General features: G+C 46.4%; 1 protein-coding gene across 1 annotated transcript in view; it reads right to left on the reverse strand.

Annotated features, from left to right (window-relative positions):
• Window positions 1-70,131: 70,131 nt before the first annotated feature.
• The window catches only part of LOC125515933 (tyrosine-sulfated glycopeptide receptor 1-like), a 3,318-nt gene continuing 1,360 nt past the window's right edge, over window positions 70,132-72,089 (reverse strand). Inside the window, exon 1 of the mRNA XM_048681416.1 lies at window positions 70,132-72,089. This exon is cut by the window's right edge and continues 1,360 nt beyond it. Coding sequence (XP_048537373.1) covers window positions 71,320-72,089 — 770 coding nt within the window. The 3' untranslated portion in view covers window positions 70,132-71,319.

The following is a 72,089-nucleotide window of genomic DNA, read 5'->3' on the forward strand; positions in this document are numbered from 1 at the left end:
GTTCTTGTAATAGGAATCACGACTTGCATGTCGATGAGTATGACAACCGGCAGGAGCCATAGGAGTTGTCTTAATTTATTTATGACCTGTGTGTCAACATAAATGTCATGTAATTACTTTACTTTATCGCTAACCGTTAGCCATAGTAGTAGAAGTAATAGTTGGCGAGACAACTTCATGAAGACACGATGATGGAGATCATGATGATGGAGGTCATGGTGTCATGCCGGTGACAATGATGATCATGGCGCCCCGAAGATGGAGATCAAAAGGAGCAAAATGATATTGGCCATATCATGTCACTATTTGATTGCATGTGATGTTTATCATGTTTTACATCTTATTTTCTTAGAACGACGGTAGCATAAATAAGATGATCCCTCGCAATAATTTCAAGAAAGTGTTCCCCCTAACTGTGCACCGTTGGTAAGGTCTGTTGTTCCGAAGCACCAGGTGATGATCGGGTGTGATAGGTTCTAACATTCGCATACAACGGGTGTAAGCCAGATTTACACATGCAATACACTTAGGTTGACTTGACGAGCCTAGCATGTATAGACATGGCCTCGGAACACGGAAGACCGAAAGGTCGAACATGAGTCGTATAGAAGATACGATCAACATGAAGATGTTCACTGATGATGACTAGTCCGTCTCACGTGATGATCGGACACGGCCTAATTCACTCGGATCATGTATCACTTAGATGACTAGAGGAATGTCTATCTAAGTGGGAGTTCACTAAATAATTTGATTAGATGAACTTAATTATCATGAACATAGTCAAAAGGTCTTTGCAAATTATGTCGTAGCTCACGCTTTGGTTCTACTGTTTTAGATATGTTCCTAGAGAATATTTAGTTGAGAGTTGACAGTAGCAATTATGCGGACTGGGTCCGTAAACTGAGGATTGTCCTCATTGATGCACAGAAGGATTATGTCCTTAATGCACCGCTCAGTGTGCTGAACCTCGAGCGTCGTCTGTAGATGTTGGGAAACATCTGACATACACGTTTTGATGACTACGTGATAGTTCAGTGCGTAATGCTAACGGTTTAGAATTGTGGCACCAAAGACGTTTTTGAAACGTCGCAGAACATATGAGATGTTCCAAGGACTGAAATTGGGATTTCAGACTAGTGCCCATGTCAAGAGGTATGAGACCTCTGACAAGTTTCTTAAGCCCGCAAACTAAGGGAGAAAAGCTCAATCGTTGAGCATGTGCTCAGATTGTCTGAGTACTACAATCGCTTGAATCGAGTGGGAGTTGATCTTTCAGATGAGATAGTGATGGTTCTCCATAGTCACTGCCACCAAGCTATTGGAGCTTCGTGATGAACTATAACATATCAGGGATAGACATGATGATCCTTGAGCAACTCGCGATGTTTGACACCGCGAAAGTAGAAATCAAGTAGGAGCATCAATTGTTGATGGTTAAACCACTAGTTTCAATAAGGGCAAGGGAAAGAAGGGATACTTCATGAAACGGCAAATCAGTTGTTGCTCTAGTGAAGAAACCCAAGGTTGAACCCAAACCCGAGACTAAGTGCTTCTGTAATGAGGGGAACGGTCACTGAAGCAGAACTACCCTAGATACTTAGTAGATGAGAAGGCTGGCAAGGTCAACAGAAGTGTTTTGAATATACGTTATATTATTGTGTACTTTACTAGTACTCCTAGTAGCACCAGGGTAATAAATACCGGTTTGGTTGCTAAGTGTTAGTAACTCGAAATAAAAGGCTGCGGAGACTAGCTAAAGGTGAGATGACGATATGTGTTGGAAGTGTTTCCAAGGTTGATGTGATCAAACATCGCACGCTCCCTCTACCATCGGGATTGGTGTTAAACTGAAATAATTGTTATTTGGTGTTTGCATTGAGCATAGACATTATTGGATTATGTTTATATCCATACGGTTATTCATTTAAGGAGAATAACGGTTACTCTGTTTATTTGAATAATACCTTCAATGGTCTTGCACCTAAAATGAATGGTTTATTGAATCTCGATCGTAGTGATACACATGTTCATGCCAAAAGATATAAGATAGTAATGATAGTACCACATACTTGTGGCACTGCCATTTGAGTCATGTTGGTATAAAACGCATTAAGAAGCTCCATGTTGATGGATCTTTGGACTCACTCGTTTTGAAAAGATTGAGACATGCGAACCATGTCTATTGGTAGATATGCATGAAGAAACTCCATACAGATGGATCGTTTGGACTCACTTGATTTTGAATCACTTGAGACATGCAAATCATACCACATGGGCAAGATGACTGAAAGACCTCGTTTTCAGTAAGATGGAACAAGAAAGCAACTTGTTGGAAGTAATACATTTTGATGTGTGCAGTCCAATGAGTGCTGAGGCACGCAGTGGATATCGTTATGTTCTTACTTCACAGATGATTTGAGTAGATGTTGAGTATATTTACTTGATGAAACACAAGTCTAAATTATTGAAAGGTTTAAGTAATTTCAGAGTGAAGATCGTCGTGACAAGAGGATAAAATGTCTATGATATGATCATAGAGATGAATATTTGAGTTACGAGTTTGGCACGCAATTAAGACATTGTGGAAATTGTTTCACAACTAATACCGCCTGGAACACCATAGTGTGATGGTGTGTCCGAACATCATAACTGCACCCTATTGGATATGGTGCATACCATGATGTCTCTTATTGAATTGCCACTATCGTTTATGGGTTAGGCATTAGAGACAACCGCATTCACTTTAAATAGGGCACCACGCAATTACGTTGAGACGACACCGTATGAACTATGGTTTAGAGAAACCTAAGCTGTCGTTTCTTAAAAGTTTGGGGCTGCGACGCTTATGTGAAAAAGTTTCAGGCTGATAAGCTCGAACCCAAAGCGGATAAATGCATCTTCATAGAATACCCAAAACAGTTGGCTATACCTCCTATTTCAGATCCGGAAGCAAAAGTGATTGTTTCTAGAAACGGGTCCTTTCTCGAGGAAAAGTTTCTCTCGAAAGAATTGAGTGGGAGGATGATGGAGACTTGATAAGGTTATTGAACCGTCACTTCAACTAGTTTGTAGCTGGGCACAGGAAGTTGTTCCTGTGGCACCTACACCAATTGAAGTGGAAGCTTATGATAGTGATCATGAACTTCGGATCAAGTCACTACCAAACCTCATAGGTCGACAAGGATGCGTACTACTTCAGAGAGGTATGTAATCCTGTCTTGGAAGTCATGTTTCTAGACAACAACGAACCTACGAGCTATGGAGAAGCGATGGTGGGCCCGGATCCCGACGAATGGCTCGAGGCCATAAAATCCGAGAGAGGATCCATGTACAAAACAAAGTATAGACTTTGAAAGAACTACTTGATGGTCATAAGGTTGTTGGGTGCAGATGGATTTTAAAAGGAAGACGGACAATGATGGTAAGTGTCACCATTAAGAAAGCTCGACTTGTCGTTAAGATGTTTCCCGACAAATTCAAGGAGTTGACTACGATGAGAATTTCTCACTCGTAGCGATGCTAAGAGTCTGTTGGAATTATGTTAGCGGTTACTGCATTATTTATGAAATCTTGCAGATAGGATGTCAAAACATTGTTTCCTCGACGATTTTCTTGAGGAAAGGTTGTATGTGATACAACCAGAAGGTTTTGTCAATCCTGAAAGATGCTGACAAGTATGCAAAGCTCTAGCAATCCTTCTAAGGACTAGAGTAAGCATCTCGGAGTTGGAATGTCTGCTTTGATGAGATGATCAAAGACTTTGGGTTTATACAAAGTTTATGAGAAACTTGTATTTCCAAAGAAGTGAGTGGGATCACTATAGAATTTTTGATTAGTATATGTTGTTAACATATTGTTGATCAGAAATGATGTGGAATTTCTGGAAAGCATATAGGGTTATTTGAAAAGTGTTTTTCAATGGAAAACCTGGATTAAGCTACTTGAACATTGAGCATCAATATCTATAAGGATAGATCAAAAACGCTTAATAGTACTTTCAAATGAATACATACCGTGACAAGATTTTGAAGGAGTTCAAAATAGATCAGCAAAGAAGGAGTTCTTGGCTGTGTTACAAGGTGTGAGCATTGAGTAAGACTCAAGACCTGACCACGGCAGAAGAGAGAGAAAGGACGAAGGTCGTCCCCTATGCTTTAGATGTAGGTTCTAAAGTATGCTATGCTTTGTACCGCACCTGAAGTGTGCCTTGCCATGAGTCAGTCAAGGGTACAGGAGTGACCCAGGCATGGATCACATGACAGCGGTCGAACTTATCCTTAGTAACTAGTGGACTAAGGAATTTTCTCGATTATGGAGGTGGTAAAATAGTTCGTCGTAAAGGGTTATGTCGATGCAAACTTCGACACTAATCCGGATGACTCTGAGTAGTAAACCGGATTCGTATAGTAGAGCAATTATTTGGAATAGCTCAAAGTAGCGTGTGGTAGCTGCATCTACAAGATGACATAGATATTTGTAAAGCACACATGGATCTGAAAGGTTCAGACCCATTGACTAATAAACCTCTCTCACAAGCAAGATATGAACAAACCCCATGGGTGTTGGATTCATTACAATCACATAGTGATGTGAACTAGTTTACTGACTCTAGTGCAAGTGGGAGACTGTTGGAAATATGCCCTAGAGGCAATAATAAAATGGTTATTACTGTATTTCCTTGTTCATGATAATTGTCTATTGTTCATGCTATAATTGTATTAACTGGAAACCGTAATACATGTGTGAATACATAGACCATAACATGTCCCTACTAAGCCTCTAGTTGGCTAGCTCATTGATCAATAGATGGTCATGATTTCCTGACCATGGACATTGGATGTCATTGATAACAGGATCACATCATTAGGAGAATGATGTGATGGACAAGACCCCATCCTAAGCGTAGCAAAAGATCGTGTAGTTCGTTTGCTAAAGCTTTTCTAATGTCAAGTATCTTTTCCTTAGACCATGAGAATGTGCAACTCTCGGATACTGTAGGAATACTTTGGGTGTGCCAAACGTCACAACATAACTGGGTGGCTATAAAGGTGCACTACGGATATCTCCGAAAGTGTTTGTCGGGTTGGCACGAATCGAGACTGGGATTTGTCACTCCGTATGACGGAGAGGTATCTCTGGGCCCACTCGGTAAGACATCATCGTAATGAGCTCAATGTGACTAAGGGTTGGTCACGGGATGATGTGTTACGGAACGAGTAAAGTAACTTGCCGGTAACGAGATTGAACAAGGTATTGGGATACTGACGATCGAATCTCGGGCAAGTAACATACCGATTGAGAAAGGGAATTGTATACGGGGTTGATTAAATCCTCGACATCGTGGTTCATCCGATGAGATTATCGTGGAGCATGTGGGAGCCAACATGGGTATCCAGATCCCGCTATTGGTTATTGACTGGAGAGTTGTCTCGGTCATGTTTACGTGTCTCCCGAACCCATAGGGTCTACACACTTAAGGTTCGGTGACGCTGGAGTTGTAGAGATATTAGTATGCGGTTAACCGAAAGTTGTTCGGAGTCCCGGATGTGATCCTGGACGTTATGAGGAGTTCCGGAATGGTCCGGAGGTAAAGATTTATATATAGGAAGTCCAGTTTCGGCCACCGGGAGAGTTTCGGGGGTCGCCGGTATTGTACCGGGACCACCGGAAGGGTCCCGGGGGTCCACCTATCCCGGAGGGCCCCATGGGCTGAAGTGGCATGGGAACCAGCCCCTGGTGGGCTGGTGCGCCCCACCCAAGGTCCCAAGGCGCCTAGGGTTGGAAACCCTAGGGGGCGTTGCCCCCCGAGGGGGCATGCGCCCCCCTGGTTGGAAACCCTAAGGGGGTCGTTGCCCCCGAGGGCCGCCCCCCCCCTCTAGATGGGATCTCCAAGGGGGCATGCGCCTCCCCCCTAGCCCCTATATATAGTGGAGGGGAGGGAGGGCAGCCGCACCCTAAGCCCTGGCGCCTCCCTCTCCCTCCCGTGACACCTCTTCCTCCTCGAGTAGCGCTTGGCGAAGCCCTGCTGGAATCCCGCTGCTTCCACCACCACGTCGTCGTGCTGCTGGATCTCCATCAACTTCTCCTTCCCCTTGCTGGATCAAGAAGGAGGAGACGTCTCCTCTCCGTACATGTGTTGAACGCGGAGGTGTCGTCCGTTCGGCGCTAGGATCATTGGTGATTTGGATCACAACAAGTACGACTCCATCAACCCCGTTCTCTTGAACGCTTCTGCTCGCGATCTACAAGGGTATGTTGATGCACTCCTCTCTCTCTCGTTGCTAGATGACTCCATAGATTGATCTTGGTGATGCGTAGAAAATTTTAAATTTCTGCTACGATCCCCTACAGTATGACCACAGAAGGTTTTATTCATGTAAACAGAATAACAATTATTCTTTGACTTAAATGAATAACCGTATTGCAATAAACATGATCCAATAATATTATGCTCAACGCAAACACCAAATAACATTTATTTTAGGTTCAACACTAATCCTCAACTAGTCTTTGTTTATTTTGCAACTCCCGTTTTGAGTTACTACTCTTAGTAACTGAACCAGTATCAAATACCGAGGGGGTTTGCTATAAACACTAGTGAAGTACACATCAATAACATGTATATCAAATATACGTTTGTTCACTTTGCCATCCTTCTTATCGGCCAAGTATCTAGGGCAGTTCCCACTTCTAGTGACCATTTCCTTTGCAGTAGAAGCACTCTGTTTCAGGCTTGGGTCTAGCTTTGGGCTTCTTCACGGGAGTGGCAACTTGCTTGCCATTATTCTTGAAGTTCCCTTTCTTTCCCTTGCCCTTTTACTTGAAACTAGTGGTCTTGTCAACCATCAACACTTGATGCTTTCCTTGATTTCTACCTTTGCCGATTTCAGCATCGCGAAGAGCTCAGGGAATCGTTTTCTTCATCCCTTGCATATTATAGTTCATCACGGAGTTCTAGTAACTTGGTGATAGTGACTAGAGAACCTTTGTCAATTAATATCTTATCTGGAAGATTAACTCCCACTTGATTCAAGCAATTGTAGTACCCAGACAATCTAAGCATATGCTCACAGGTTGAGCTATTCTCCTCCTTCTTGTAGGCAAAGTACTTGTCAGAGGTCTCATACCTCTAGACTCGGGCATGAGTCTAAAATACAAATTTCAGCTCTTGGAACATCTTATATGCTCCGTGGTGTTCAAAAAATTTTTGAAGTCCCGGTTCTAAGCCGTAAAGCATGGTGCACTAAACTATCAAATAGTCCTCATATCGAGCTTTGTCAAGCGTTCATAACGTGTGCATATGATCATGAAATAGGTCTGTCACCTAGCGGTGCATCAAGGACATAATTCTTCTGTGCAGTAATGAGGATAACCCTCAGATCACGGAGATAGTCCGCATCATTGCTACTAACATCTTTCAACTTAGTTTTCTCTAGGAACATATCAAAAATAAACGGGGAGCTACATCGCAAGCTATTGATCTACAACATAGATATGCAAATACTATCAGGACTAAGTTCATGATAAATTAAAGTTCAATTAATCATATTACTTAATAACTCCCACTTAGATAGACATCCCTCTAATCATCTAAGTGATCACGTGATCCATATCAACTAAACCATGTCCGATCATCACGTGAGATGGAATAGTTTTCAATGGTGAACATCACTATGTTCATCATATCTACTATATGATTCACGCTCGACCTTTAGGTCTTAGTGTTCCGAGGCCATATCTGCATATGCTAGGCTTGTCAAGTTTAACCAGAGTATTCTGCATGTGCAAAACTGGCTTGCACCCGTTGTATGTGAACGTAGAGCTTATCACACCCGATCATCACGTGGTGTCTCGGCATGACGAACTGTAGTAGCGGTGCATACTCAGGGAGAACACTTATACCATGAAATTTAGTGAGCGATCATCTTATAATGCTACCACCGAACTAAGAAAAATAAGATGCATAAAGGATAAACATCACATGCAATCAAAATATGTGACATGATATCACTACTAGGGAAAACCTTATATATACACAGAATCTTAGCAGCAGCGCGGCACAAAAAGAGGCACTACAGCTAATTAGCAGTAGCGAGGTTAAGAAAAGCACACTACTGATGTAAATTTAGCAGTAGCGCGTGATGTCTAAACCGCGCTGCTACAAAAATCCACCGACAGTACCCAACAACCTAAGTTTACCAACAGCGCGGTGTCACGATGCGCGCTACTGCTAATGCAATAGTAGTAGTGCGCTTTTTGTCACGTCGCTGCTGCTAATTTTGAAATTGTCCACATGGTTGGCCCATTTAGTAGTAGCGCTTGTGACGAAAGGGTGCTGCTGCTACGCTCTTAGCAGTAGCGCATTTTTCCTCCTGCGCTACTGCTAAGACGCAGCACCCCACCACCTTTTCCCACCCCCTCCCCCATCTCCTCTCCTCCCTTTCCCCTACCTCCCACATGCATCCTCCCTCTCTCACTCTTCTTATTCCTCAATACTTCTCCCCCCATTACTCTCCCTCTTCTACCTACCTTTCTCTCTCTTCATTACTCCTAGCTAACACCACCTCCATTAATGCATCTCCTTTCTCTTTTTCCTTCCCCTCCACTAGTTGAAGTTGTCTCCTCCCAAATTAGCTAGCTAGGTAGATGTAGCATTTAGTCAAGTGACCAATATTTGCCCCCTAACTAGATCTAGCTTTGTCAAGAAGAGCTTTGTGCACTTTTGATCTCCCTACATCATCATCTTCACCGTGTGCTCGATCTCGAGAAAGAGGTGATTAAAATTTCATGCTTTTGCAAAATGGAAATATGTGTATGTGTGTGTGATATGATAATTGGGAAATATGATAGAAATTGTGTGTGTGGCATGTCTTGACGCCAAATTGTGCTTTTGAGTTGCCTATGTTTTGCCGAAATGTCGATTTATTTCCGTTTCGGCGAATTCCGGGCAAACTCTAGATCTATATATGTCCTATTTTTAGGAAAGGTCATGCCGAATTTCTGTATGACTTTGATGCATGCACGCATTTTTATAATCAATTTGTTCATTATTACCATGCAGACGTTCATGATGGTCAGTGGAACAATGGTGGACAGGTATATAACAGGGGTTTGGTCTTCTAAGGTCAACGTCGCCAAACTCTTCAAGTCTTGGTCATGTCCCCGATGGCTTCTTGCCATCTTGCTAGTCCTTCTCAATTTCTTCTGCCAGATCCTCTCTGTTGACAAAAAGTTTCTCGTGACGTCCTTTAATATTTCTGGAGTGGCATTCCAAACTTCTGGGTTTCAACATCCTTCACATGAACCATGGTCATACTGTCCTTCAGTTCCTGACAAATCTCCGGTATCTCGAGGTTGTAGCTCCTCCAGCTTGGCTACTTTCGCGTCTAAGTTCTTCACGAAATGCTCCTTGTCAAAATACGGCTTCTTGTAGCTCCATCTTAACTTCTTGATGTACTACTCCAGATCCTGGTGATACACCGGCTAAGGTTAAACTTCATCTTACTAATAGGTGCTCCATCAGCCTTCTTCCATCCAATCCATTCTGAAGAAATGCATCCTTAACTCAGCACGGTGACAATAGCATTAGCGGGGATGACATCACGGATAACCGTGTTTCTGCCCTTGTCATTGCTATGAGCTATCTTCCATAATTGATATCCCCTGCCTTAGGGTTTTCTTTGATTCTCATGCTCCTTGTTTCAGTCTTTCTCCGATACACCTTGATCTCGGGTATTGACAACTTCCATAGTCTGTCAAGTTCCATAAGGGTAGCCTTCCTAGGTCATACAAATCTGGGGATTCTTCAGAGCCTTCAAATTCTCCTAGTCTTTTCCAGAGTCTTCAACAGCTGTAGTTTCCATTATCATAATGTATGGTAAAATCCTCTTCATTCCGAATGGTCTTACTTGTCTGATATCCTGTACTTCTTGGAGTGGTCTCATCAGTGGAATCCTCGAGTGGTCAAAAGGGGAAAGGGGTATGGTCCTCACTAAAAGAATTTTTGAATAAGCTCAGAAGAGAAGAGAGGTAAAAGATCTTTTTGAAAGGGAAAGTTGTAGAGAAAAATCTTTGCTATGGGCTTGCCAGTTTCTAAGGTCACGTCCTACAGTCAACATGGGCTCTGATACCATCTTGTAGCGACCCGACCCGAATGGATCAAGTCTCTGTGCTTCAGGTGTCATCCCTGGATCAGTAATGCTGACACCACACAGTACATCGAAGGATTTATAGCAGAGTGGCAATCACACACTTATTACATCGTTGTCTCAAAGAGAACTTATTACAATAAATATGGCTTAAGGCCATCTAGTGTCAATAACAGCGGAAGACTCGGAAGATAAATGGGTCCATAAACTCCAACGGCAAAGTTGAGTGTAGAAATCGTAACCCTAACGTATCACTTACTCGTCGTAAGATAATCCTGCAACATGAGACGTTGCAGCCACAGAGGGTCAGTACATTGAATGTACTGGCAAATTCACACCATGGAGAATGATGAACAATGGCTATCACTACATGCATATTTGGCTGGTGGAAAAGCTCTATGGTTATAAGGTTTTTGCGTAAAGCCAATTTTTCCCTACTGCAAAGGAATAAATTTATTTAACTATCATGGTGGTTGTTGAACATTGAGAATGGTTGACAGCATCCTCAATCCCAATTAAGTAACATCATTAAACCCAACAATATTCATTTAAAGTAACGTGATGAGATCAACAGGATAATCCAAGAACTAGATACTCAAGATGTCCATAACCGGGGACACGGCTAATCATGATTAGTTGTATACACTCTGCAGAGGTTTGCGCACTTTTCCCCACAAGACTCGATCGCCTCCGTTTGGTTTCTCGCACTACAGGGTGTTTGAGAAGACGGATGACCGAGACACAGTCTTTCAGAAGCGCTAGCACCTTACATGTGGGTAGACCGGTACACCTACTTTCCCCTACATCTGCTAGTCTACCCGTAAGAGTTCGCACAACTTAGTCAACTATGCCAGAGCCCATAATGGCTTGTGGCTGCACACGGAAGTTTCTAGCATGAAAGATCTTATGATCCCTTTGAGCCTGGGTGGCGGTCCGAAGAAATACAGGCAAGTCCTGATAGACATCAGGTGCCTCAATCCACCCAGATGTGTGTTTAAGTTGCCACCTTAAATAAACCATTAAAATTAACAATCTCACATCTGTCATGGATATCACTCACCCAATCCACGTCTACTAGCATAGCATGGCATAATAAGCAAACGTAGAAGTAACTCCCAAAGGTTTCATAATAATACAGGTAATAGGTACTACCTCATCTACTTCCCATCCCACAATTTAATTAGATCCTAATCATGCAATGTGAGAGGATTGATCTAATGCAATAAAACTGGGTTGCAGAAAAGGTATGATCAAAGTGTGAACTTGCCTGCAATGTTGATGAAGATGATTCGCACTCAAAACTCTTGATAGCTCTACTCGTCACACTCCGGTCAATCTATCGTAAGCAAGCAATAGTAACCACACATAAGCAATCACTCAAAAGATCAGAAAGATCGAAGAAGACGATTCAAAAAACATCAAAACCAAGCAAATAGCTCTTGCAACATAAAACAATTTCTAACAGTACCAAAATTATATGAATTTGGCCTTATTAGAATGTTTAGGTCAAGAGCTTCGATTTGCAAAAAGAATCAACTCAAACGGAGTTACGGATAAAAAGATATGATCAAAAGAAGTTTGAATTCAAATCTGATCTAATTCAAATTTTAAAACTTTTTCAAAAACATGTTTAAGTTGTTTTAGGATAGAGGAGATCATAACGAAGAACGTGGGCGTTGGTTTCATCTAATTTCGACTAACGAGCAAAAAGTTTATAGTCATTTGAAGTACAGGGACTATTCTGTAAAGAAAATATTTACGGATGGGTCCCTAGACTGAAATTAAAAGAAAATGAAAAACCTATCTAATGAACGTTCGCTACAGAGGCATATGCGAAGAAAACCGTTCACTACAGGGGCCCAACTAGTGAACGTTCGCAAAATAACTAAATATATAAAACCGTTCTAAAAGGAAAACCGATCTATAAATAAAAACCCGAAGAAAAACCGGGGTAGGTTAACTTGGTTTATACCGGTTCGAGGAAAAAGTCCGGCGGCGGCGGCGGTTAACTCCGGTGGGCGGTGCGGCGAGACGGCGGCTCCGGCGCGGCAGGAGGCGACGGGGATGCGGCGCGGGACCGCAGCGGCAGCGCGGCAGCAAGGCGAGCAGGCGGGGCTCGGCGTGGTGGCGGTGGTGCAGCGCGGGGCGAGGCAGCGACGGTAGCAGCAGCTAGCGCTGGGCGGCGGCAGCGGCGCAGATGCGGCGGCGCGGCGAGAGGAGAGAGAGGGAAACGGGGCCGGGGCGGCGCCCTTTATAGGAGGGGAGGGGAGGGGAGGAGGACTTGGAGAAGGGGGCGATGACGCCTTGGAGAAGGGGCAAGGGGAGGCCGGGGCGACACGGCGTCCATGGCGGCGGCGGCGCTCCCGTGCTGGCTCGGGAGACCGAGCGGAGGTCGGGGATGGGGCGAGAGGGCTGGGCCGCGGCCTGCTGGGCCGGCTGGCCTGGCGCGGAGAGAGAGAGCAGTGCTGGGCTTCGGCCTGGCACTGTTCGAAGAGTTTTTTTTAACAGAGAGAAAAGAAAGAAAAAGAAAAATAAAGCAAAATATTATATAGGCATATAATATACCAAAATTTGCAGAAAAAGATTTTCTACAACATGGACATTTTTATTATGCCAAATAAAATTCCTCAAAAAATCAGATAAATCAAAGAGTGCTACTGGTCTATTAAAATTCAACAAAAAACATTTTAAAAATACCAAAATGATTTCAAATAAATTTTTCTCCAATTTTCTGTTGTAGGGAATCATGTTACCCTAATTTCCATATATTTTATTTTTGGAGAAAAATAATTTGAATAAAACTCAAATAAATCCAAATTGAAAATTAATTCCAAAAGGACTTGAAATTGATCCTTTAAAACTCCCAACTCATATTTCATAATTTGAAGAAGTCATTTTATCTTCTCTCGTGAAAATCATTGAGTTGCATAAAGTTTCTAGTGGAAAATATTTCCCAATGGAATTCAATATTTTTCAAACACCCCTTTCATTTTAAATGGAAGAAGTCATGTCATCTTCTCTCTAGGGTTTTTGTTTGAAAGAATTTGAATTCATGGAGATCAGAAAAGCAAATATGAAAGTTTGGGAAAGTCCTTTTATTCCCTCTCATTTAACTTTCAAAAGTTTCGAATTCACTCACTTTCAGACAATCAATCAAACAATCAATCAAATCTATCTATTTATTATAACATTCCAAAATTTAGAATTTTGGGATGTGTTACAAACCTACCACCCTTAAATGAATCTCGTCCTCGAGATTTGGAGAGGCTAGCAAGAAAAGGTTAGGGTTTGGGGGTCTCCTAAAAATCCATCGATCATCAAAGGGGTCTGGGGTGCTACCACCCTTAGAAACATGGTTACGGTCCCATCAATACTCATATACTCCATCCTTATTCTTGACAGTGTCGGTCTTCTCAGATCCTCGAGAAAATTTCTCCTCTAAGCTCTTCCGGTAACGGCATAGCCTTTTTCCTCAATTCTTTTGTCCTTTCCTCTTGGTAAGGTTATTCCGCGACTGGGTCTTCATAGCTGACGGGTCTGGCGCCATTACTAAACAACTATCGATATCTCATGGTGGTCAACCATTTATGGTTTCTCCTGCAGGAAATGGGTCTGGGTGATCCTCACCGTATAACCTACGGTTGACAAAGCTGCCTTGTACAAGGGAAAAATACCTATACCATTCTAAGGCTTAAACAAGGTTTTGATCGTCGTCTCTCCACTATAGGTAAGTCACTCAGATTTACCATCCCATATAGCAAGGCGAATAATAAGAGTAAGTCGGTATGGTGATCAATCCATCCCGCACCCAAATCATTACCTTGTATACAGTTTAGCGAATCTCGCATTCTAACACTCGGTCATCCTCACAAGCATTGCAGAATTTCTCTTGTCGACGAACCAAGTTCGGATATATCCATAGATTCCGCAAGCCAAACAAACATCTATCGTTCCTTCACAACTCTCAGGTTTTGCGTTACTCCTATAAGATCGTCTATCGATAAGGGCATATCCTCTTCCAGGGTTTTTCCTTCAGCAAGAGTGTGTTTGCTTCTTGGCAGGTCCTGGGGCCTGTGGGTTATGGCCCATCTCATCACTTGCAAACCTTTAACTCTTCATCGGGGCAGCGGATCTCTAATCCAACATCCAACTTCCAGCTTTCCTAGTATACTTAAATCCATCTAATTGTACTGTCTTCCTTCCTTCTATTGGCTCCAAACTAGGACATGTTTACTCAGACTCATCATGGAGTCTCCATTGATCCATATTTCCAACATCATACCTCCTTTATATCCAATAGTAATTCATCCCTTCATCCTCGTGGGATATCCTTCATACCGAGATAAAAACTTATACTTATGAAGTCCATATTCCACTTCGTGGAACATCATTATCCTTTCCACGGTCAAGCGTCCTTACAGGGGAATATTGGCCATCTCTGCATGGCACTTCTTCAACTGGGAAACGTGAAACACATCCTGAACTCCTGACAGTACATCGGGTAATTCCAACTTGTAGGCCACTTCTCTCATATGCTCCAAAACTCGGTATGGTCCTACAAATCTCGGGGCCAACTGTCCCTTAACTCTAAATTGTTTAACTCCTTGCAGAGGGAACACATGAAGACATTCTCTGTCTCCAATTTCATAGACTACCTCCTTGAGTTTTTGAGTCTGCATAACTCTTCTTCCTGGACTGAGCTACCTTCAGTCTATCTCGAATCAACTTAACATTCTCTTCCAACTCCTTGATCACATTTGATCCAAACAACTGACGGTCTCCAACTTCATCCAACATACTCTTGGGGTATCACACATATCGAGACAAAACTCGTATTCATTTTGTCCGAAATCCATTACAGGGTACTACCACCCTTAAAATGCACAAATCTTCCATAGACCATATTTCTCATATCCTCAGAATGGCCAAAATTCTTCTTCATAGAGTAACAACTCATAAAATCCATATCAGTACCAACGATGCTACTTTATTCATTCTCAAATGTTTACAATCTCTCGCTTCTCCATTACAGGTCTCAACTCAACACCTCAATATAAAAGAAAAATGTTCTCACTTCTACTACTCCATTTCTTTTGTTGCAAACTCAACTATCTAGCACAAGTTTCCTTCTCCTTGGGGCATTCTATGGCAAAGTGCCCTGCTCCATTACAACTAAAACATATTACCTCCGACAAGTCTCGAGGTTTCCTTGTGATTATATAGCCTACTTGGGTCCTTGGCTTCCTTTTTGGGCAATTGCTGAGGTAGTGCCCTGACTCCTTGCACTTATAACAGGTGACATGACTCAGATCCTTCCTGGAATCCAATCTACTTCTCTTTCTGGACTTTTCCATTCCAATCAGGGCTTCTATTTCCTGTGGGTCATACTTTACTTCCTCTGTCGGGAATTCTACTAAATCTCCATTCATGCAATTCTGGCAGATGTGACCTTCTTCTCCACATGAATAGCATGACTTGGTGTAGGGTTTAATTGGTTCTTCTTTGGGCGTGTCCTCCATCACAGCTTCTTCTAAAATTTCCATGAGGGCTCCTTTCATTACTTCTTCGTTCTGCTAGATGGTTCGTTGTACCATAGGGTAAATGTGACACTGTGCAGGGTAGTGGGTAGTCCCTTCACACAAGAAACAAGTGATCTGCCTAGTTGGGCATTCTTCAGCTGGGTGACTTCCTTCGCAATTACGGCATTCATCCTTGTGTTCTTTATGGTTGTGTCCTATTTCTCCACAAAGCTTGCATGCATAAGTTTTCTTCATATCCTTTCCATAAGACTTCAACTTCTGGGACACAAACCGAGACTTTGGCAAAGTCAACTTAAATTCTTTCCAAGTGGTTACTCCTTGCCATCCATTCATGGTTTGGTACATCCTCCACCAAGTAGCAGCACCTCTTTCAAAGCACAGAAGAGCATGCTGGGTCATATCCTTTCCGACTATAGGGTTGTTCTCCATATGATCCTCCATGTTCTGAATCCATCGGTCTGTCTCCAATTGACTCATTGGTCCCGAAAATACAAGCTCATCTCCATTCATCCTCTATTGGGTCCAAGGGTTTTGGGGTGAGATAAGAGGGATGGAGAGGGATACACACAATACAAACAAAAGTTTTGAAAAGACAGATTTTTGTTGTGGCTGTCGAAAAACATCAAACAAATGACAGCTCACAAACGTCGCATCTAACGTAGGTATATAACAGGGGTTTGGTCTTCTAAGGTCAACGTCGCCAAACTCTTCAAGTCTTGGTCATGTCCCCGATGGCTTCCTGCCATCTTGCTAGTCCTTCTCAATTTCTTCTGCCAGATCCTCTCTGTTGACAAAAAGTTTCTCGTGACGTCCTTTAATATTTCTGGAGTGGCATTCCAAACTTCTGGGTTTCAACATCCTTCACATGAACCATGGTCATACTGTCCTTCAGTTCCTGACAAATCTCCGGTATCTCGAGGTTGTAGCTCCTCCAGCTTGGCTACTTTCGCGTCTAAGTTCTTCACGAAATGCTCCTTGTCAAAATACGGCTTCTTGTAGCTCCATCTTAACTTCTTGATGTACTACTCCAGATCCTGGTGATACACCGGCTAAGGTTAAACTTCATCTTACTAATAGGTGCTCCATCAGCCTTCTTCCATCCAATCCATTCTGAAGAAATGCATCCTTAACTCAGCACGGTGACAATAGCATTAGTGGGGATGACATCACGGATAACCGTGTTTCTGCCCTTGTCATTGCTATGAGCTATCTTCCATAATTGATATCCCCTGCCTTAGGGTTTTCTTTGACAAAACTTTGAGTTCTCATGCTCCTTGTTTCAGTCTTTCTCCGATACACCTTGATCTCGGGTATTGACAACTTCCATAGTCTGCCAAGTTCCATAAGGGTAGCATTCCTAGGTCATAGAAATCTGGGGATTCTTCAGAGCCTTCAAATTCTCCTAGTCTTCAGAGTCTTCAATAGCTGTAGTTTCCATTATCATAATGTATGGTAAAATCCTCTTCATTCCGAATGGTCTTACTGGTCTGATATCCTGTACTTCTTGGAGTGGTCTCATCAGTCGAATCCTCGAGTGGTCAAAAGGGGAAAGGGGTATGGTCTCACTAAAAAAAGAATTTTTGAATAAGCTCAGAAGAGAAGAGAGGTAAAAGATCTTTTTGAAAGGGAAAGTTGTAGAGAAAAATCTTTGCTATGGGCTTGCCAGTTTCTAGGGTCACGTCCTACAGTCAACATGTGCTCTGATACCATTCTCTGTGGCGACCCGACCCGAATGGATCAAGCGCTCTGTGCTCAGGTGTCATCCCTGGATCAGTAATGCTGACACCACACAGTACATCGAAGGATTTATAGCAGAGTGGCAATCACACACTTATTACATCGTTGTCTCAAAGAGAACTTATTACAATAAATATGGCTTAAGGCCATCTAGTGTCGATAACAGCGGAAGACTCGGAAGATAAATGGGTCCATAAACTCCAACGGCAAAGTTGAGTGTAGAAATCGTAACCCTAACGTATCACTTACTCGTCGTAAGATAATCCTGCAACATGAGACATTGCAGCCACAGAGGGTCAGTACATTGAATGTACTGGCAAATTCACACCATGGAGAATGATGAACAATGGCTATCACTACATGCATATTTGGCTGGTGGAAAAGCTCTATGGTTATAAGGTTTTTGCGTAAAGCCAATTTTTCCCTACTACAAAGGAATAAATTTATTTAACTATCATGGTGGTTGTTGAACATTGAGAATGGTTGACAGCATCCTCAATCCCAATTAAGTAACATCATTAAACCCAACAATATTCATTTAAAGTAACGTGATGAGATCAACAGGATAATTCAAGAACTAGATACTCAAGATGTCCATAACCGGGGACACGGCTAATCATGATTAGTTTGTACACTCTGCAGAGGTTTGCGCACTTTTCCCCACAAGACTCGATCGCCTCCGTTTGGTTTCTCGCACTACAGGGTGTTTGAGAAGACGGATGACCGAGACACAGTCTTTCAGAAGCGCTAGCACCTTACATGTGGGTAGACCGGTACACCTACTTTCCCCTACATCTGCTAGTCTACCCGTAAGAGTTCGCACAACTTAGTCAACTATGCCAGAGCCCATAATGGCTTGTGGCTGCACACGGAAGTTTCTAGCATGAAAGATCTTATGATCCCTTTGAGCCTGGGTGGCGGTCCAAAATAAAATAGGCAAGTCCTGATAGACATCAGGTGCCTCAATCCACCCAGATGTGTGTTTAAGTAGCCACCTTAGATAAACCATTAAATTATCAATCTCACATCTGTCATGGATATCACTCACCCAATCCACGTCTACTAGCATAGCATGGCATAAATAGCAAGCGTAGAAGTAACTCCCAAAGGTTTCATAATAATACAGGTAATAGGTACTACCTCATCTACTTCCCATCCCACAATTTAATTAGATCCTAATCATGCAATGTGAGAGGATTGATCTAATGCAATAAAACTGGGTTGCAGAAAAGGTATGATCAAAGTGTGAACTTGCCTGCAATGTTGATGAAGATGATTCGCACTCAAAAATCTTGATAGCTCTACTCGTCACACTCCGGTCAATCTATCGTAAGCAAGCAATAGTAACCACACATAAGCAATCACTCAAAAGATCAGAAAGATCGAAGAAGACGATTCCAAAACCTTCAAAACCAAGCAAATAGCTCTTGCAACGTAAAACAATTTCTAATAGTACCAAAATTATGTGAATTTGGCCTTATTAGAATGTTTAGGTCAAGAGCTTCGATTTGCAAAAAGAATCAACTCAAACGGAGTTACGGATAAAAAGATATGATCAAAAGAAGTTTGAATTCAAATCTGATCTAATTCAAATTTTAAACTTTTCAAAAACATGTTTGAGTTGGATTAAAGGATAGAGGGGATCATAGTGAAGACGTGGGCGTTGGTTTCATCTAATTCCGACTAACGAGCAAAAAGTTATAGTCATTTGAAGTACAGGGACTATTCTGTAAAGAAAGTATTTACGAATGGGTCCCTGGACTGAAACTAAAAGAAAAAGAAAAACCTATCTAATGAACGTTTGCTATAGAGGCATATGCGAAGAAAACCGTTCACTACAGGGGCCTAACTAGTGAACGCTCGCAAAATAACTAAATATATAAAACCGTTCTAAAAGGAAAACCGATCTATATATAAAAACCCAAAGAAAAACCGGGGTAGGTTAACTCGGTTTATACCGGTTCGAGGAAAAAGTCCGGCGGCGGCGGCGGTTAACTCTGGTGGGCGGCGCGGCGAGACGGCGGCTCCGGCGCGGCAGCAGGCGACGGCGGATGCGGCGCGGGACCGCAGCGGCAGCGCGGCAGCAAGGCGAGCAGGCGGGGCGCGGCGTGGTGGCGGTGGTGCAGCGCGGGGCGAGGCAGCGACGGCAGCAGCAGCTAGCGCTGGGCGGCGGCAGCGGCGCAGATGCGGCGGCGCGGCGAGAGGAGAGAGAGGGAAACGGGGCCGGGGCGGCGCCCTTTATAGGAGGGGAGGGGAGGGGAGGAGGACTTGGAGAAGGGGGCGATGACGCCTTGGAGAAGGGGCAAGGGGAGGCCGGGGCGACACGGCGTCCATGGCGGCGGCGGCGCTCCCGTGCTGGCTCGGGAGACCGAGCGGAGGTCGGGGATGGGGCGAGAGGGCTGGGCCGCGGCCTGCTGGGCCGGCTGGCCTGGCGCGGAGAGAGAGAGCAGTGCTGGGCTTCGGCCTGGCACTGTTCGAAGAGTTTTTTTTCAAACGTTTTCGTTCCAAAAGAATAAAAGCAAAAACTAAAAATATTATATAGGCATATAATATATCAAAATTTTCAGAAAAAGATTTCCTATACGCTGAACATTTTTATAACTTCAAATAAAATCCACACAAATTCAGATAAATCAAAGAGTGCTACTGGTCTATTAAAATCCAACTAAAATCATTTTAAAATACCAAAATGATTTCAAATAAATTTTTCTCCAATTTTCTAATGTAGGGAATCATGTTACCCTAATTTCCATATATTTTATTTTTGGAGAAAAATAATTTGAATAAAACTCAAATAAATCCAAATTGAAAATTAATTCCAAAAGGACTTGAAATTGATCCTTTGAAACTCCCAACTCATATTTCATAATTTGAAGAAGTCATTTTATCTTCTCTCGTGAAAATCATTGAGTTGCATAAAGTTTCTGAAGTGGAAAATATTTCCCAATGGAATTCAAATATTTTTCAAACACCCCTTTCATTTTAAATGGAAGAAGTCATGTCATCTTCTCTCTAGGGTTTTGCATTTGAAAAGAATTTGAATTCACGAAGATCAGAAAACAAATATGAAAGTTTGGGAAAGTCCTTTTATTCCCTCTCATTTAACTTTCAAAAGTTTCGAATTCACTCACTTTCAGACAATCAATCAAACAATCAGTCAAATCTATCTATTTATTATAACATTCCAAAATTTAGAATTTTGGGATGTTACAATGAAAAAGGCGTTGGAGCCGCTGTTGAAGGTATGGAAGACGAGGTCTGTGTTCCGAGACTTGGAGTACTGGGACAAACTCGATACACCTCATTGCCTTAATCAAATGCACATATGTAAGAATGTCCTTGAGAGCTTGCTTGCGACACTGATGAACATGTCGGATAAGACCAAGGATGGGCCGGAGGCAAGAAAAGACTTGCAAGATTTGAATATCGGGGAAGATCTGCACATGCCGCCCCGTAAACAGTCAGACAAGACAGAGACGGAGATAGAGGTGCGGGAGAAGAAGGGCAAGAAAATAAAGAAAGAGGATTATTGCCCCCCTTCTTGCTTCACCTTAAGTCAGGCTGAGATCGATCAATTCTTTAAGTGCCTTACCAGAGTCAAAGTTAGTTCCGGTTACTGTGGCAAGATAAGCAGATATCTAGACACGGACAAGAAAAGGTTCAACGGGATGAAGTCCCATGACTGTCATGTGAGGATGACGCAGATACTACCTGTTACCCTTAGAGGGATAATGGACAAGCACATCCGTGACACGCTTATTGGTCTCTGCAACTTTTTCGACATCATCTCTCGAAAGTCGATCAGTCTGAAGCAACTCCGAAGGCTATAGGAAGAGATCGTTGTGATACTGAATGAGCTTGAGATGTACTTCCCGCCCGCGTTCTTTGACGTGATGGTGCATCTGTGTGTCCATATTGTGGACGACATAATAGACTTGGGGCCGTCATTTTTGCACAACATGATGCCGTTTGAGAGGATGAATGGGATCATCAAAGGATTCGTTCATAACATGTCCTGTCCGGATGAAAGCATCATCGAGGGCTATCTGACGCAAGAGTGCATCTCTTTCTGCGAGAATTTTCTATATGGCGCAGACTAGCCGCCTGGTGTTAGTGTTGGTTTGCCCATTAACAAGCATGATGGGAGGCTCGAAGGAGAAGGTCACTCCAACGGTCGCAGGGAACTGCACGTGGCATACTCAGATCGATGCAGTGACTTTGACAGAGCAAACTTGGTAGTGCTACAACACCTAGAAGAGGTAGATCCTTTCGTGGAACTACACAAAGAAATTATCGCAAAGAAGTATCGTGACCGGGGGTATGCAGGACGGACGCCGAAGTTACTAGAGAGCACAACTCCACTTTCCTGCATTGGTTCAAATAGCATATTATTGCTAATCCCCTGGAGGAGGGCTCTAAGGAAGGATTGCTCATATACGCCTTAGCACATGGCCCCTCGCCCAATCTCCTAACCAATCAGGCATATGATATCAATGGATACATGCTCTACACGGAGGCCAAACATATGGACAGTGATGATCAGAACTCAGGGGTGACGATGGAATGCATGACCGGCAGTGACAACGGCGCAACTGAAAGATTTTACGGAAGGGTCGAGGAGATCTGGGAGCTTGACTACTCTGGACTGCACAACACGATGATGTTCCATGTCAGATGGGCTAAGAATGTCGAAAGAGAAAACCGGAATTTCACTACCATGACTATACCAGACGCCAAGAGCGCTACCATGAATGCTATCACAAAAAATGAGCCATGGGTACACGCTAAGCACGTGACATAATGCTTCTTCATAACCGACCCGCGCAATCCCAGCCGTGTTGTCGTGAGGAGAGGCAAAAGGAACATCATTGGAATGGATGGAGTTGCCAACGAGGAAGACTACGATCAGTACGGCAACCCAATGAGGGAAGATGATGATGATGATGATGAAGTATACGTCAAAAGAAGAATCAATACTACATTACCTAAGAAAAATCGTACTCCATGGAAAAGGCAAAGTCACAGTGAGGGGCTCAATTATTCTTCAACGAACAAGACGGGAAAGAAGCTAACTCAAAAATGAAAACGTCAACGCTGAGAATAAAGGAAAGAAGGGAAATAATAAATATATGTTCCTATTTTGTATACATATTTAATCGTCAAATGATGCAATATATATCGCCTTCAATTCCCTTCGTTAACTGCTCTCAAAAAAAGTGAGAGAAATTGGGCCTTCTGACCAAGATGCAGACGAGATGGATTATGAGGGTGAACAAGAGTACCTCGACTATTTGACTGCTAAGAAAATGCAAAGTCAAGGTTTGCTACAGGCAGACAATGCAGCTGAGGACGCGAAAAAAAATAGCCGAGGAGAAAAATGAGTTGCTACAGCAGGCAGTCAATGTAGCTGTAACTGCCTGCGGAAATGATTTCGCTACTAACTTGGTTCCAGCTATCATCAACTGGATGAAGGAAAATCCAGACAATATGGTACATGATTTCCCGTTGCCCAGTTTCATCGGGAGCAACTCCGTGAACAACAACGCCACCGCACCATCACTTGCTCACGCAACCGAGCCTCCTCTCGTAGTCGCTCCCTCTCATAGCAGCCTGTCCTTAGTCTCTAGCGCGTTAGGTGGGCCTTCGTCTTTGGCTGAGCTCGATGCCCTCACGGTAATTACATGTCGCACCAACATATATATATATATAATATTCCATTTTCGTTGCATTTCATATGTTTTACGCCACAGACATGTGTTTGCAGGCTGAAGAAACCCCGTGCACCATACTCTACTTGATCAAAGGCCAGAAGGTGGACGTGGGAAAGGGGATGATAATGAACCCCTTGCAACCCACGTTCCACAACCACCCGATCCCCGCTGGGCACTTCAGAGTTAACTTGTCCAGTGTGAAATCAGGGCATGAGCATTTGCCTCCTCCAGTACAGCATGTTGGACAGGACGACGAGACCCCGCCACAGATTGGAAGCTGCAAGGGTTGGGTGCTGCTATGGCCGAAGAATCTTATTCGTTTGGAGCCGGCCAAGAGCACACCAATAACCACACATCAACAACCATGTGCGGAGACCACCACCCCGCCTACGCAATTACCAGCTCCTGTAGTGCTGGGTGAGAGCGGCGGACGACATGATGAAGGGGGTGCAATAGTACTGGCTGATGTAATCGGTCCTGTAGAACATAGAATGGATGATGAGACGGAGGTCGACCCAATGGGTTTCCTCAATACAAACGCGTATGACTGTGACATAGATATGATGAGTCAACCATATGACGAATCGGGCTATCAGCATGCTAATGAGGATATGGATGATCTGCCCGGGTAGGAAGGTCGTAGCAGGGATTGCAAAAAGTCTCTCTTCATGAAATCCTCACAGGACACGCCTGAAGATGCTGCCTCAACATAGGCTCAACTAGCCGAGGGTCGTACAGTGCTTAGCCTGGGAACACTGGGGCAGGGGTTAAGGAAGGGTCTGGAAGGTGTGCCCAAGAAAAAGGAGAGGAAGAGATCGGGGAAGATAGCTGCCTCCAAACAAGCCAGAGCACATATCAGCTAGATGATGGATTCTGAAGAGCGTGTACCCGTGAAAGGTACGGCCATGTTCCATCTCACAGGCGAGCCGATGCTACCGTCCAAACCGCTGCAGGCACTATCAGGGGATCTCAGGAGACTGCACGACCATGTGTTGTCGACTGAGAAAAGCCTACTAGCCTCAAAGGATCCAGGATATCTGACATACGCAGCTTGTGTGTCTGAGGGGAAGTGCTACGTCAACACACAGCCTGCAGACGTGTTCTTCCTGCGGTTTGACCATATCTTAGAGATGTTTCTGACAAGGTGGATCGATTTTACAATCGTCCTCCTTTTTGTGCTACATATGAGCTCGGTCATGAAGAGAGAAGAAGTCTCGCAAATTGGTATGGTGGATTCGTACTACATGCACGAGTCTTTCTTGAGTCCCGGCGACTTTGAGCTTGATACTTCTAGGGACTACCTCCAAAACTTCATGGTACAGAATAAGGACCAGGAAATTGTCCTCCTGCCTTATCATCCAAAGTAAGTCAGTTCCGGACAACCCTTTCGTACATTTCAATCATTCCTTCTCGCTCATACGGAGAATAATTTGAGGTGTCTTTTCCCCGCAGCAACGGGCATGCCATCCTTATCATTCTTTACCCGCGAGTCTCCCCACGCCGTGTTTTTGACCCCTCCAGAGACTACGAGAAGAAGGACTACACCCACATAATGAATATTCAAGATGATGCTCTCCAAGGCTTCAGCATTAGAGGTGGCCACATGCAGATCAGGAAACAAAGGAACAAGAAGATGGGTTTCACGCATAAAACTAACTTCTACTGCATCCATGTCCCAAAACCAAGCAAGAAGGATGGATTCTACATCCTCCATCTCATGATTGAGTTCAGCACGGATCACCAAAAGCTTCGCATGACAAGCAGAAATGATGATCATATCCACAAGTGGCTAGAATCTCATGGAGAAGCGGATTATAAACTTAGAGATGACTTCTTTCGCATACAAAGGGACATTGCGACGATCATCATGAATGAAGTCGTCGATGAGAAGGGGATGTTCCACCACGGCCCTATATCGTGAGCTGACGTCCGAACTCGCATAGGCGTGCAACGTCAAGACCTCACGCCGTTCAAGAAGCTAGGGTCCATCCTTGATGATATGGAAGGATGGAACTTCTAGTGATTTACGATGCTGATGATGATGATATGTGTCGGTTGAACTTGTATACTTTCTGTAGCAATGAAACTTTGTGATATCCATGGTCCCTGCCGAACTTGCGTAACGCTACTTTGTTTGTTCGGGTACGATGACCTGCGTACCTCTAGTTAATTAGTTTGCATACTGTATGTTGCATCTAGTTGCTAATTAACCCTTTCTTTTTCGTGTTGCTCTAATATATTTTGTTGCATATGATTGTACATCCTCTTGATGAAGATGCATCTCTAACAGGTACCTAGTTTCTTGATGGCGAGATGGCGGTGCTATGTCGTGTACAAAGGGAAGGTTCCGGGGTGTACAATGAGTGGCCTGAGTGTCAGGCGCAAGTGAATGGGGTCTCGGGCGCCAGCCATAAAGGCTTCAAAAGCAGACAAGAAGGAGAAGCTAGTTACTTGAGGTTCATGCTAGCGCGAGAGAGGACTCGTAACCGCCGCCTCATGTACTGCATAGTTCCGCTCTCACTCATAGTGATAGCTCTTCTCGCGTATACCATTGTTTAGATGGATGACGTTGTAGTTGCAAGTATTCGAGACTTGCATGTATCGCTATTTTTGAGATGATGACGAGATACCACTTTGTGTTGGATGATGATTATGATGAGACTATTTGTATGTATATGTTATGATTACATTTGTGGTCTCGCAGCCATTTGTGTGTGTATCATGATGACATTTGTATCTGCTAAAGATTCTTGTATAAAGCCTATTCAAATACAAAACAAATATGCAGAAAAAACAAAAACTACTAAAATTAGCAGTAGTGAGTGGAGAAAAGTTAGCAGCAGCGCCACAGTAGCAGTAGCGCGTCCAGGCAAAGCGCACTAGAGCTATTAGCAGTAGCGAGCTTCCACGAAGCGCGCTGCTACTACACTTGTATAGCAGTAGTGCGGGTGTGCACGCGCTACTGCTACGGGTTAGCTGTAGTGCCTTATTAGTAGCGTCGGTCCCCGCGCTACTGATATACCTAGAACCCGCGCTGCTGCTAGCCTTTTCCCTAGTAGTGTATGGCCATGATCATCTTGCACTTTTGATCTCCATCTCCAAAGTACCGTCATGATCTCTATCGTCACCGGCATGACACCATGATCTCCATCATCTTGATCTCTATCAACGTGTCATCATATTCGTCTCGCCAACTATTGCTCTTGCAACTATTGCTATCATATAGCGATAAAGTAAAGTAATTATTTGGCGCTTGCATCTTATGCAATAAAGAGACAACCATAAGGCTTCTGCCAGTTGCCGATAACTTCAACAAAAACATGATCATCTCATACAACAACTTATATCTCATCACATCTTAACCATATCACATCACAACATGCCCTACAAAAACAAGTTACATGTCCTCTACTTTGTTGTTGCAAGTTTTACGTGGCTGCTACGGGCTGGGCAAGAACCGTTCTTACCTACGCATCAAAAACCACAACGCAGTATAGTGATTGCTTTTTGATCTTCAGAAAGAACCATGTTCATTGAATCCGATTCAACTAAAGTTGGAGAAACAAACACCCACGAGCCACCTGTGTGCGAAGCACGTCGGTAGAACCAATCTCGCGTAAGCGTATGCGTAATGTCGGTCTGAGCCGCTTCATCCAACAATACTGCTGAATCAAGAATCAACTAGTGACTATAAGCAATATGTATATATCCACGCCCACAACTCCTTTGTGTTCTACTCATGCATATAACATCTACGCATAGACCTGGCTCGGATGCCACTGTTGGGTAACGCAGTAATTTCAAAAATTTCCTACACACACGCAAGATCATGGTGATGCATAGCAACTAGAGGGAGAGTGTTGTCTACGTACCCTCGTAGACCGTAAGCGGAAGCGTTATGAAAACGTGGTTGATGTAGTCGTATGTCTTCACGATCGACCGATCCTAGTACCGAAAGTAAGGCACCTCCGTGATCTGCACACGTTCGGCTCGGTGACGTCCCACGAACTCTCAGCCAGCTGAGTGTCGAGGGAGAGTTTCATCAGCACGACGGCGTGATGACGGTGATGATGATGCTACCGTCGCAGGGCTTCGCCTAAGCACTATGATGATATGGCCGAGCTGGATTATGGTGGAGGGGGGCACCACACACGGCTAAGAGATCAATGATCAACTTGTGTGTCTATGGGGTGTCCCCTGGCCACATATATAAAGGATGGAGTGAGGAGGAGGCCGACCCTCATAGGGCGCGCCCAAAGTGTGGAGTCCTACTAGGACTCCCTAGTCCTAGTAGGATTCCATCTCCCACATGGAATAGGAAAAAGGGAAGGGAGAAGGAGAAGGAAGGAAGGGGGCATCCCCTTTCCCTAGTACAATTCGGACCAGTCAATGGGGAAGGGGCACGGCGACTCTTGAGGCCTTTCTCTCCTTTCCCGTATGGCCCATTAAGGCCTAGTACGAATTCCCGTAACTCTTCGGTACTCCGAAAAATACCCGAATCACTCAGAACCTTTCCGATGTCCGAATATAGACTTCCAATATATCAATCTTTATGTCTCGACCATTTCGAAACTCCTCGTCATGTCACCGATCTCATCTGGGACTTCGAACAAACTTCAGCCATCAAATCACATAACTCATAATACAAATTGTCATAGAACGTTAAGCGTGCGGACCCTATGGGTTCAAGAACTATGTAGACATGACCAAGACTCATCTCTGGTCAATAACCAATAGCCGAACCTGGATGCTCATATTGGTTCCTACATATTCTACAAAGATCTTTATCGGTCAAACCGCATAACAACATACGTTGTTTCCTTTGTCATCGGTATGTTACTTGCCCGAGATTCGATCGTCAGTATCTCAATACGTAGTTTAATCTCGTTACCGGCAAGTCTCTTTACTCATTCTATAATGCATCATCCCGCAACTAACTTATTAGTCACATTGCTTGCAAGGCTTATAGTGATGTGCATTACCGAGAGGGCCCAGAGATACCTCTCCGATAGATAGAGTGACAAATCCTAATCTCGATCTATGCCAACTAAACAAACACCATTGGAGACACCTGTAGAGCATCTTTATAATCACCCAGTTACGTTGTGACGTTTGATAGCACACAAGGTGTTCCTCCGGTATTTGGGAGTTGCATAATCTCATAGTCAGAGGAACATGTATAAGTCATGAAGAAAGCAGTAGCAATAAAACTGAACGATCATTATGCTAAGCTAACGGATGGGTCTTGTCCATCACATCATTCTCTAATGATGTGATCCCGTTCATCAAATGACAACACATGTCCATGGCTAGGAAACTTAACCATCTTTGATTAACGAGCTAGTCAAGTAGAGGCATACTAGGGACACTCTATTTGTCTATGTATTCACACATGTACTAAGTTTCCAGTTAATACAATTCTAGCATGAATAATAAACATTTATCATGATATAAGGAAATATAAATAACAACTTTATTATTGCCTCTAGGGCATATTTCCTTCAAAAATCAGTTCCAGTGATGCCTACACTCTCCCCTCTCATTGCTATGCATCTCCTAGTTAGATCTTGCGTGATCATAGGAATGTTTTTGAATTACTACGTTCCCCAACAGTTCAGACCAGTCAGGGAACTGATACAGGCTCGTGTTGGATGGCAAAACATGTCCAGACCACGCAGTCCAAACTTTTGCGGGCGGTTTGAGGGTCTTATCACATGTGTTATAATACTAGAGATAATTTTGTGATTGTTGTCATTCAATTTGTGTCAACGCCAATATCTAGTGTGTTAGAATTTATTAAATAACAATTGTGTTGCATCATATGGAATCTCATTACATTACACAACTGCATTGCATATGAAATCACATTACACTAGAAGGGTTGGGCGTGCATTGTTGCGCCATTGGTGTTGTTGGGTTTCTTAAATAATTACTCACTCTATTTCAGAATATAATTTTTTGAAAGTCAAACCTTTTAAGTTTCATCATATTTGTAGAGAAATATATCAAAATTAATAATATCAAATCGGTATGATGAGGTTCATCATGAGATGACTTCCATACTTTTTTGTTTAGTATTATGGACGTTGATATTTTTTGCTCTGAACTTGGTTCAAGTTAAAGAAATTTGACTTTCCAAAAAACTAATACCCCTTATATTTTGGAACTGATGAAATATTTCGTTTGGCGGGTGGGAAAATGATGGAGTGTTTTTATTTTTATTTATGATGCAGTGATTTGCTAGGACTTTGGGGTGTGGTTCTGTGTCATCTGCTAACCAACGTATATTTATGTGGAGAAATTTCTCCGTCGGTGACTGCATGTACTATATTGGTGCTATAGTGTCACATGGTGACGCTTCTTTTGTCTACGTGGTGGAAGGGTGCACAGGATTGATACGTTTTTATAGGTCGGTTCTGCTCATTGATTTGAAAAATCGTTGGCCCGGTCAAAATCATAAACCAACTCCAAAATTAAATACCTTAATTAAATGAAGAGCTCCAAAATGGGAACATACTAAACCAAAAGAATTGAATGAAGGCCCTTGAGAAAATGTTGACCTGGTTAAAATCGTGTTGACCCAATTCTAAATTGAAGATTTCAATTAAAAATTATGAAGCATATTGTATAGTATAAAGGAATTTAATAAGATAGCTTTGAGAAATTGTTGACCCGGTCACCCAATTCTAAATTAAAAATTAGGAAGCATAGTGTATAGTACAAAGGAATTGAATAAGATGGGTTTGAGAAATTGTTGACCTGATCATCCAATTTTAAATTGAAGATTTCAATTAAAAGTTAGGAAGCATTGTGTATAGTACAAAGGAATTGAATAAGATAGCTTTAATAAATTGTTGACCCGGTCAAAATCAGGTGAACCAATCTCAATTGGAGACCTCAATTGAATGTGAGATCTTTAAAACTAGGGAGCTTGGTGTTAAAGAGAATTACATAATTGCATTGCATATGAAATCACATTATATTATGTAAAGACATTGCCTTTGAAATCTCATTACATTACATAATTTTGAATTTCTGATCCCCTCCACCCAGCTATCCAGCTCTAAGGCCCTTCCTACTAGAAAAAACCCTATATGCAAATCATGAGTTGAATATGATGATGAGTTGTTATATCATTTTGATGATGATGATGATGATGAGTTGCTATATCACTATGATGATGAGTTGTTATATCATTATGATGATGATGAGTTCTTATATCATTGCTAGTGTATAAAAATATATATAATTGTCGTATAAGTACATCATTAGTATGCAGAAAAGAAACACACAGATATAATATTGGTGCGGGGTTCAACCCAATGTTGTTGTTAACGTAAGTAGTAGTAGTAGTAGCACAGGGCCAGACCCACGCTACTGCTAACCAGTTAGTGTAGCGAGCTAGCAATAGCGTGGGACCCCATGCTACTATGAAGCCTTTACCTCGTGCCACTACTAGGCTTATCCCTAGCAGTGCAATGCTCCACCTTATACCGGTGCTAAGGCTGTCATGTAGGCAAAAAAAATCTAATGTGGCAAAGTTGAAATGTGAGATGAGTTTGGTGACCTGGAAGAAACAATGCCAAGCACGTGAACTTAGATAAACCACTTAAATGAAGGAAGCTCACCAATACATGCAAGAGTTTTATTGCTAAATCATTAAATGAAGGAGCTTAACAACAACAAGTTAAGCCCCTATGCATTGAAGGGTAGTTGCTAAACTTTTTTATGTGCTTGGCACATCTTAGAGCATCACTACAGGAATCAGGTACTTTGCCGTCTGCCACGGCTGACGGCAAAGGCATGCCTGGTGGACGGCAAAGGCCTTTACCGTCAGCCAGCATACGGCAATAGGTCCGGCTGAATAAGCTACGACAAAGGCCTCTTTGCCGTCTGCTGGCAGACGGCAAAGATGGAAAGGCCTTTGCCATCCGCTGGCAGACGGTAAAGAGCCTGGACGGCACACGTGGCAGCTTAGGTCCGTTAAGGGGTTAACGCTTGCATCTTTGCCGTCTGCCAGCAGACGGCAAAGTGCCCATGTAGGCCAGACCAGGTAGCTGCCGTGTGGGATGCTATGTCGTCTGCTGGCAGACGACAAAGATGCAAAGGTCTTTGCCATCAGCCAGCAGACGGCAAAGCTGCCAAATAGGCCAGCCCAGTGCACCCCAGGTTGCACAGGTAGCTGCCATGTGGCAACTTTGTCGTCTGCCAGCAGACGTCAAAGTGGCTGTATAGCCCCTGTTTTTTCTTAAATTCATTCAATTTGACAGAATTTCACAGATATATATATACACACATTTCAAAATAATTTCAACAAGCATACCAACAATAAGTTTCCAACAACATATCCAACATACAAGTTTCCAACAACATATCCAACATACAATGGTTTCCAACAAGAAGTTTCCAACAACATATCCATACATACATACATATCCAAAACAAGTTTCCAACAAGTTTCCATAAACAAAAAAGAAGCACAAGGAGAAATGTAGCATCCGGGTAATTAAGCTATAGTAATCCCACGCTAACGGTGCCACATCACCCCGGTTACTGTTGATAATATCACGTTGGATCAAAACCGTTTCAAAATTCAAATTCAAATTAATGTCAACAATAAAAGTTTTTCAAAATTTAAAACAAAAATGTTCGGGAGGTGCCATATTTCGCATAAGTAAATATGGTGTAATAAACACATTTTTATAAAATGCCTAGATAATTTAAAATGATTTTAAATAGAAAAGAAAGAAATTACAAAATAGAAACAAACAAACAAACAAACAAAATAAAAAGAAACCCCCCACTGGGCCTCGACCCAGCTGGCCATTGGGCCACCCACCTGGCCGGCCCACCCCCGCTCACTTAACCCCCCACGCCCCTAGCCCCCAAGCACCACTTCCACCCTCCCCCCCCACTCACCCCCCCACTCTTCCCTCCCCCGATCCAGATCGGATCGGGGCACGCATGCATCGGCCTCGCGACTGGACGCCGTCGCCGCCACCGGAGCTCCTCGTCGGACGGCCTCACCGGAGCGCTCCCTCGCTGGTCTGCCTCTTCTACGTCGGCACCGTCATCCCCGTCCCCCACCACGAGCACTGCTGCCACGATCCCTACGCCCACAGTGAGCCCCGCGAGCCTCCCCTGCCGTTCCCTCGCGCGCGCTCCCGCACCTCGCTCTGCTACTACTGACCGTGTTGTGTGCGCACGCGCATGAGGCCGCCCTGCCTCCGTCGCCATTCCCCATTGCGCCCTCTCTTGCACGCCCCTGCGCGCGACCGTGTCCACGCCCCGCGCGCGCACCACTGCTGCTTGTCGCCGCACTCCGCCTCGCAGCTCCCCGTGTGCCCGCGCGCCCCGCCGCGGCGTCGTTACCCCCTGCTCCGCCCTGCGCTGTCGTGCCCCCGCCCGTAGCTTGCCGCTCACCCCTCCCCTTGCGCGCCTCACGCCCGCATCGCCATCGCCGCAGCCATCGCTCGCCCTGCGCGCGGGGTCCTGCCTCGCCTCCTGTGGGTTGCTTCTGCTTCTGCCGCGCCCCGCCTCCGCTTCTCACCGCGTTGGCCGCGCCGCCACTTGGATTCGCCGCCGCCGCAGCCTAGCACCGCCGTCCCCGAGCACCAGGGCCGCCACTACCGGAGCCACGCCCTACTTCCCTGGCGAGCTGGCCGCCGGCGCCCAGCGCCCGTCCCTCCCGTGTCGACCTGGGCGGGTGCCCAGCGCCCGATTCAGGCGCCCGTTACCCCGCACCCGCGCGCCCGCTCCAGTGGCCTCTATGCCACTGGGTGAGGGGGCCCACCCGTAGAACGGATTTTTTTAATAATTTTAAAAAATGAAAATAAAAATAAATATTAATTAATTAACTTAATTAATTTTGATAAATTAAACTAATCAATTAACTACACAAATTAAACTGTTAGTTAATTAGCTAATTAAATAGTCAATGACAATGGGGCCCACCCCTAATTAATCCTGATTAGGTTAATTAATGTGTCACTGACAGGTGGGACCCACACATCAGATTGACCAGTCAACCTTTGTTGACTGCTGACATCATGATGACGTCAGCAAACACTATTCTGAATAATGTTGAATTTAAATAAATTAAATAAGTCCTAAAAATGATTTAAATCTTTTAAAATTAATATAAAATAAACCGTAGCTCGGATGGAGAAACTTTGTACTTGAAAGTTGCCTAGAATGACGAGACGAATCCGGATACGCAGCCCGTTCGTCCGCCACGCATCCCTAGCATGGCGAACACGCAACTTTCCCCCTTCGATTCATCTGTCCGGAAACGCAAAACACCGGGGATATTTTCCCGGATGTTTCCCCCCTTCACCGGTATCACCTCATACCGTGTTAGGGCACACCTAGCACCGCTACTTGACATGTCATGCATCGTTATGCATCTGTTTGCATTGTATTCATTGTTTCCTCCCCCTCTTCTCTCCGGTAGATTACGAGACTGACGCCGCTGCTGGTGCCCTGTCCGACTACGTTGTTGACGACCCCTAACGCGGTATTAGAGCAACCAGGCAAGCCCCCCCCCCTTGATCACTAGATATCGCCTAATCTCTCTCTACTGCTTGCATTAGAGTAGTGTAGCATGTTGCAGCTTTCCGTTAATCCTATTCTGATGCATAGCCTGTCATTGTTGCTACAACTGTTGATACCTTACCTGCAATCCTAAATGCTTAGTATAGGATGCTAGATTATCATCCGTGGCCCTACATTCTTGTCAGTCTGCCATGCTATACTATCGGGCCGTGATCACGTCGGGTGTTGATCACGGGTATATACTATACATACATACTACACATGTTGTGACTAAAGTCGGGTCGGCTCGTTGAGTACCCTCAAGTGATTCCGATGTTGGGGGCTGAAGGGGCAGGTGGTTCCACCCAGGTAGTGGTGGGCCTGGGTTCCCGACAGCCCCCGACTATTACGTTGCGGCGAAGCGACAAGGCAGGCGGAGACCACCTAGGTGAGAGGTGGGCCTGGCCCTGGTCGGCGTTCGTGGTTACTTCAAATTAACACGCTTAACGAGATATGGGTATTTGATCTGAGTCTGGCTACTGGCCTATACGCACTAACCAACTACGCGGGAACAGTTATGTGCACTCGACGTCGTGGTATCAGAAGAAGCCTTCGTGACGTCAGCGACTGAGCGGCACGCGCCGGGTTGGACCGCGTAACGCAACTTCCTTTGTAATGGAGGTTGCTAAATCTGCTCTCCGGCCGCCCACGCAACGTGCAGGTGTGCAATGGGCGATGGGCCCAAACCCCTGCGTGCATAGGATTTAGACCGGCGTGCTGACCTCTCTGTTGTGCCTAGGTAGGGCTGCGACGTGTTGATCTTCCGAGGCCGGGCATGACCCAGACAAGTGTGTCCGAACAAAGGGGATCGAGCGTGTTGGGAAATGTGGTGCACCCCTGCAGGGAAGTTAATCTATTCGAATAGCCGTGATCTTCGGTAATAGGACGACTTGGAGTTGTACCTTGACCTTATGACAACTAGAACCGAATACTTAATAAAACACATCCTTCCAAGTGCCAGATACAACCGGTGGTCGCTCTCTCACAGGGCGACGAGGGGAGGATCACCGGGTAGGATTATGCTATGCGATGATACTTGGTGAACTTACCATCTACTCTCTTCTTCTGCTGCAAGATGGAGGTTACCAGAAGCGTAGTCTTCGACGGGACTAGCTATCCCCCTCTTATTCCGGCATTCTGCAGTTCAGTCCACATATGATACCCCTTTTCCATTTGATACCAATGCATACATATGTAGTGTAGCTCCTTGCTTGTGAGTACTTTGGATGAGTACTCATGGTTGCTTTGCTCCCCCTTTTCCCCCCTCCTATACCCGATTGCTGCGACCAGACGTTGGAGACCAGGAGCCAGACGCCATTGTCGACGATGACTCCTACTACACTGGAGGTGCCTACTACTACGTGCAGGGCGCTGACGACAACCAGGAGTAGTTTAGGAGGATCCCAGGCAGGAGGCATGCGCCTCTTTCGATATGTATCCCTGTTTGTGCTAGCCTTCTTAAGGCATACTTGTTTAACTTATGTCTGTACTCAGATATTGTTGCTTCCACTGACTCGTCTATGATCGAGCTCTTGTATTCGAGCCCTCGAGGCCCCTGGCTTGTAATATGATGCATGTATGACTTATTTTATTTGTAGAGTTGTGTTGTGATATCTTCCCGTGAGTCTCTGATCTTGATCATACACGTTTGCGTGTATGATTAGTGTACGATTGAATCGGGGGCGTGACAAGTTGGTATCAGAGCCGACTGCCTATAGGAATCCCCCTTCCACACTCCTTGGCCGAAGTCGAGTCTAGACATTACAAAACTTTTTACTATAATGGTTGTGTGTTTTACGGGTCCCACGTCGCCATTTGGGTGATATTAGGATCTTTTACTCCTCGGCCCTTACTCTGGGACTCTGAACTCTCTTCTACTCGGGTTAAACGATTTTACTAACTCTAACATTAGGATCCCGTGACCACGTTCACCCCAAAGTTGGATAAGCCCTAATTATTCTTTAGAATAGTATATTGAACATTATCCACAATGTCATTTGACTCCTTTGAAACATCTTTGTTTTCAGATGGAACCCACGAGACAGGTCATGCGCCACACGACGGCCATTGGTGCCTCAGGATCACCTGCTGTGTTGGTTGAGATGATGACCTATCTGGGTTATCGCTGGCACCCTGAGTACACTGTCTATGAGGAGTACCATGACTTCAACCAGGAGCAGTACCATGCCATCGTCCACCTCTACTCTTGGGAGTATGACTCCACTACCGTGCTGCACACTGCTCATGGTGTTGGAGTGACTATCGATATGGCGGTCCACGATGCTGCTTATGCTGCTCTGACACATCTTCGTGGAGAGTATCGGGAGTTGGACACCTCCCCTTTCAGGCACATTGCTATCGCATCCGATGTTGGTGCGGAAGGATACTACACTGCTGCCTACTCCACTGTCACCCGAGAGCCCTTCTACCATCAGAACCTGGTTCTGCATGCTGATGGGCTGGATAGAGCTAACCGATCTCTTCGCCACGAGTTATACACCACCCGTCAGCACCTGTACCGAGCTCTGACGTTGTTGCACCCCTCTGTCCGATCTGGTAACCTGTCGTGTTCTATGATCTACCCTGCCAGGACCGTGATGCCCCAGGGCGTCGGCTGGCCAGATGTGGGAGGCTACTCTCCCGCACTTGGTCCTCTTCTGCCACCTGCGCGTCGGGTTCCGCACCAGAGTATCCGCGGACCCCAGGCTACTCACGTGGAGGACTTCCTGTCGCGTCACTACCAGTTGTCAGGGTACACCTACCTCCACAGTTCCTCCTGAGACTGATGTAGGCTTGCTTGTTAGTGTTAGTTGCATTCACCGCGAGCCTGCGTGCCGCCTATGATGTTCTTAGTCTGTGTACTGAACTCTGTGTACCAAACTCTATGCATGATCCCTTTTGTAAGATATGACAACTACTATGTAGTATCTATCTGTTCCTTTCATTATGCATGTTTCATCATGAATGATTCTTTCCTTGCAAATTTCTCAATGCTGAACTATCCCTATTGTGTATTAGCAGGATGGTTAGACCAGGTGGTCGTGGTGGCCATGCCCCACCACCGCCTGAGTACATGGCTGGTATGATCCAACAGTTCAAGCTGAACCGCCAATTCATGGAAAATATGATGGCTCAGTTTCCTCGTCCCAATACGAACCAGCAGCCAGCCCAAGTGACTCTGCAGGATTTGCGCCTTAACCCAACTGTGTACCGCAGCTCAACTAAGCCTCTGGATGTTGATGACTGGCTCCGTGACATCACCTATGAGATGGAGTCTGCTGATGTAGCCCCTGCTAGCTATGTCACCTTTGCTTCCTTCTTCCTGAAAGGACGCGTTGTGCAATGGTGGGACAGCCACCGATGTACTCTGCCGGTTGGAACAATCATCACCTGGCCAGACTTCCAAGCAGCTTTCCGTGCCCGCTTCATTCCTCGGGGAGTCATGGACAGGAAGAAGCGCGAGTTCCTCAACCTCACTCAGGGCAACAAAACTGTGGGAGCTTATCAGTGGGAGTTTCTGGACTTGTCCCGCTATGCTGAAGAAGACATTACAACTGATGCACGCAGACAGGAGAAGTTCCGTGATGGCCTTCAAGCTGACATCAAGCTCGCACTTCTAGTGCATGACTTTTCTGATTTTGCCACCTTGGTGAACAATGCCATCAATGTCAAAACTGGTCTGCAGGAACACCAGAGCTCTCAGAGGCGCAATCGTGACACGGGCTCATCTTCGGGCCCGTCCTTGCAGAAGGATAGGATATGGATTCCCAACAGCATGTACCAGCCAACTGCACCTGCTCCAAGGCAGCCCTATGCTGCACCATGTCTGCCTCCCCCACCAACTAGGCAGCGAGACTTCCGGCTCCACCACCCCGAGCTCCTGTTCCCACTCCCAATAATGGTCTGTGCTACAAGTGTGGCCAACCAGGTCACCTCGCTAGGAACTGCCTTCAGAACCAGAATCAACTAGCCCTTCCTGCAACTGGCCGTGGAAGCAACCAGCCTCGCAACAACAATGCCAGGTCTTATGGTCGTGTTCATGCCAACCACGTTGATCTTAATGAAGCTCAAGACCAGCCTGCTACCGTGATGGGTACACTCCTCGTAAATTCAGTACCAGCATCTGTTTTATTTGATACAGGTGCATCGCATTCATTCATGTCCGAAGATTTTGCATGCTTGCACGACATTAAATGTGAGGACATGAACACTTCACTTTAGTACAAACTCCCGCGGGCCAATGTCGAACCTCCATGATTTGCAACGACGTCCCCGTTGAAATCGAAGGACTGGAATTCCTTGTCTCTCCCATCATACTGAAGTCCTGTAGCATTGATCTCATTCTAGGAATGGATTGGTTGAAAGCGCATACTGCTTCTATAGTTTGTGCCACTAAGACCGTCCATCTGCTACACCCTTCTGATGAAATAATTACCTACCAAGCTCATCTAGTTCAGAACGTCGAGGCACGGCTTTATGCCTTGAATGCATTGAACGTTGCACCACTCGAGGGCATTGAAAACATTCGCATCGTTCGTGAATTCCAAGACATCTTTCTGGAAGAACTTCCAGGGATTCCCCCTGCTAGAGCTGTCGAATTCATCATCGACTTGAAACCAGGCACCACCCCTATAGCCAAATGACCCTACAAGATGTCGCCGCATGAACTCATTGAGCTTAAGGAGGAAATCGACAAATATCTTAGCAAAGGTTTCATTCGCCCTAGTTTCTCTCCTTGGGGAGCACCTTCTGAGGGAGTCCTGGATTAGGGGGTGTTCGGATAGCCGAACTATACCTTCAGCCGAACTCCTGGACTATGAAGATACAAGATTGAAGACTCCATCCCATGTCCGGAAGGGACTTTCCTTGGCGTGGAAGGCAAGCTTGGCGATACGGATGTTCAGATCTCCTACCATTGTAACCGACTCTATGTAACCCTAACCCTATACGGTGTCTATATAAACCAGAGGGTTTTAGTCCGTAGGACAACATACACATCAACAATCATACCATAGGCTAGCTTCTAGGGTTTAGCCTCTCTGATCTCGTGGTAGATCAACTCTTGTAATACCCATACCATCAATATTAATCAAGCAGGATGTAGGGTTTTACCTCCATCGAGAGGGCCCGAACCTGGGTAAAACTTCGTGTCCCCTGCCTCCTATTACCATCCGGCCTAGACGCACAGTTCGGGACCCCCTACCCAAGATCCGCCGGTTTTGACACCGACATTGGTGCTTTCATTGAGAGTTCCTTTGTGTTGTCGCCATCAGGAAGGATGCCTCGCCCCGTCTTTAAAGACGGCACCGTTGCTAAAGGAGCTTTGGCTGTCGGCCAAACCCTTCGGCTAGGTGGTTTTCTTATGACCACCTGTTCGACTTCTACGCCGACGATGACCTCTCGAGCCATCGAAAACAATCTTCATGTCAACTCGGAACTTGCCGAGCAGTTAGATCCAATAGAGCTTTCCTCTATAAACGAGCTCTTGGATCGCTTCGCCGCCCTGGGAGTCGCTACGGATTACGGCCAGATTGGGCCTAAAACCGATCTGAGAGAGATTAACTCTCCCCAAGCCACCCACCACGTTGCCGTGGTAGAGGGACAGTGCGGCGACCCTTCATCTATCCTAAGGAATTGCTACGTCCGGATTCCCGATCCCTCCAAGCCGGATGTCCACAGAGGGGAGGATATCACTCAAGACCTGAACCTAGAATCAGGCGACGGACTGGATTCATTAGACGACATCCAAGAATCCAAATTTTTGAGTTCGGAAATTCCTCGGCCTCTGAGCCTCAGAAGGGGCAAGGCTTCGGATTCAATTCCACCCACCCACCCAAACATTAGCGATCTATCCCAAATCAGGCAAGAGCCCAAAGAAACAGTACATCATTACTGGGCCAGATTCCTCCTGGTTATGCACAGGATAAAGGGCTGCCGCGAGGAAGACGCAATTCTATCCTTCTGCAATAATTGCACGGACAAGGGAATACTCAACGCCATAAGTCGCCGTGATATTACACGCTTCGTTGACTTAGCGTCCATAGTACAAAAGTACTGTGCGATGGAAAGTGCCCGGAAAACCGAAACAAAATTTTGGGACAGTCCGGCCCTTAATGCAAGCCCAGTCCGAAATAAACGGGTGCATCATCGCCAGACACCCGGGTCAAACACCAAAAGGCAAAAACCCTCTACAGGGCATGGAACCGTACTGGAAGGATGGCTTAACGGACCCTATAAAATTCATAGTACAGAGGACGCCACACCAACTCACAGCCTTAGAGCATGTTGGATACTCCGGCAGGTGGCTAAAATTGGCGAAAACCTCCTAATCCCGGAAGCCACAAAAAGCCACCCCAGAGACACCAATACGGTATTAACAGTCTTCGAGACCTTCGCATCAAATAACATGCGAAAAAGGACACTCCGCAGCCTTGCCGAAGTCTACCAAGTAGCAACAATAAACCCATGGAGTGACACGACCATTACCTTCAACGCCAGTGATGAACCTAAATTCCGAACAGCCCGAGCACCAGCCGCATTGGTCCTCAGTCCAATAGTGGACGGCTTTCGTCTCACCAAGGTACTCATGGACGGCGGCAGCAGATTGAACCTCATTTATGAGGAAACCCTCCAAAAAATGGATATAGACTGGAACCGCATCACGCGAAGCAGCACGACCTTTAGAGGAATAATCCCCAGTCGGGAAGCGCATTGTACAGGAAAAATCACACTAGATGTGGTGTTCGGCACGCCGGACAATTACATGTCCGAAGAAGTCATGTTCCACGTGGCCCCGTTCAGCAGTGGTTATCATGCTTTGCTAGGGTGGGAAGCATTCACAATCTTCCAAGCAATACCCCATTACGGGTACATGAAGCTCAAGATGCCCGGGCCTAACGGGATCATCACTCTCGCTAGTGATCCGGATATAGCACTCTGCGCCGAAAACAAGACAGCCGCACTGGCCCTCGAGGCACTATCCGAAGCCCTAGAGGCCGAGGAACTGACTGCGCTGCGCTCTACCGTGAATAGGGACGACGTGGTACTCGACAAAAGATCCAAATCCACCTCCTTTAAACCAGCGGACGAAATAGTCAAATTCCAAGTCCATCCAACGGACCCCAATAAAACAGCTTCCATCGGGGCACAGTTAAACCCTGATGTCAACACCGCATTGCGAGAGTTCCTACGAGAGAACTGGGACATTTTCGCCTGGCACCCTTCAGACATGCCAGGAATCCCACGCAGGCTGGCGGAGCACAGCTTAAATATCCAAACAGGATTCAAATCTGTCAAACAGGCTCTCCGGCGTTTTTCCGAACCTAAGAGACAGGCTATGGGAGAGGAGCTAGCAAAGCTATTAGAGGCCGGATTCATCAGAGATATAAAACATCCAGACTGGCTAGCAAACCTGGTGATGGTACCGAAGAAGGACAAATCCTGGCGCCTGTGTGTTGATTTTAAAGACCTTAACAAGGCTTGCCCAAAGGATCCCTTCCCCCTCCCCCGCATCGATCAAATTATCGATGCAACTGCAGGACACGATTCGTTGTGTTTCCTCGACGCATATTCTGGCTACCATCAAATCAAGATGGCAGAACCAGACCAAGATGCAACGGCATTTATCACACCATACGGGCCATTCTGCTTCAACACGATGCCCTTCGGGCTCAAAAATGCCGGCGCAACATATCAGCGCATGATTCAGACATGTTTGGCAAGCCAGATCGGTAAAACAGTGGAGGCATACGTAGATTATGTGGTCGTCAAAACAAGACATGTTGAATCTCTAGTAGACGACTTGAGGCTCACATTTGATAATCTCCGAACATACGACATCAAGCTCAATCCGGAAAAATGCGTTTTCGGCGTTCCAGCCGGAAAGCTCTTGGGCTTCATTGTATCCAGCAGAGGAATTGAAGCAAATCCAGCCAAGATCCGAGCTCTGTCGCAACTAGATATCCCAAAGGACCTCAAACAAATACAAAAGTTAACCGGATGCGTGGCGGCTCTAAGCCGCTTTATCTCCCGCTTGGGAGAAAAGGCCCTCCCCCTTTACCGTCTCCTTCGGTGCACCGAACACTTCAAATGGACGGACGCAGCCACGGCCGGACTCGACGAAATAAAAGCCATACTGGCAACAAACCCAGTCTTGGCCGCGCCAAACACCGGTGAACCAATGATATTGTACATCGCAGCAACACATCAGGTTGTAAGCGCAGTGCTCGTCGTCGAACGAGAAGCGGAGGGACACAAATTCCCCCTTCAAAGGCCGGTCTATTACGTGTCCACTGTCCTCACTCCCTGCAAATCACGGTACCCGCATTATCAAAAGATTGCGTATGCGGTACTCATGGCATCCCGGAAGCTACGACACTACTTTCAAGAGTGTTCAATAACAGTAGCCTCGGAAGTACCACTTAACGACATTATAAACAACCGAGACGCAATGGGCCAGATTGCGAAATGGGCCATCGAGCTCCTCCCGTTCGACATAACTTATAAGCCACGACGATCCATCAAGTCACAAGTTTTGGCCGACTTCATCGTAGAATGGACGGAGGCCGAACTCCCTAAAGAGTACGGCACATATTCAAATTGGATCATGCATTTCGACGGCTCCAAAATGTTGGCTGGACTGGGGGCTGGCATCGTTTTGACGTCCCCCATAGGAGACACAGTTCAATACGTACTACAGATTCTGTACACAGACTCCAATAATGCAGCCGAATATGAGGCCCTTCTACATGGTCTCCGGATGGCAGTATCCATGGGCATCCAACGCCTAGAGGTGCGCGGGGACTCGAACCTCGCAATCTCCCAAATAAATGGAGAATTCGATGCCAAGGATCCGAAAATGGCAGCTTACCAAAACGCTGCCCTAAAAATGTCAGCTCGGTTCGAGGGACTTGAATTTCACCATATAGCCCGGGAAAATAATCAGGCGGCAGACGTCCTGGCACGCATCGGCGCAAAACACGATGTAGTCCCCCCCAACATCTTCTTGGAAAGGCTTTTCAAGCCAACCGTGGCATGGGAAGGGGAGCCAAACAATAACAGCCCGGACCCAACCGCACTGCTCGACACCGAACATTCTCACACAGTCGGAGGCTCTGCCATTGAAATAAAACCCTCAGCCCACGTAATAATGGCCGTCATCGCCCCGTGGACAGAACCATTCCTTGCCTACCTTACTAGGCAGGAACTCCCCGAGGACCAAAATGAGGCACACTGCATAGTGCGGTGATCCAAAGCCTACAAAGTCCATGAAGGAGAGCTTTACAAGAAAAGCACTACCGGAGTCCTTCAAAGGTGCATCTCCGAAGAGGAAGGGCAGAACCTCCTGGCTGAAATTCATGCCGGACTCGATGGTCATCACGCTGCAGCTCTGTCCCTAGTAAGCAAGGCCTTCCGTACAGGCTTTTATTGGCCGACGGCCCGGGCAGACGCCCAGGACTTAGTCCAAAAATGCACCGGTTGCCAGCTCTTTGCAAACCAAAGCCATATGCCACCTACTGCCCTCCAAACCATCCCCATCACTTGGCCTTTCGCGGTCTGGGGGCTTGACATGGTTGGACCCCTTAAAGGCGGAACCCACAAACACAAATACTTACTGGTCATGGTGGATAAGTTCACCAAATGGATAGAAGCCAAGCCTGTTAAGACGGCTGAATCCGGACCTGTGATAGACTTTATATCCGGGGTTGTACACTGTTATGGCGTCCCCCACAGCATCATCACTGATAACGGCACGAACTTCACGGCCGACGAGGTAAAACTATGGTGCAAAAACATGGGCATCAAGCTCGATTATGCTTCCGTCTATCACCCACAAACTAACAGCCAGGTCGAACGTGTAAATGGTCTTATCATGAGTGGCATTAAACCCAGATTAGTGCGGTCCCTCATGGAATCCAACACGCACTGGGTAGAGGAGCTCGACTCCGTACTCTGGGGGCTGCGGACCACGCCGAACCGCACCACCGGATACACACCATTTTTTATGGTGTACGGCGCAGAGGCGGTTTTGCCTAGCGACATAATTCATGACTCACCTCGGGTGCACATGTACGAAGAAAGAGAAGCCGAGCTCGATCGGCAGGACAGTTTGGACGCATTGGAGGAAGAGCGTGACGTGGCAAAAGCCCGTTCCGCATTCTATCAACAGCAGGCTCGACGATACCAAAGCAGAGAAGTACGGGCCAAAAATTACAACATTGGCGAATTAGTTCTACGCCTGCCGGACAAGAAAAGGACAAACTCAAGCCCAAGTGGGAAGGTCCCTTCATAATTGACCAAGTTCTGACTGGTGGAGCATACCGCCTGCGAAATGCATCGGATAACCGACTCGAGCCGAACCCATGGAACGCAGCCCGTCTCTAAAGATTTTATGCCTAGCGCCGGACTCAGTGTTCGTCTCCTTCCTCTGTCCATTTTTCATATACTTTCTGTCTTACATTCCTCTTCTTCTCTCTCAATCTCTTATAGCCTTTAAAAGCTCATAAAGTGATACGCTATCCGCGCTCATCAGACCTGGGGGCTTCTTTAAACAAAAGCTTATTTATACGGGCTTCATGCCACACACATGTGTCACACTTTTGCATGTACCTTTTATTCACCATTATATGCATCGATATGACTTAAGTTTTGGCCAAGCTGGGTTGCCTGGCTCCTGTGCTTACCCCTACGTTCCTGATTGTTCGGCTAGGTGGTAAAGGGAGCACCTCTGCGATTGTTACTGCTGGGTCAGCCGGACGTGTACCTCAGACTAGGTGAAGCCAAAAGCTAGCATTCTTAAGGGAATATTCGGTCGGTGAACTAAAGATGATCTTTTTTATTTTATCTATATGCCCCCAGATGTTTTTCCCGCGTTTCTTTTCGCAGCATGGACATGCACTTTAGGGCATGCCTCCCAGGGAAAGGAACCCCTAACGGAACTATTCTCCCTGGAAGATGTTTCTTACAAACCATGTAATATAACATAACTAGTCGGGCACTTGTCTGTTAACGCCATAATGACCCCTACGCCTGGTCTCCACGCATTCCCCGGTTCCTATATAACCGCATGGGAATTCGGACACACTCTGGACCGTCATGCCCCGAGGTTGAAGCGAAAAGGTCGGCCATGACAAATGATCTACAATCCGGCTAGAAGGCATTATAAATGTCAATTCGATTACATAGTCATTTTGACTGACTGTACTCCTCTTCAATACCATCTAACAGGCTGTCCAATTTATAGTCCTACTGTGAATACTTTGCGGCCAACTCTACTTGGCCGTATACTAAGCTCACAGGGATCTCCTTCCCATCGGGCCCTACAGGTCCAACCTCGGCCATATGGTTGGGGTCGGCCTGTGAATACCGCGTCTTCACCATGGCCCAGGCCTCCCTAGCGCCTTGACGGCAGGCTGATATCTTCCACAACTGGAAGCGCTGCCGTGCTCCTCTCAGCTTCTCCGCAAGCTCTCCCAGACCTTCAGGCGTGGAGACGGATGGCCACAGGACCTGGGCGACACCTCGCATCACCTGCCGAACTCGATCGAGCAATTGCAAGATCTCGGGAAGAAGGTCACCCGTAGAACTGGGCATCTCTTCTGCAGGATGACCTGTTAACATACCTACGGAGATCGCTCTGTTAATCAACAGCACCGCCGAACTTTCTTTTAAAAAGGTTCATTCAAGCACTTACTAAATATGCCGCGCCAAAGCCGCTGATTCTCCTTCACGGAGTATGACAGCTGGACACGAACATCTTTTAGCTCGACGCCCAGCCGGGTGTTGGCATCTTGGAGAACGTTCTTCTCCCCCATCACCTTTAACAGCACCCTCTCACCAGCCTTTAGTTGGCGTTCGAGGTGTTGCCTTTCCGGATTCAATCCGGCGCCATCTGCAATTTTATTTGTCAGATTAGCACACAAACCGTGCTTCGCCACATACTTATCTTTCGAAATATATATTACCGGAGGGGGTCTCCTTAGGCTCCCCTGCCGCGGCTAGTGCGGCCTCCAGTTGGGCTTTGCACTCTTCCAGCTCCTGGGACAGTAGGGAATTCTTTTCTGTAAGTACCTACATTTCAAATGATCCTTAAACCAGTTATTCTAACTGTTTTCAGTCTCGGGGGCTACTGCTACATATATACCAAAGTTTTCTTACCCGTATGTCTTTTACATATTCCTCCGTGGCTCTGGCTAGACCATTTTGAGCGGCACGGAGGTACGCATCTCCCGAATTGAAGGCATCTAACGCCCCTTGGGAGAAACAAGCGTCGCGAAGAATTGTCCGGCGGCGCCTGTGGTTCATGGCACTCTCCACCTCAGAGTTGGTGGCAGATAACCCGTCCGCTTCCTCCGTCGAAGGAGCGTCTGGCACGCGCCTTGCGTTCGCCTCTACCTCCGGACCAGGCTTTGGAGCCTGGCTGGTGGAGGCACAATTGATAGCATCTCCGGATATAGTCTGGCGAGGTCTCTTTGTCCTAAAGAAAGCAAGTGTCAGATGTGCCTCGAAGGTATAACACCTAGGATGGGGAGGCGCACCATACCTTTGCACTGATGCCTCAGTCCGGACCGCACTTCTTTTCTGCCCACGGGGCCCTGCGGCCCCTCATTGGCTTGTCACCGCAGGTTCGGCCTCCTGCCTCAAGAACCTCCCCTGCAAAGTTCGGTTGTAATCAGGAAACTGAAAACACGAGAGGACGGACACCTATTTGGGGTACTGGGACTTTGATCTCAGTTACCTGGGAGGCCGGAATTAGCCCTGGGTAATCAGCCGTAATGGCCACCAAGGCGTTGTCCATACTCAATTGATGGAACACTCCGTCTAGAAGGCATTATAAATGTCAATTCGATTACATAGTCATTTTGACTGACTGTACTCCTCTTCAATACCATCTAACAGGCTGTCCAATTTATAGTCCTGCTGTGAATACTTTGCGGCCAACTCTACTTGGTCGTATACTAAGCTCACAGGGATCTCCTTCCCATCGGGCCCTACAGGTCCAACCTCGGCCATATTGTTGGGGTCGGCCTGTGAATACCGCGTCTTCACCATGGCCCAGGCCTCCCTAGCGCCTTGACGGCAGGCTGATATCTTCCACAACTGGAAGCGCTGCCGTGCTCCTCTCAGCTTCTCCGCAAGCTCTCCCAGACCTTTAGGCGTGGAGACGGATGGCCATAGGACCTGGGCGACACCTCGCATCGCCTGCCGAACTCGATCGAGCAATTGCAAGATCTCGGGAAGAAGGTCACCCGTAGAACTGGGCATCTCTTCTGCAGGACGACCTGTTAACATACCTACGGATATCGCTCTGTTAATCAACGGCACCGCCGAACTTTCTTTTAAAAAGGTTCATTCAAGCACTTACTAAATATGCCGCGCCAAAGCCGTTGATTCTCCTTCATGGAGTATGACAGCTGGACATGAACATCTTTTAGCTCGATGCCCAGCCGGGTGTTGGCATCTTGGAGAACGTTCTTCTCCCCCATCACCTTTAACAGCACCCTCTCACCAGCCTTTAGTTGGCGTTCGAGGTGTTGCCTTTCCGGATTCAATCCGGCGCCATCTGCAATTTTATTTGTCAGATTAGCACACAAACCGTGCTTCGCCACATACTTATCTTTCGAAATATATATTACCGGAGGGGGTCTCCTTAGGCTCCCCTGCCGCGGCTAGTGCAGCCTCCAGTTGGGCTTTGCACTCTTCCAGCTCCTGGGACAGTAGGGAATTCTTTTCTGTAAGTACCTGCATTTCAAATGATCCTTAAACCAGTTATTCTAACTGTTTTCAGTCTCGGGGGCTACCGCTACATATATACCAAAGTTTTCTTACCCATATGTCTTTTACATATTCCTCCATGGCTCTGGCTAGACCATTTTGAGCGGCACGGAGGTACGCATCTCCCGAATTGAAGGCATCTAACGCCCCTTGGGAGAAACAAGCATCGCGAAGAATTGTCCGGCGGCGCCTGTGGTTCATGGCACTCTCCACCTCAGAGTTGGTGGCAGACAACCCGTCCGCTTCCTCCGTCGAAGGAGCGTCTGGCACGCGCCTTGCGTTCGCCTCTACCTCCGGACCAGGCTTTGGAGCCTGGCTGGTGGAGGCACAATTGACAGCATCTCCGGATATAGTCCGGCGAGGTCTCTTTGTCCTAAAGAAAGCAAGTGTCAGATGTGCCTCGAAGGTATAACACCTAGGATGGGGAGGCGCACCATACCTTTGCACTGATGCCTCAGTCTGGACCGCACTTCTTTTCTGCCCACAGGGCCCTGCGGCCCCTCGTTGGCTTGTCGCCGCAGGTTCGGCCTCCCGCCTCAAGAACCTCCCCTGCAAAGTTCGGTTGTAATCAGGAAACTGAAAACACGAGAGGACGGACACCTATTTGGGGTACTGGGACTTTGATCTCAGTTACCTGGGAGGCCGGAATTAGCCCTGGGTAATCAGCTGTAATGGCCACCAAGGCGTTGTCCATACTCAATTGATGGAATACTCCATCAATTAGCTCCACAGATATGTCCGGATCCTCTTGAGAGGCCGGGTCGAGGGACCGTTCTGGGTCCTCGGGTTGTGGGGAAGGGCTGCTTATTTTCTTAACAGCCCGGCGCAGTTCCTGCGTTGAAGTCGTCAGACTAAATATTTAACAATGGGAACACGAAACGGGTGAGAAAGTAAAGGCAACCACTTACCCAGCTTGGGGGATTGTGCATAGAGAATCCACCCTGTGGGTTGACGCGGAGAAATTCCTCCTCTTCTCCCTTGTACAAAGTGGACAAGATCTTTAGTAGAGCGGCAGCCGAATCCGGCCCCTTATGGACGCAACGGGTGGCATCGTCCTCCCCGTTGAAGTCCCACATGGGGTGGCTTCTATACTGAAGCGGCTGCACCCCCCGCATGATGCATTCGGCCATAACCCCGATCATGGTTAGTCCGGAATGGGCCAACAGTCTTATTCGGCCCATCAGGTAAATGATGTCCCTGTCACTTTACCTCTGAGGGCTCCGCGGACGCCAGCTTAGGCGCTTCTTTAAGGGAGCACCGTCGAATTCAGGGAGGCCGACCCGGACAGGATCCAGTAGCGGGACGTCTTCTATATAGAACCATTCCGAGGGCCAGTCTTCGGACGCTTTCTTTGGGGTTCCGGACAGATATCCGGTCTCGGCGATGCGCCATATTTCGGCTCCGCCCACTTGATACATTGACCCCTCCTTAGAGTGGGGCACAAGGCAGAATAACCTTTTCCATAGCCCGAAATGAGCCTCCACGCCCAAATACAGCTCGCGGAGGGCTATGAAGCCCGCGGTATGCAATACGGAGGCTGGCGTGAGATTATGTAGTTGGAGACCGTAGAACTCCAGCAGCCCCCGGAGAAATGGGTGGATTGGAAACCCGAGCCCCCTTATTAAATAAGGGGCAATGCATACTCTCTCTCCTTTAGAGGGATTGGGGGCATCCTCCGCTTGCTTTCCGCCGTTATAGATGGCAAGACCGGCTCGAACCGGGACCATGTAGGCCGGGGGAGAAATCCCTTGGTCTGGAGCTTCACCAGCTCGCTATGCGGGACGGAGCATCTCTCCTAGTACCCGGGCTGAGGGCTGGAAGGGTGAGGGGAAGAGTTGTGATGACTGGCCATGGTGGAATGGACCTTCGTCGGATGCGCTCTGATGAACACTTGCGAAGCAAGGAAGATGTGGTTTGGATCTAAATCCTCGTCCCCCTAAATAGGGTAGCTCATTTACGCGGCTAGGGGTGTGAATGTAAAAGCGCTCAGACTTTTCATATTCATTTGACACGTGGGAAGCGGCCATTATTGGGCGTAGAAGCCAAGGAGCGCAACATCTACAAGAAGCCGGACTTTATTCAACAGGTACATGGAATTTGGGGGAGAGCCCACCTTGCAATGCCGAAGACACTCTGCGCGCCGGACTTATCGTCATTGAAGCCTGGTTCGGGGGCTACTGAGGGAGTCCTGAATTAGGGGGTGTTCGGATAGCCGAAGTCCTGGACTATGAAGATACAAGATTGAAGACTCCGTCCCGTGTCCGGAAGGGACTTTCCTTGGCGTGGAAGGCAAGCTTGGCGATACGGATGTTCAGATCTCCTACCATTGTAACCGACTCTATGTAACCCTAACCCTATCCGGTGTCTATATAAACCGGAGGGTTTTAGTCTGTAGGACAACATACACATCAACAATCATACCATAGGCTAGCTTCTAGGGTTTAGCCTATCTGATCTCATGGTAGATCAACTCTTCTAATACCCATACCATCAATATTAATCAAGCAGGACATAGGGTTTTACCTCCATCGAGAGGGCCCGAACCTGGGTAAAACTTCGTGTCCCCTGCCTCCTGTTACCATCCGGCCTAGACGCACAGTTCGGGACCCCCTACCCGAGATCCGCCAATTTTGACACCGACACCTTCTCTCTTTGTTAAGAAGAAGGATGGGACGAACCGATTAGTCCAAGACTATCGTCCTATTAACCAAGCCACTATTCAGAACAAATATCCCCTCCCTCGGATTAATGATCTTTATGATCAACTGGCTGGTTCATCAGTGTTCTCCAAACTCGACTTGAGGTTGGGTTACCACCAGATCCATGTTCGTGAAGAGGATATCCCAAAAACCGCCTTCGTGACTCGGTATGGATCATACGAGTACACCGTCATGTCATTCGGCTTAACGAATGCTCCCGCCACCTTCTCTCGTCTGATGAACTATATATTCATGGACTACCTCGACAAGTTCATCATGGTTTATTTGGATGATATCCTTGTATTTTACAAGAACAAGGAAGAACATGCTGAACATCTTCGTCTTGTGCTGGAAAAGCTTCGAGAGCATCAACTCTATGCAAAGTATTCCAAGTGTGAATTCTGGCTCCCCGAAGTAACCTATCTTGGACATGTCATCTCCAAGGATGGTATTGCCGTCAACCCTGAACGAGTTCAGGCTATTCTCGATTGGACTCCTCCGAAGAATGTTAAGCAAGTCCGAAGTTTTCTCGGTCTTGCCAGCTATTGCCGTCGATTTGTCGAGAACTTCTCCAAGATCGCTAGGCCTCTGACTAATCTGTTGCATAAGGGCGTCAAGTTCCAATGGACAGACAAGTGTCAGGAAAGTTTCCAGGCGCTCAAAGACAAGTTGACTTCTGCCCCAGTCCTTGCTCCACCTGATACTAAGAAGGACTTCGTCATTTACTGCGACGCTTCTCGTCAAGGATTAGGCTGTGTCCTAATGCAAGAGCGCAGAGTGATTGCTTATGCCTCTCGTCAACTGCTCCCTCACGAAGAAAACTACCTAGTTCACGACCTCGAGCTTGCTACTATCATTCATGCACTAAAGCAGTGGCGACATTACCTTCTCGATAATCGTTGCGAGATCTTCACCGACCATCAAAGTCTGAAGTATCTGTTTACTCAGCCAGACATGAACCTCCGTCAGCAGAGATGGATGGAGATTGTTGCAGACTTTGACGTGGGTGTATCCTATACCCGAGGCAAGGCTAATGTAATGGCTGATGCCTTGAGCCGCAAGTCTTACTGCAACCATCTCCATGTTACAAAGTTCAGCCCTTGCTTGTTGAAGAATTCAGAAAGCTGAACCTCCATATTGTTCCCCCTGGTGCACTCACTCCACCTCCTGAGGAGTTTCGCAAGATGAACCTCCGTGTTGTTTCCCAGGGTTCCCTCAATACCCTGGCTGTCGAACCAGATCTCTTGGACTCCATCAAGAGAATTCAGGGATATGACTCTCAAGCCCACAAGATTAAACGCCATCTAGCAGAAGGAAAGCGCTCATTCTTCACTATCGCCGATGATGGCACCTTGTACTTCAAAGGCCGCCTAGTGGTGCCATGTTCAGAGAAAAACCATGATATGACACAGGAGGTTGTGAAAGAAGCTCATGATATGCCTCTGTCCATCCATCCTAGTAGTACAAATATGTACCAGGATATTCGTCAAAGATTCTGGTGGTCTAATATGAAGCAATACATTGCTCGTTATGTTGCTGAGTGTGACGTTTGCCGTCGTGCCAAAGCAGAACATCAAAGGCCTGCTAGAACTCCGCAACCTATCTCTACTCCTGAATGGAAATGGGACCATGTTGAAATGGACTTCGTCACTGGATTTCCCAAATCGCAGAAAGGTGATGATGCTATTCTTGTCGTCATTGACCGGCTTTATAAAGTTGCACATTTTCTGGCGGTCAAAGAAACAATCACTGCTAGTCAGCTTGCAACTCTTTACATGTCCAGAATTGTTTCACTTCACGGTATTCCACTGGTTATCAGTTCAGACCGTGGCAGCTTGTTCACTTCAAGATTCTGGGCAAGTTTCCAAGAAGCTATGGGAACTCATCTGTCGTTCAGTACTGCGTTTCATCCTCAGTCGCAAGGACATGTTGAACGTGTCAACCAAGTTCTCAAAGACATGCTTCGAGCTTGTGTAATTTCATTCGGCAAGAAATGGGAGGAATCTCTTCCGTATGCCGAGTTCTCTTATAATAATAGCTATCAAGCTAGTCTGAAGATGTCCCCCTTCGAAGTATTATATGGACGAAAGTGTCGGACCCCTCTGAACTGGTCAGAAACTAGGGAACGTCCACTCTTCGGTCCGGATATTATCCAACAGGCCAAAGAACAAGTCCGCATTATTCGCGAGATTCTCAAGACTGCTCAATCGCGTCAGAAAAGTCAGTATGACCGTCATCACAAAGACATGGTCTATCAACCTGGCGAAAAGGCGTATCTTTGAGTTACACCAATGAAGGGTGCTCACCGCTTCGGGATCAAGGGCAAGCTAGCTCCTCACTATATCGGTCCCTTCACTATTCTCGAAAGGCGTGGAAAAGTGGCATATCAACTGGAGCTTCCGCCGAACCTTTCTCAGGTTCATGATGTGTTCCACGTGTCACAGCTCCGTCGTTGCTTCAAGGATCCAATCCGAGCAGTGGATCATGAAGTGCTCGAATTGCGGCAGGACCTCTCCTATAAAGAGTATCCGGTCCGCATTCTTGACCAAGCTGAATGCCGCACACATCAAAAAGCGATCAAGTTCCTCAAGGTCCAATGGTCGCATCACTCTGAAGATGAAACCACTTGGGAACGCGAGGACCGCCTGCGTGATGAATACCCCGCACTGTTTCCTTCTACCTCCTAAATCTCGAGACGAGATTTCTTGTAGTGGGGGAGTTTTGTAATGCCCGGGTAATTAAGCAACAGTAATCCCATGCTAACGGTGCCACGTCACCCCGGTTACTGCTGATAATATCGCGTTGGATCAAAACCGTTTCAAAATTCAAATTCAAATTAATGTCAACAATAAAAGTTTCAAAATTTAAAACAAAAATGTTCGGGAGGTGCCATATTTTGCATAAGTAAATATGGTGTAATAAACACATTTTATAAAATGCCTAGATAATTTAAAATGATTTAAAACAGAAAAGAAAATAAATAAAAGGAAAAGAAATTACAAAATAGAAAGAATTAAAGAAACAAAAAAATAAAAAGAAATCCCCCACTGGGCCTCGACCCAGCCGGCCATTGGGCCACCCACCTGGTTGGCCCACCCCCGCTCACTTAACCCCCCACGCCCCCCAAAACCCTAGCCCCCCGCGCACCACTTCCCCCCCCACTCGCGCCGCCACTCTTCCCCTCCCCCGATCCAGATCGGATCAGGGCACGCACGCATCGGCCTCGCGACCGGACGCCATCGCTGCCGCCGGAGCTCCTTGCCGGACGGCCTCACCGGAGCGCTCCCTCGCCAGTCTACCACGATCCCTACGCCCACAGTGAGCCCCGCGAGCCTCCCCTGTCGTTCCCTCGCACGCACTCCCGCACCTCGCTCTGCTACTGCTGACCGCGTTGTGCGCGCACGCGCACGAGGCCGCCCCTGCCTCCGTCGCCATTCCCCCTTGCGCCCTCTCTTGCACGCCCCAGCGCATGACCGTGTCCACGCCCCGTGCGCGCGCACCACTGCTGCTTGTCGCCGCACTCCGCCTCGCAGCTCCTCGTGTGCCCGCAAGCCCCGTCGCGGCGTCGTTACCCCTCCCCCCCCCCGCTCCGCCCTGCGCTGCCGTGCCCGCGCTCGTAGCTTGCCGCTCACCCCTCCCCTTGCGCGCCTCATGCCCGCATCGCCATCGCCGCAGCCATCGCTCGCCTGCGCGCGCGGTCCTGCCTCGCCTCCTGCGGCTTGCTTCTGCTTCTGCCACGCGCCGCCTCCGCTTCTCACCGCGCTGGCTGCGTCGCTGCTTGGATTCGCCGCCGCCGCAGCCTAGCACCGCCGTCCCCGAGCACCAGGGCCGCCACTGCCGGGGCCGCGCCTTACTTCCCCGGCGAGCTGGCCGCCGGCGCCCAGCACCCGTCCCTCCCGTGTCGACCTAGGCGGGTGCCCAGCGCCCGTTCCAGGCGCCCGTTACCCCGCACCCGCGCGCCCGCTCTAGTGGCCTCTGTGCCACTGGGCAAGGGGGCCCACGCGCAGAACGGTTTTTTAAAATAATTTAAATAATAATAATAATAAATAACAAATAATGATTATTAATTAATTAATTAATTTTGATTAATTAAACTAATCAATTAACTACACTAATTAAACAATTAGTTGATTAGCTAATTAAATAGTCAATGACAGTGGGGCCCACCCCTAATTAATCCTAATTAGGTTAATTAATGTGTTTAATTAAAATGGGTCACTGACAGTTGGGACCCACACGTCAGGTTGACCAGTCAACCTCTGTTGACTGCTGATGTCATGCTGACGTCAGCAAACACTATTTTGGATAATGTTAAATTTAAATAAATTAAATAAATCCTAAAAATGATTTAAATCTTTTAAAATTAATATAAATAAACCGTAGCTCGGATGGAAAAACTTTGTACATGAAAGTTGCTCAGAACGACGAGACGAATCCGGACATGCAGCCCGTTCGTCCGCCACGCATCCCTAGCATAGCGAACACGCAACTTTCCCCCTCCGGTTCATCTGTCCGGAAACACAAAACACCGAGGATATTTTCCCGGATATCCCCCCCTTCACTGGTATCACCTCATACCGCGTTAGGGCACACCTAGCACCGCTACTTGACATATCATGCATCGTTATGCATTTGTTTGCACTGTATTCATTGTTTCTTCCCCCTCTTCTCTCCGGTAGACTACGAGACTGACGCCGCTGCTGGCGCCCCGTCTGACTACGTTGTTGACGACCCCTACTTGCCAGAGCAGCCAGGCAAGCCCCCCCCCCTTGATCACCAGATATCGCCTAATCTCTCTCTACCGCTTGCATTAGAGTAGTGTATCATGTTACTGCTTTCCGTTAATCCTATTCTGATGCATAGCCTGTCATTGTTGCTACAACTGTTGATACCTTACCTGCAATCCTAAATGCTTAGTATAGGATGCTAGATTATCATCTGTGGCCCTACATTCTTGTCAGTCTGCCATGCTATACTATCGGGCCGTGATCACGTCGGGTGTTGATCACGGGTATATACTATACATACATACTATACATGTTGTGACTAAAGTCGGGTCGGCTCGTTGAGTACCCGCAAGTGATTCCGATGTTGGGGGCTGAAGGGGCAGGTGGTTCCACCCATGTAGTGGTGGGCCTGGGTTCTCGACGGCCCCCGACTATTACTTTGTGGCGAAGCGACAAGGCAAGCGGAGACCACCTAGGTGAGAGGTGGGCCTGGCCCTGGTCGGCGTTCGCGGTTACTCCAAATTAACATGCTTAACGAGATATGGGTATTTGATCTGAGTCTGGCTACTGGTCTATATGCACTAACCAACTGCGGGAACAGTTATGGGCACTTGACGTCGTGGTGTCAGCCGAAGCCTTCGTGACGTCAGCGACTGAGCGGGGCGCGCCGGGTTGGACCGCGTAACACAACTTCCTTTGTAATGGAGGTTGCTAAGTCTGCTCTCCGGCCGCCCACGCAACGTGCAGGTGTGCAATGGGCGATGGGCCTAGACCCCTGCGCGCATAGGATTTAGACCGGCGTGCTGACCTCTCTGTTGTGCCTAGGTAGGGCTGCGACGTGTTGATCTTCCGAGGCCAGGCATGACCCAGACAAGTGTGTCCGGACAAAGGGGATCGAGCGTGTTGGGAAATGTGGTGCACCCCTGCAGGGAAGTTAATCTATTCGAATAGTCGTGATCTTCGGTAACAGGACGACTTGGAGTTGTACCTTGACCTTATGACAACTAGAACCGAATACTTAATAAAACACATCCTTCCAAGTGCCAGATACAACAGGTGGTTGCTCTCTCACAGGGCGACGAGGGGAGGATCACTGGGTAGGATAATGCTATGCGATGATACTTGGTGAACTTACCATCTACTCTGTTCTTCTGCTGCAAGATGGAGGTTACCAGAAGCGTAGTCTTCGACGGGACTAGCTATCCCCCTCTTATTCCGGTATTCTGCAGTTCAGTCCACATATGATACCCCTTTTCCATTTGATACCAATGCATACATATGTAGTGTAGCTCCTTGCTTGCGAGTACTTTGGATGAGTACTCACGGTTGCTTTGCTCCCCCTTTTCCCCCTTCCTATACTTGATTGCTGCGACCAGACGTTGGAGACTAGGAGCCAGACGCCACTGTTGACGACGACTCCTACTACACTGGAGGTGCTTACTACTACGTGCAGGCCGCTGACGACGACCAGGAGTAGTTTAGGAGGATCCCAGGCAGGAGGCATGCGCCTCTTTCGATATGTATCCCTATTTGTGCTAGCCTTCTTAAGGCATACTTGTTTAACTTATGTCTGTACTCAGATATTGTTGCTTCCGCTGACTCGTCTATGATCGAGCTCTTGTATTCGACCCCTCGAGGCCCCTGGCTTGTAATATGATGCTTGTATGACTTATTTTATTTGTAGAGTTGTGTTGTGATATCTTCCCGTGAGTCCCTGATCTTGACCGTACATGTTTGCGTGTATGATTAGTGTACGATTGAATCGGGGGCGTGACAAGAAGAGTACACTCAATCAATGCAAGCTTCCTCATCTAAAGAAAATCTGCAAATTGGGAAAGATGAAAATTAGAAGAAGAAGAAGACTAGCTAGAAGAAAAAAGAAGAAAAGGAAGAAGAAAAAGAAGAAGAAGAATTTATCTTCTCTTTCTTTTTCTCCTCTCCTCTTCTTATCTTCTTCTTCTAATTAATGTAGGTAAAATGCCATTTTTTAGCTAAGCTAGGTAAAATGCTAAGTGTGTAGGTCATTTTAGAGCTAAGCTAGGTAAATAGGTCATTTTGGAGCTAACCTAGGTAAAATGGATCACATTGGAGCTAACCTAAGTAAACTTGGTCATTTTGGAGCTAACCTAGGTAAAATGGATCATATTGGAGCTAACCTAGGTAAAATGGGTCATTTTGGAGCTAACCTAGCTAATTATGCCATTTTGAGTTAACTAAGCATATTATGCCATTTTTTTACATAAGTAAGCTAAGTATAGGTCTTTATTGAGCTATCCTAGATAACTAAGCATATTAGAGCTAACTTAGGTCATTTTGGAGTTAACTTAGGTAAAATTGATCATTTTGGAGCTAATTAGGCTTATTGTGTCATTTCAGAGGAAACAAAGCTAAGTATAGATCATTTTGGACCTAAGTAAGCTAATTATGTCATTTTGGAGGAAGATAAGCCAAGTCTAGGTCATTATGGTAAGCATTTTGGAGGAAATAAAGCTAAGTCTAGGTCTTTATGCATTTCGTAAGCAAAACACTAGAGAAAACTTACCGTCATCACGGAGGTGAAGGATCTTCACTCCTCCTTCTTCTCCTTCTCCTTCATCATCCTGATGTGCTTAGAGCGGCGAGGCAGTGGGATGTACTCTTCTACCACAATTGGCATGGTGTTGTCGCCTAGTTGTGGGATCGCCGGTGCCACCACCATCGCAAGGTCATTGTCAGGCACCACCACCATCGCGAGGCCATCTTCAGGCACCACCATCTCTAGGTCATCGTCAGCCATCACCATCGCTTGCCCATCGTCAGCCACCACCATCGCTTGCCCATCGTCAGCCACCACCACCGCTTGGCCATCGTCAGCCACCACCATCGCGAGGTCATCGTCAGACAGAATAGGTTGCACCTCCTCATCCCCACTCTGCTCCTTTTCTTCCCCACTCCGTTCCTCCTCATCCTCTATGTTGTTTTTCTATAGCCAGAGTCGTTGCTGCTTTTGTTGTAGCCAGAGTCGCTGCTGCTTTTGCTGTAGCCAAAGTCGCTGCTTCTGCTCCCATTGCCTTACCAAATGCAACAAAGTTTTTTTAACAATCACTGTGAGACAAAGCCAAACGGAGAGGAAGAAGAGGCATAGCGTACTGGCATTGTCGTTGTCCTGGTAGCGCATGCGGCACATAGTCGTGTTGAACACCTTCACGGTGAGCATGGTGTTGCCGCCATACCTGAGGACAAGGAAGTACATGTGCCGCAGGTCGTAGACACGGACAAACTGCTCCCAGCCACAACACAGGTACATGTGGCGATCTGTGTTGAACACCACCTCCACATCCCACAGCCCGCGAAGCCCGCTGTCGGCCTGTCGCAGTTTCACATTCTGTGGCCGGCGGCCGTCCAGCATCTTCATAAAAGTGTCAGGCAGCCTCTGCAGCATGGGTCAAGCAGTGATGTAGCAAACAACAGAGTTATGATAAAGAGATGGGTGAAGGGCCGGGAGATCTCTCCTTTTATATACTTGCCTGGTGGAGGAATTCTCAAGTATGATCGTGAAGAACTCGAAACCTTCCAAGTCAGACTCCGGTGTGGTAGAGCGCAACCGGCAGTGGCGGCCTTCCCCATCTTTGATAAGCAGCAGAAGAGACCAATTACTACCCTTACAACATTATCATACAACAATACAACAACAGAAGTTTTGAGCATAAGAGAATCAACTACACCAAGTTATCATTCCACATTCAAAAAGCAATGCATTTGTGGGCATTTATGATGGCAAGAACTATAATTCAAAAAGCAAAGCAAGAAAAACAAACACTTAGTTAGATGTGTTTGCCAGGGCCTCAATTTGGAATACTACTATAAATGGCAATGGCCTCAATTTGCTACTACTCTATCTTGGCAATGAGTAGAAGAAGAACATCAACATCAACATCAACAACACCCTTAGTATAACATCAACATTAATAGCACCCTTGAATAGTAGTAAGAAAACATGGACATTTATGATGGCAAAAACATCAACAACACTATTTTCTACTTCTACTCATTCCAGGGCCTCAACAGTAGATAAGAAACCTAATCTATGTACTTTACCTAATTTGAACCATATCATATTTTGCTACTACCTACTTCCCTTTTGTCAGATCTCTGTTTAAAGCATGCACCAAGTACTAAACCCAAAACTCTAGTTTTAAAGCATGCACCAAGTACCGGACCTAGTTTTAAAGCATGGTTCGCTTCATAAAATAGAAAGGGAAACAATCAGTACAAAGCATAGTAATCTAACAAAGTACCCTAATCAATATTGCATCCACCTAAAACTGAACCTAAGACTGAAGAAATTGAACCTAAGATTGAACCCAACACTTAAGAACTGAACCTAAGACTGAAGAAATTGAAAAACAGAGCATAGTAATCTAACAAAGTACCTTAATCAATATTGCATCCACCAAGAACAATATGCCTAATACTAGAACAACTAGAACAATATTGCACGGCTTATTCCTCGCTCGAGACAAGTTACGAGAATAAGGCAGATTATCTGGAATGGTGATTAATGAAGAACATGAAAACAACGATGTCGCAACTCAACCAAACCACACTAAAGAGGGGTCTCCTCCTAGTCCGGCTTTTTCTGTTTTCTTTTTTTCTTCTTCTTCTTTCTTCTATGTTTTCTCCTCCTAGTCCTTTTAGGTCTTCTTTCTTTCTATTCTTTTCTTGTTCTTGGGCTTATCTAACTAAGTAATTAACCTAAAAAAACTAACTAAGTAATTAACCTAAAAAATAACTAATTAACCTATGTACAGTAGGGTAAAACAACTAACTAATTAACCTAAAAAACTAACTAACTAACTAATTAACCTAAATCAAGAAGCAGCAACAAAAAAGACAGAAAGAAAGGAAAGAAACCTCACCAGGGGCGGAACGGCGACGGGCGGCCTGAGCGGCGGGACACCGAGGCGGCGGGGGGGTCGGGGGCACGGGGCGGAGCGGCGACGGGCGGCCTGAGCGGCGGGGCGCCGGGGGGTCGGGGATGGTGGTGGTCAGGGACGGCGGGGTCGGGGGGGGTGGGCGGCGGGGAGGGCGAGCAGGGGGGAGGGGTGAGGTGAGGGAGAGAGAGGGGGTGGGCGCAGGGCCGAAAGTTTTTTAGTTAGGTTTAATTTTTTTGCCGTCTGCTAGCAGATGGCAAAGAGGCATAGCTAGTGGGGTGGGGCCGGGGGGAAACAACTGTTAGGTTGGCTATTCTTTTTGGCGTCCGCTCGCGAACGGCAAAGAAAGTGGTCGTTAGGTGGTTCTCGTTAGTGGGCCACCCTCCCTTTTTGACGTCTGCTAGCAGACGGCAATGGCTGACGGCAAACATGGTCTTTGCTGTCAGCTCTTTCTTTGTCGTGAGCTCTTTCTTTGCCGAGAGTTGGCTGCCGGCAAAGATCCTGATTCCAGTAGTGCATGGTTAATAATATAGTGAGCTGTTGGCTATAACGTGTTGCCATGTCATCTCTAACCAATGTAATAACCAACATGTATAAGTGTTACTTTTTTCACTCTCGCAAAGCTTGTTGAAGCGCGTGCTACAACCGGCTATAAATCTATAGTCTGTTTTTTTCTTTCTCCTTTTTCCTCTCTTCCAACTCAGTAAAAATACAATATTTAAATCTTCATAGCCCGCTTACATCGAGTGCGGATTTATGGAGGCCGAGCTCCAGGGAGCTCGGTATTTTGAGAATATCAAAATGCATATTTAGAAGTTTCAAAAAAATCTGAAAAAAATCCATGGAAAATATATGTATTCCGCAAGAACATGCTAAATTTTGCTTAAAATGTTGTGATTTCTAGGCTGTAAAAAACAAAATTCCGGCCCAACAAAAATTGAAGGCCCGTTTAAAAATGTGTATTTTTTTGCTTGGTAATACGTGTCTCATTTATAAAACAAAGATTCAATTACAAGGCACGTAAGCACCGACATTACAAGACTTAAAAGATAGGATAATCCTATGCAAAATACCAGCGCCTGTTCCTCTCCTCCGACACCACTGAAGCGGCCACCAAAGGAAAAGAAAACAGATCACCTCTTCACCCGAGCTCGACGCGGCTCCATCGCTGATCATCAGCTTTACGGACCTCGAAAGTAGTTTGCCAGAAGCAAAACCATTGCCGCTGAAAGAATCAGACCGGGGCAACATGTCCCCGGACACACCATCAAGCTCTAGATCTGGCACCCCCGCACGACAACAATGTCGAAGGAGGAAACCAGAACTGTCAGCCACCAACCACAAACCCAGCACGGGATGCACCATCTTCCAGCTGTCACTTGCACGGACAACCGCCTGTTTGTCTTTTTTCTATACACCACATGTGAAAGTATAATGCTGTGAAATTTTGTACATACGTGATATACATGTGTATGTATGTTCACAAATAAATTTGAATTTTTTCACGCTTTGGAAGAATGAAATTTGAAAACGAGCTTCTTAGAGCTCGATCTCCGTTTATATTTTTCAGCTTACATCACCTTATCTTATCCTATATACTTAAGAGATTCATCCCCACTACAAGTATTTATCTTAACATGCAAGCTATCCAACTCAACAACCTGCCACATCAGCAACTCCCAATATGCATGATGCCACATCAAACGTCCCGCTACTGGTGTACAGAAAGGACCGAAGCACAACGTTTTGTTACCATCCCTCATCCGTTTACATCCGTAAATTATGGACTTCTCTGGAATGAAGACGCATTATCTTCTCCACCATCCTCCCACTTTATTTTCTCAATGACGCCCCCTCCTCTTCGTATTCTCCATATAGTTCCACTCACCCAAACAAATAACCCCCTTCATCATCAGCCGTGGCAAAGCTACCATACAGATCTCGCTCTGAGCGGCGCTATGGTGCTTCTCATGGCATGGTGCCGCTGCTAGCCCAGCGTTCGTGGGGGTCGCCGCCTAGATGTGTATGTTGCTGCCGACCCAGGCCCCTGCGATCACCGCAATTGATTTGAGCCCGCAATCTGTTGCCGATGAATCAATCCCCGCGGACACCACTGGCCCAATCCTCGTGCCCCGGTGTCGACCATAGCTCCAGGCAAGCCACACGTCTCACTGCTGTCATCCTCCTCCAGCATCTCCTGCACCATTAGGTGGGTGTGCTCTCCTTCTTCTCTATCTCCCCAAATCTAAGCGATCTCAGGTTTATTTGGGTTGGAACTTGGAAGCTCTGATTTATATGTGGTAGGAAGCATCTTTTAGAAGCGAGATCTATTCTGTTTCCAGCCGCCTCATCTGTGCAGCAGTCCGGTCAGTCTTTCTAATCCACAATCCTCTCTAATTCAAGCATTCTCGGCAAGCATGAAACAACCATCTCTGTTCCATCTTCGTTTTATTTTATTTATTTATTGTTGGAAGGAATAAACAGATGGAACAACGTTGATTTAAATCGACGGCGCTGATTGGACGGAATAAACAGGTGAAACATACTATTTACTACAGGAAATTCAATCCTGCATCTCTCTCTCTCTCTCATACTTGCACACAGGTGTAGTTTAGTATGAATTTCATTGGTATTTTTTTTGCTTTGCTTTGATTTTTTAAGGCATATTATTTGGTCATTTTCAGGTATATTGCTGCCCGACAGAACTATTGCACGGACCCGCCAAAAAAAGAGTAAATAGCATAAAGCTACTACTTTACGGGTTAGGATTCCAAAAAACTACCGAATTTATTTTTTTCGCTGATAACTATCAAGTCAGGGGTCGGCTGTTTCAAAAAATACAAAACGCTCGGTGCTTTACAATTAATCATGATTATGACAATTGGGGCCCGCATGTAAGAAAACTAATAAGAATGGACCATTAAGTTGCACGTTATGACAAATGGGACCCATGTGTCAGCCTCACAAAAATCCCCAATACAAAAAAACAAAATCCCTAAATTCTCTACTCGTTCCTGTCTTCTTCCTTCGATCTGTCTTCTTCCTTCGCTCAGATCGGGAGGCAGAGAGGATCCCACCCTCCCGATGCAGTCGCCCGTCGCCAGCCTGCGGCGCGCCGCCGCGCCTAGGAGTCGCCGGATCTACTCTGGCCCTTCGCCCTGCGCCTCCCCGTTGTTCCTCCCCTTGCCGGGATACCAGCGCCGCCGGCCGCCTTCCTCGACCCGACGAAATCGAGCGACATCAACTGTTGCGCCCCTACATCGAAGCTTGCCGGAATCAGGTCGCTGACCGCTGGCCTCTCCCCTCCATCCTCCCTCGTTCTAGAACGGGAGGAGCCGGCCAGGTGGAGGGTGGAGGCGCTCCGGCGTCGGGTGGAGTCCTCCTTGTGAGCCGAAGGAGGGGCTAGCGAGGGAGCTCAGCCTCCACCTCCTTGTGCCCCAAGCTCCGGTGTGCTCTCCCGGGTGCGTGGACGAGGGCACCGGCAGCAGGCGGCTCGATGTCGATGCGGGGCAGGGTGTAACACCCTCGATGCGACTATATCTCCCACGTGTCGAGGCACGACTTAGAGGCATAATCGCATTGAAGGCATATGTCACAAGTTAGGCAATCTTCACAACATCCCATGTAATATAAATAATAAAGGGGAGATAACATAGTTGGCTTACACTCGCCACGTCAATCAAGTACATAAATAACATTACATCATCCAAACACTCATGGCCCGACTACGGCGCCAAAATAAAAGAGAACCCAACATGCGACACGGTCCCAATCACCCCCAACTGGGCACCACTATTGATCATCGGGAAAGGAAACATAGTAACGTTGAGAGTCTTCGTCGAACTCCCACTTGAGCTCATACGCGTCTCCTGGAGCGGAATCATCAGGCCCTGCATCGGGTGTAATAGTAATCTGTGAGCCATAGGGACTCAGCAATCTCGCACCCTCGCGATCAAGACTATTTAAGCTTATAGGTAAGGCAAGGTAAATATGTGGAGCTGCAGCAAGCAACTAGCAAGTATGGTGGCTAACTTATTCGCAAAAGAGAGCAAGAAGAGGAGGCAAAGTGCGAGCGAGAAACTAGAGAACAACCTGCGCAAACATTACTCCAACACCGTGTCCACTTCCCGGACTCCGCCGAGAAGGGGCCATCACGGTAACACACTCAGTTGATTCATGTTAATTAAATTAAGGTTCAAGTTATCTACAACCGGACATTAACAAATTCCCATCTGCCCATAACCGCGGGCACGGCTTTCGAAAGTTCAAATCCCTGCAGGGGAGTCCCAACTTAGCCCATGACAAGCTCTCATGGTCAACGAAGGAATAGACCTCCTCCCAAGACGTTCTGATCAGACTCGGTATCTCGGTAATTCAAGACACTTTGATAGGTTAAAACAAGACCAGCAACACCGCTCGAATGTGCCGACAAATCCCGATAGGAGCTGCACATATCTCATTCTCAGGGCACACTCAGATGAGCAAGACGTCGGGTAGGCCAGCCTAGAGTTTCCCCTGGTAACTCCGGACATCGCTTAGTTGGACCAACACTCAGAGGAGCACTGGCCCGGGGGGGCTAAAATAAGATGACCCTTGAGTCTGCAGAACCCAAGGGAAAGAAAAGGCTAGGTGGCGAATGGTAAAATCAATGTTGGGCATTGCTGGAAAAGCTTTAATCAAGGCAAACTATCAAGGGGTTCCCATTATAACCCAACTGCGTAAGGAACGCAAAATCCGGGAACATAACACCGATATGACGGAAACTAGGGCGGCAAGAGTGGAACAAAACACTAGGCGAGAGGCCGAGCCTTCCACCCTTTACCAAGTATATAGATGCATTAAGATAGCAAGATAATATAATGATATCCCAACAAGTAAATAAATGTTCCAACAAGGAACGGCCTTCAATCTTCACCTGCAACTAGTAACGCTATAAGAGGGGCTGAGCAAAGCGGTAACATAGCCAATCAACCGTTTGCTAGGACATGGTGGGTTAGAGGTTTGACATGGCAATTTGGGAGGCTTGAAAGCAAGTGGTAGGCATCGTAGCATTGGCATAGCAAAAGAGCGAGCAGACTAGCATAGCAAAGATAGTAGTGATTTCGAGGGTATGATCATCTTGCCTGCATAGTTGTCAGAGTTGACTGGATCCTCAAAAGCAAACTCAACGGGCTCCTCGTTAGCGAACTCGTCTCCCGGCTCTACCCAAACAAGACAAACAAGCAACAAGGATACAATCAACCACGTGTAAACTCAAACAACACAATGCAAAGATGGTATGCTATGCGGGATGCGATGCGGGATGTGAAATGCAAGATATGACAGGAAATGCATGAACCTGGCCTCAACTTGGAAATCCAAGTGTGCCACTGGAAATATGAGATGAAATCGCTTGAAAACGATATAAAGAACGCCGGAATCGGAGTTACGGTTTGGAAATGGCAAGCGATTCAAAAATGACACTGGTCTGTGATTTACAGCAAGTAGGCATCTAAATGCAATGAGATGAACATGCTACAGCAACCAAACATGACAACAAAATACATGTCAGGGATGAATACAAGATGCTTAACAAAAGTCTAGCACTGAGCTACGGCCAATTCATCCATTAACAGGTTCAAACAAGCATGGAAAAAATGCATATGGAAAAACAGCTCTCAGACTTAGTGAAATTAACACTTGTCTGGAATTTCAGATCAACTAGCCCTCTTCGGAGCAACAAAACTACATGCTACAGGATCTGAACATGGCAAAGTAAAGCATGGCATGGAGCTACTCAAAGATCTTAACAAAAGTCCCTTAGTGACCTTGGGCCAAAAAGGACCAGAAATTACAATTGCAAGCATGTGAACATGGCAAAAACATAATCAGATCACAGACTTAGTGAAAACTGACACATGCTGAAATATAACTCAAGTAGGCATGTTTACGAGCTCGATGCACTCACTACGATGCAAGTCATGGCAAGACAAGCATACACCCAACAAGAAGGCCCAAAATGCAATCTAGACATGGCAATAACAATAACATAGCATGCACGGATCAACTACAACATCATCGGCAAAATTGCAAACAAGTTGATAATCTGTCCAGATTCACGAAGTAGCAAAAGTAGAGCTCGATTGACTCAAGCTAGGGTGCTCCATAATTGCAAACAAAGACATGGATCGATAGAGCACTACAAGATTAACAAAACATCCTTACTGATCATCCTCAAAAGAGGCACGGATCACTAGAAAACAACATGAACATATGGCATCATGAGATAAACAGCTCCAGGACTTGGTGAAATTACTAAGTCCCTGAAAACAGAATTAGCAAGTGCACCACTTTGCAAGCTTGCACAAGTCACCACACACATCACAAAAATACATGGGTTGCACCTCTGGAAAGATGACAAAACCCTTAACAAAACACATGTAGAGCATCAGGGCATATCATGCACACATTAATCATGGAAAAAATGACAAAAAACTAAACGGAGTAGCAGATCTGGCAATTATCTCAAGTAGCCCTCTCCTAACAGCATTTCGGGCATCAAGATGAACTCAAATGAAAATGATGCAATGGAATGAAATGATGTACTCTCTGAGGTGAACATTTTGATATGCTATATGCATGAATCGGAGCTACGGATGCAAAGTTACAGGGTCATGAACATGTGCACATGGACTGAAAATATTTGGGACTTAGACGAATTTGACCTAGGGTTTTTGGATCTAGATCTCGTGCACGGGAATCGAGGCGGCCGGAGCACTGTAGACGGCCGGAGTTCGAGTTCGCCGGCGAACTTGCCGGGGCGGCACGGAGGAGGGGCGGCCGGAGTCGAGGGAGGCGGCGGCGGGCGCGGAAGGAGGCGGCGTCCGGCGGGGTCGGCGAGGAGGGAGACGGCGGCCGGGGCGGCGCTGGTGGCCGGATCTGGCGCGGCCCCCGGCGATGGCGTGCGGCGGGGCTGGCCGGCTCGGCGCTGGAGCGGAGGATGGTGGGCGGCGCGGGCGAGCCGGTGGAGGCGGGTGCGGCGTGGGCCTCGGGGGCCGGCCACGGGCCTCCCGGGCCGCGGCGGCGGGGTGGAACGGCGGCGCCACGTGGCAGCACGCGACTGGGCGGTGGTGGCGGCGCGGACGCGCCCGGTCTGTCCGGACGTGTCCGGCGGCGGCGGAGGAGAAATTTAGGGTTTCGGGGGAAGAAGGAGATCCGAAAATCGGGGGGGTGTTTAAATAGGCATAGAGGGAGCTAGGAGAGTCCAAATGAGGTGCGGTTTTTGGCCACGCGATCGTGATCGAACGCTCTAGATGATGGAGCAGAGTTAGGTGGGTTTTGGACCAAATTGGAGGGGTGTTGGGCTGCAACACACACGAGGCCTTTTCGGTCCCTCGGTTAACCGTTGGAGTATCAAACGAAGTCCAAATGGTACGAAACTTGACAGATGGTCTACCGGTAGTAAACCAAGGCCGCTTGGCAAGTCTCGGTCCAATCCGGAAATGTTTAATCCCCACACACGAAAGAGAGCTAGAAATGACCACCGGAGAAGAACGAAGCGCCGGAATGCAAAACGGACAACGGGGAAAATGCTCGAATGCATGAGACGAACACGTATGCAAATGCAATGCGCATGATGACATGATATGAGATGCATGACAACGATCACAACACACGGAGACAAAGACCCGAACCCGAGAAAATAAATTAACTTAACGCCGGAAACGGCAAGAGTTGGAGTACAAATTGGGAAAGTTACATCCGGGATGTTACACAGGGGTCAATGCGGCGATGCGAAGCGGTTGCCGGCGACGTGCGACGGCACTGTGGAGACGGGAGCTCCAGTGGCAGCGCGGCAGTTCGTGCGGCGGCCCGTCCTGCGGTCGGACCTGGCTTGCGTGCGGCAGGTGGTGGAAGTGCGGTGGTGGAGGTGGTGGAGAAGGGAGAGAAGAAAAAAATAAAAGGAAGAAGAGAGAACTTACATGTGGATCCCACATGTAAGTTAACGGTCAAACAAAACAGTCAAACAAATAGAATGTTTAAGAGTGGGTCCGACTTGTCAGAAAACGGCTTAAATTGCTAACAACGAGCGTTTTGTGTTTTTTGAAACAGCCGACCCCTGATTTGGTAGTTATCAGCGAGAAAATTAATTTGGTAGTTTTTTGAAACCCTAATCTGTAAAGTAGTAGTTTTATGCTATTTACTCTCAAAAAAAAGGACAGTACTATTCCATGATGAATGTCATCAGATCGATCCAATACCCGAATAGATGGGCATGTGTGTTTCGGCAGTACTATCCAATCTGGACATCATCTAGCCTGGCAAGCTAGCACTGTATTGGATTAGGCGTGTTTTGGATTTATCATTCAAAATGGAAGGTTTTGTAAATAATGTTGTGGACATGAGTTGCTGGTTAATCGACTGGCGGCTTCAAGTGGAAGTTTAAAAGGAAATTCTCCAAATATTAAACAAAATCAAATAGAAATTTTTCATATTTGCATATGTTTTACATAATGATATGTTATACTTTTCCTTTATTAAATTGAAGCTTTTATTAGCTATATTTGAACCGTATCAGTTGACACAATCACTAATATGTTCGCACAATGGCCTTATCATTCATGCTTCCGCATAACAACTGCTACACTTCTTTATTTTTTTACAATAATGCTTAAAGAGACTATTATTGCTACTGCCATTGTTATTTCATTTTTTCCTTTATGTAATTCGTCTGTGCCGAGCTAATAAAAATTTACAAATGTCGCATGGTTTCATAATCTCACTCATGTCTATAACATATTTCTTTTCTATGCCTGCATATTCCTGCTGCAACGCACACCCTTCAGATATGGAAAAATATAGGCCGCAATCAAATAATGTATTTCCTTAATTTCTAAAGGTATACCTTTTATTCCCATAACTTGCTGATGCATTACAATTTACATGTTGTAGCTTCATATCCAATTGCAGTGGAGAATGCAATTCTCATGCATACTCTCCGGAAATTATACTTAACAATCTCCTCTCGGGTTATAGCTTCACTTTTAAAAATGTAAGAATAACTGGGAATACCACTATTTGATTGTTCTGGTGTTAGTGACAATCCTTGGTGAGAGGATCAAGTATGGCCTTTTTTCTGATGAGTATTCTCACTCACTTTAATTGTTCTATGATATGATGGATGGTAGTCACTTGAATAATATGTAGAAAATGGAGTGTATTTGTAGTCCTACTTAATAACCATGACATTTTGCGTACCTTTCGTTACTTTTCCACTAAAAAATTGATCATGGTGGACAATGGAAGCTAATTCCAATTTGGGCATATTAGCACGCAAGGCTCACAAAAGTAGCATGAATTTATTTTTGCTCTAATGCATTTCTAATAGATAATCAAATTATATTACATTGAATTATTATGAGAAAAATCTCATGAAACTATATGTCCCTTTTCATTAAGATGCATTCTAATTAAGCAAGTATGGGGATACTCTACATTATACTAATTTTCCTGGCTTTTCGTATTGTTTTGTCAAAGGTTAAAAAAATTACATTTTTTTATTTCTTACTTCATAAATATTTATTCTGTATATAGTGCTACTAATTCCGCAGCAACGCGCAAGGTATCATCTAGTTACACTTACTCTAAGCACCTATGCGTTGGAATATCCATGAAAAGACTGTGTGCATTGGAAGAGACCTAACCACCTAGGACACATGCGCAAACAGTTATAAGGCGCAAATCACGGCTGCCATCCGACCAATTTCACCCCCTGTAATACGGGACCCACCCAACTCCCACCACCCGATTCACCAGGACGCTCATAGCCAGTGAGCTTAGTAACTTTACCTTTTTTTTCTTGAGAAGAGTTTTTTTTTAGGGGCTCTTGAGAAGAGCTTAGTAACTTTACTGATCTCCTTTCAGATTTGGCCCATTTGACAAAGAATCCGAGCCCAAGCTTTCAGACTCTTTGGACCGACAGCAGCAGGCTCCAGCCCATATGCCACATCCCGATCGGTCGCTCTGCTCCGCCTCCTCCTTCCAGTCCGGCAGCCGCACCGCCTCCCGCGAAAGCTATCCAACACAGGACAAGAAGCAGCCATTCTCGTGCTCATCTCCCAGCTCCCCACTCCCGCGCGCGAAGCACGGAGGTTGGCGAACCCTAGCGAATCTCCCGATCCGCGGCCACCCGGCGCGTGCCGGCGGCCGGAATTGAACAGCGGTTAATCTCGGGAAGCTTATGAGCCGGCGGCTGGTGGCCGGTGCAGCGCATATGTTTGGACAATCTACGACTCGGAGGTAACCCGCCCAATATTTACCTTTCTTTTTCTCTAAACTTAAGGTTAGAGCAATTTGATCAGGTTAAAGGGGGAAGTTCCATCCCTTAACTTTCGTTGTTAGGTAGTATAGGTGGGGAGATTCGAACCCAGGTGGCTTGTAAGTGGCGCTGCGAGGCTCTCCATGATCAGCGTCCCTGCTTACATTTGGGGATATTTGATCATGTCGAGTTTGACAGTATCACAGTAGTGGCTTTTTACTTTTTAGAGGACCATTTGTTATATCAGCAGCTGTCTAGGTGGTAGGGTCGCCACATTTGTATTCGATTAAATTGTGCATTTTGTACACATTCGCTTTTTGACCGGCTAGGCGGGGTTAACACATGCGGGCGGGAGCCGTGGGCCGGCACCGGTGCACGGGTGGCGGTGGGAAGGGAGGACGGCCCGGTGGTGTTCGGCGGCGAACGGCCAGAGCATGCGGGCAGGAGACAGTTTTTTCCTTCGGTTTCGCTTCGGAAATTATTGGCGAAAAGGGATCTGTAAACGGGGAGTTGGGGTGTTTTTTGGTGATCCCACTTAGGTTATTGTTGCCAGCCTTGAGCACTTTGAGTTTGGAACAATTACCCAGTGCGTTTGGTATGTCGCCAATCAATTGGTTGTAACAGAGGTCAAGCAATGCCAAATATGGTGAGCCAAGGCAGACAGAAGGCGATACGTTCCCAGTGAAGCTGTTATTGCTGGCGTTGAGTGCGATCAGATTTTTCATCACCTTTCATGTGGCTGATGGAAATTCTGAGCTAAACTGGTTGCTTGACATGTTGAGTACCTGCAGAGGCTGGTCAGTGGTAACCAACGACGGTAGCTCGAGAACATTATTGGTGAAATGACAGCTGCTGGAGATGCTCTAATAACTTAACAGGGCAGCTAGTTATAAAAGCAAACCTATGTACTGGAGTACTTTTATTATTCAACAAGCTAACAATATACTAGTACTTTATAAGATTCTACTACTCCCTCCGATCCATATTACTTGTCGCTCAAATGGATGTATTTAGATGTATTTCAGTGCTAGATACATCCGCTTGAGCACACGTAATATGGATTGGAGGGAGTAATATATTAGTTAGACACAATTGCAGCTGGATACAAAGATGGGTACAACCAAGTCATGATTACCTTTATCCTTTGCATGCTAGACCATATTGCAGTTGTACTGAGCTTAACCAAAATATCTAAATAGTACTAACTGGTCATATAGCACCCCTACCACAAAGAAAGGACCAAAGGCAATCGCAAATATGACCTTCATGCTGTATTCTTTTGCAGAGATGTACATGGGAGCTTCTTCGACTGAACTGCAATCCCTAATAAGCAGAGAGCCACACAGCTTTGGGTTCCCATCAAAACTAGAAGTCTGAAACGTGCTCAGCTGGCCTGTTGTTGGAATAGGTCCTTCTAGGTCGTTGTTAGAAATGTTGAATTGTGAAAGGAAGTGAAGTTTCCCCAGTGCGGCAGGGATTGCACCGGTGAGATGGTTATTAGACAAATCTAGCCCCTGCAGATTTGTCAGGTTACAGATCGATTGTGGGATCGCTCCATAAAAGTTGTTGAAACTCAAGTCCAGGTAATGCGCTGTTTTCAAATGACCAATCTCTTGGGGGATTGCGCCAGTGAGTTTATTCTTACCGAGTTTCAGTCCTTTGGGCCAAGCACTGCCCATGCGGTATTGAAGTGACGGGTCAACATAAAAAATTGGTAGACCAAGGAGGTTTGGGTCCAAATAGATGCCAGCCTTGTCTGATTTTAGCATTGGCATCTCCATCAACGCGATTGGGATTTCCCCAGTAAGGCTGTTGTTTGATACGTCCAGAATGAAGAGGTTATTTAGGGAGTTCATCCAGCTTGGCATTGGTCCAGTGAGTCGATTACTGACTAATAGTAGTATCTTCAGATTTGTGAGCTTGGACAACCAAATAGGTATCCTTCCAG

The sequence above is a fragment of the Triticum urartu genome, chromosome 6 (genome assembly GCF_003073215.2).
Source record: "Triticum urartu cultivar G1812 chromosome 6, Tu2.1, whole genome shotgun sequence".
Lineage (NCBI taxonomy): Eukaryota > Viridiplantae > Streptophyta > Magnoliopsida > Poales > Poaceae > Triticum > Triticum urartu.